The 72,089-nt window shown below is 37.5% G+C and overlaps 3 protein-coding genes across 3 annotated transcripts; 2 read left to right on the top strand and 1 right to left on the bottom strand.

Annotated features, from left to right (window-relative positions):
* Window positions 1-19,285: 19,285 nt before the first annotated feature.
* Window positions 19,286-25,839, top strand: LOC132283161 (E3 ubiquitin-protein ligase SINA-like 10). Its single transcript, XM_059785076.1, has 2 exons — window positions 19,286-19,826; window positions 24,842-25,839. The coding sequence occupies exons 1-2, from the start codon at window positions 19,347-19,349 to the stop codon at window positions 25,493-25,495; spliced, it is 1,134 nt and encodes a 377-aa protein (XP_059641059.1). The 5' UTR covers window positions 19,286-19,346; the 3' UTR covers window positions 25,496-25,839.
* A 1,053-nt stretch (window positions 25,840-26,892) lies between these two features.
* On the top strand, window positions 26,893-42,151 carry LOC132285181 (uncharacterized). Its single transcript, XM_059787347.1, has 10 exons — window positions 26,893-27,001; window positions 27,100-27,155; window positions 27,280-27,345; window positions 28,664-28,797; window positions 28,898-28,955; window positions 29,067-29,201; window positions 29,274-29,876; window positions 30,033-30,173; window positions 30,246-30,374; window positions 41,527-42,151. The coding sequence occupies exons 3-10, from the start codon at window positions 27,313-27,315 to the stop codon at window positions 42,142-42,144; spliced, it is 1,851 nt and encodes a 616-aa protein (XP_059643330.1). The 5' UTR covers window positions 26,893-27,001; window positions 27,100-27,155; window positions 27,280-27,312; the 3' UTR covers window positions 42,145-42,151.
* Window positions 42,152-43,386: 1,235 nt separating this feature from the next.
* Window positions 43,387-71,721, bottom strand: LOC132285182 (uncharacterized). Its single transcript, XM_059787349.1, has 13 exons — window positions 71,155-71,721; window positions 69,517-69,599; window positions 68,394-68,451; window positions 67,432-67,491; window positions 56,490-56,619; window positions 54,159-54,382; window positions 53,960-54,052; window positions 53,758-53,829; window positions 47,441-47,473; window positions 45,105-45,245; window positions 44,726-44,782; window positions 43,804-43,899; window positions 43,387-43,692 (listed from the first exon to the last, which is right to left on the bottom strand). The coding sequence occupies exons 1-13, from the start codon at window positions 71,248-71,250 to the stop codon at window positions 43,633-43,635; spliced, it is 1,203 nt and encodes a 400-aa protein (XP_059643332.1). The 5' UTR covers window positions 71,251-71,721; the 3' UTR covers window positions 43,387-43,632.
* Window positions 71,722-72,089: the final 368 nt, after the last annotated feature.

Raw genomic sequence — 72,089 nt, 5'->3', positions numbered from 1 at the left:
AAAATATTATAATTATTAAAATCCATCAAACCCAAACTCTAAAACTCCATCAGTTTACAACTTGGGAATCCATCTCTAGTGGACCCCTATTAAACATCCAAACGGAAGATAGAATAACTGTAATAAACGTCCAGAAATAAAACTATAGAGAGAGCCCTACATCGTCGGAAGAATGAATAGAGACCTCTGCTCAGCACGAACACGTCTAAGCCTGGAACTGTCGTGTACCTGAAAAATAGAAGTGGGTCAGGCCCACGCGCAAGTTCTATACTACTACAATCCAAACAGAGGCCCGATACGCATGTACATCCTAAACAATTCAACAATAGCCAATAGTCCGTAAATATATATATATAGTCACACTAAAGGACTCTCACTGGACTAAAGGCCGGTGTCAACCTGAATAGAGGTAACATGCTAAAACGCACACGAAGTGGGCATATGTACCTATACCTAAACAGGGTACACCTCCAACCATCGTAACCAGCTACACATCCCGATGCATATACGCTCCCTAGCCATCGGTCCTGAGGCTCAAGCTCATACCGAGGCACCATAACAGTACATATATAAAATCCATCCAAAATCCCTGGTATTGCCGCTCAACAAGTAGTTGCCATGACAATACAAATCCACGGGACTTAACTTTTAGTTAATCCCATCCTTATTCCAAGTAGGTGGGTAATGGTATTGTTTTAAAAACCAAATCCATCCTTAGTATGCCACCGTCCCATACCGGTGCCTACTTTCCAATCCTCCAGTAGTCAATAATACCAATAAATCAAGTATATATCAACTAAATTCCAACATCCAACATTCAATGTTAGCAGTGATAAAATAAGCATTGATAAACAGGGTCACAACAACAACATATACATGCCCAATTTAAGTTGTTCCCTTTAGTCTGATATAAAGACAGAATTAATTAAAACTTCCATTTAACACCTTACAAATGACATACAGATATGTAGGGTATGTATAACAAAATCCTAACCTCCACAGTTGATACTAACTGTGATAATGTAAGCATCAAAACAATATTCACAGTATGTATGTAGACATGCTCAAATTATAGTGTTCCACAAAACCGATCTAGTGTTAAACTCAAGTCCTCCTAGTATTTAAGTTCCAACAGTTGCTATTACAGAAGTTAAGATAGCTATCATCTAGACCCATCCTTCCAATAATTTATACTAGCAGTGGTAAGGAAAAACGTGAACCACAGAACCACAATGCATCCACAAACATGCTTAGTTTAGGTTAAACAAGCATACAACACTACTGTAACTACCAGTTTCATAGCAAAACAGATATCATTTTAGTTTGGTTTAATCTTCATTAATCCTGAAATCATTTAAGAGTGCAAAGAGTATGAAGCCTAAGGGAAAGAGTAAGGATAGAATCTTGCCTCAGAAACTTTTGTTCAAACTTTCAACGTCGTCTTCTTAAAAAAATCTCGGCGAGTTCCAAAACCCGGTTACTGTTCATGGGTACGAAATACTATTCCCAAACTTAAAATCTAATCTCCACCGTTCAGATTGTGCGACACTGAGTCATGAACCTATCCTCCAAATTTCAGCTTGATCGGACCACGGACGAAGTGGAATCGGATGTTTGATGAAATCTAGGCAGAATGGAAAAAAACCTGTACGACCTAGTTACTGTTCACGAGTACGAATCACTGTTCCCGAGGTCAAACTCTGATCTCCACCATTCAAATTGTGCGTCACTGAGTCATGAACCTCTCCTCTAAAATTCAGCTCGATCGGACCACGGACGAAGCGGGATCGGATGTTTGATGAAATCTGGGCAGAATGGAAAAAACCTGTGCGACCCAGTTACTGTTCATGACTACGAATCATTGTTCCCGAGGTCAAACTCTGATCTCCACCGTTCAGATTGTGCGTCACTGAGTCGTGAACCTCTCCTCCAAAATTCAGCTCGATCGGACCACGGACGAAGCGGGATCGGAGCTTTGATCAAACCTTGGTGAAAAACTGCGTTTTTCCTTCTCCACTTCCACAAAACGTGTGCTTTGTTTAAAAAAAAACCCTACACAGACGTCTACCTTATACTTATAGAGTTTTCCTAAACCCTGGGTTCATTTAAGTCCAACTCACAATCCTAACCGGCCCATCCAATTAACGTAGAAACCTACGACGGCTATAATATAAAACCCTAATTTATACTGTAATTAAAACCCTAGTTAGATGTATTTACCTAATTACCCTATTCACCATTAAATACTTAACAAATAATATAATTGAACAAAATAATAATTAGTAAACCCAATTAAACCAAATAAGACACACATAAAATAAGATACACATAGAATAATTAAACCAATTACACTTAAACCATTAATACCAATTAAATAATTAAAACACTAACAAGTAATTCCAATCAAATAACTAAACCAATTACACTTAAACCATTAATGCCACTTAAATAATTAAAACACTAACAAGTAATTCCAATCAAATAACTAAAAATAAATATCATTTAAATAAATTAAATCATCACAAAAGAAATAAATTAAATCACCACAAAAGAAAACAATTAAGCACTTAATAAAAAAAATAATGACACATAATCAAATAAAATGCACTTAAATAATAAATTAAATACCATTAAATACCAGGAATATCCTTTTTAAAATTAGGGGTATTACAGGCAACCTCTCGAGTAGAGAGATTAATCTAAATATTGTTTTTTCCATAGTGATTTTGGTCATCATACTAATGAATGCAGGAACTTAAAGAGGCAAGCAGAGATGCTGATCGAGAGGGGAGAGTTCACAGGATATGTTCAAGGGCCAACACAGGAGCAGAGCCGATCGACTGAGCAAGTTAAGAAGAATCAGAAGCCGAATTACCATAGCACTCAGCCCGTTCGGATTATTAATGCAATTTATGGCAGACCTGAACAAATTACAGAGTCAGAAGAGCTGCTTAGAACACGTCTCCGCTAAGCGCAAATGAAGAGGAGGATAGACAGTGTACACGCTCTGCACCAGCGGAATATATCCGCACAGATAAAGTTTGATAGAACAGATCTATTGCGCGTTTAGACCCTCACGAAGATCCACTGGTTGTCAGTTTAACGGTTGCAGAGTGCCTGGTACGAAGAGTTCTGATTAATCCAGGGAGCAATGCGAATGTCATGCCTAGAGTAACGTTCGACCGGCTTGAGATCAAACCGGAAAGGTTAAAACCCACAGGAAATCCATTACTAGGGTTCGATGGGAAACGGGTGGAACCCATTGGTATGGTGGAATTGACAGTGCAGGCTGCTTAAAAAGTTCTGACAGAAAGCTTTGTAGTTGTTGAGATCTATCTATCATACAACCTTCTGATAGGAAGAGGGTGGATCTACAGGGTCCAGGGTGTTCCATCACTTCTATATCAAGTGATGAGATGTTTGGGTCCAGATGGGAGCAGAGTGATTGATATTCATGGAGATTAGGTCGCGGCCAAAGAGTGTTATTCTGTAACCTTGAGGTCTGCTGGAAAGAGAAAAGCACCCATCCGGTCTGCTAGCCCAAGATAGCTATAACGACCCACTCTACCATATGGTATGATATTGTCCGCTTTGGTATATAATACCCCTAATTTTTAAAAGGATAGTCTCGGTAGTTTTGTTTATTATTTTATTGGTTTTTATTTGTTTAATTATTAATTATTTGTTTAATTGGTTTTTCTGGTTGTTTAATTGATTTCTTGCCTTTGTTTATTTATTTTGATTGGTTTAATTGTAATTAGTTGTTTGGTTGACCTGTTTATTGACTTTAATTATTTAATTGTTTTACTTAGTTTAATTTTGTTTGCTTAATTGTGTTTTTTGATTTTTTTTGTTAATTATTTTATTTAGTTTTTTGTTAATTGGTAATTAAAATAAATTAATTAAAATACATTAAAGTTACTTGTTTTCCTAAATTCACGTTACTGTAGGATTGGTGGTAAGTAGCCGACATGTTTTCTTTTTCACTTAGATGGTGTTATGGGCCGATTAGGTTTCACATTAGGGCTTCAATTAGCTGTAGGTTTTTGTGTAACCTTATAAATAGATGTAATAATGTTGTACTAGGGTTTTAAAAAAAAAAACAAACAAACAAAACCCAAAACACGTTTGTGGAAATAGAGACGAGGAACAGAGGAAGTTTGCAGTAGGAATCGCCGGGGATCGTAGAAGACAACGTGGAGATTTTTAACAAAAATCCCAAAAAGGCAAGTTCTATTCTCACTCTCTCCCTTAGATTTCGTGTTCTTTGCATTCTTAAACAATTTTAGGATTAATCAGATCAATTAAAACATTCTTTGTTTGTGCTTAAACCGGAACTGGTCTGTAAGTTTTCATGCTTTGTAAAACTGTTAAGGACCTGTTGTTTGCTTGCATGAATCTCTGTTTAAAGCAATGTGTGTAATGTTAACTGGACTTAAGCACGAACTGGGATGTACTGGGAGTGGGTTACAGTCTCCGGAAATCATGGCGTGAGGTAGCAGAGGCATAAAAACGAAGATAGAGGGCGAAGAGACTAGAGAGGGAGAGAGCCGGCTCTCCCTTGGAGGGAGCCGGCTCCCTTTTTAGGTAGAGGCGGCTCCAAAAAGTGGAGCAGGCTCCAAGGTCTAAAGGAGGCGGCTCCACTTTTTGGAGACGTCTCCTTTGGTGAATTTTGTTTTCTTTTCGTTCTCTGTAAGTTTTTCATGCAGCAGAGTGATTTCTAGGATTTTTGGATGAGTTTAGGTCTGATTGTGGAAGGTTTAAATGAGGCTCATGGCTGTGTTAAGGTTCCAAGAGGTGTATTAATAAACTAAATACCTAGGTAGCTTGGACAGTGGATGGTTTAAAAAAATTAACGCACTGCTTAGAGCTAGAAGATTTAAATTGCTTAATCGGTTATGTTAGTAATTTTTCTGGAATAAACAATATAACTGGAACATGTTTCACCATGTATCATGATCAGTTGCTGAATTACATCTGTTTTAGAAGAGTTAGTGTTCAATAATATTAAGATTCAGACAACTTAGCACTACTGGATTCTGGGAAATACCATGGATTAAGCATGTATATATACATACTGTAATTCTGTCTTGATACTTGCATTAATACTATTAGTATCAACGGTTGGAGGAATAGACTTTGTTAATGGTTACTTTAAATGTCTGTAATATTAATTGCTGAGTATTGAATGATAATTTGAAATAATCTTATCATTATATCTGATTGAATGAAACAATCTAAACTGAGTAAGTTTGTGTTTATACAGTAACTATAATTCTTGATACTTATATCATGTCTGTTAATATCAGTGTTGGATATAAACCTGAATCTGTTTATGTATATATCTGATTCTTTTTATTGATGCTTACACTATGCCTGTTAGTATCAGTAATGGAAATATGGATTTAGCTGATGTTTACTTTAATTGTTGATGTTATCAATTGCTGGATGATTGGATAGTATACACCGGTATGGGACGGTGGTATGGTAGGGATGGTTTGGTTTCAAAATACCAAAACCTATCTACTCTGGATTAATAATTGGATTAACTAAATGTTAAGTCCTATTAATTGTAGTGTCATGGCAACGACTAGTTGAGCGGCACTACTAGGATTCGGTATGGACTTTAAATATATTGTTATGGTACCTCGATATAAGCTTGAGTCTCAGGATCGACGGTTAAGAAGCGTATATGCATTGGGATGCAGAGCTGGATACGATGGTTAGAGGTGTACCCTGTTTAGGTATAGGTACATATGCCCACTTCGCGTGCGTTTTAGCATGTTACCTCTATTCAGGTTGAGACCATCCTGTAGTCCAGTGAGAGTCCTTTAGTGTGATTATATATATATTTATGGACTATTAGCTATTGTTGAATTGTTTAGGATGTACATGCGTATCGGGCCTCTGTTTGGATTGTAGTAGTATAGAACTTGCGCGTGGGCCTGACCCACTTCTAATTTTCAGGTACACGACAGTTCCAGGCTTAGACAGGTTTGTGCTGAGCAGAGGTCTCTATTCACTCTTCCGACGATGTAGGATTCTCTCAATAGTTTATTTCTAGATGCTTATTACAGTTGCTTTATTCTCCGTTTGGATGTTTAATAGGGGTCCACTAGAGATGGATTCCCGAGTTGTAAATTGATGGAGTTTTGGAGTTTGGGTTTGATGGATTTTAATAATTATAATATTTTACGGATTCTATTTTTAGTTCCTTTCAGCTTTAATTTCATTTCTTAATTCATTTTGTATTCCGTGTTCATTATAAAATATTAATTGTTTGATATTTCCTCGGGTTTGGGCCTGGGCCTGATCAACCCGTGTCTCGGATCTGAGGGGTATCACAGTTAGTATCAGAGCACTCCAGGTTCAAATGTCTCTAGGATTCTATCGTATAAGTCTTCCGCGTAGCGTTTTCTTTGGATTAGATCTTAAGTTTAGGATTCGTTGTATTCCTTTACGGTTCGTTTAGAAGTTATTGATGTCAAGTTTATTCTGTAATTCTAGAATGTTTGGCACTATGAAGAGGTTGAGGGCCGCGATGAAAGTAAAGAAGGGCCCAAGACCGAGAAAGGTTACTCTGGTAATTCCCCTACGAAGGCCGACCAAGAAGGTGAAATTGGAGAACAGGGAGTTGATTCCAACAGGCATTGCATCTCTCTATTTCCACAGACGTGTTTTGGGTTTTGTTTGTTTGTTTTTTTTTTTTTTAAACCCTAGTACAACATTATTACATCTATTTATAAGGTTACACAAAAACCTACAGCTAATTGAAGGCCTAATGTGAAACCTAATCGGTCCATAACACCATCTAAGTGAAAAAGAAAACATGTCGGCTACTTACCACCAATCCTACAGTAACGTGAATTTAGGAAAACAAGTAACTTTAATTTATTTTAATTACCAATTAACAAAAAACTAAATAAAACAATTAACAAAAAAAAAATCAAAGAACACAATTAAGCAAACAAAATTAAACTAAGTAAAATAATTAAATAATTAAAGTCAATAAACAGGTCAACCAAACAACTAATTACAATTAAACCAATAAAAATAAATAAACAAAGGCAAGAAATCAATTAAACAACCAGAAAAACAAATTAAACAAATAATTAATAATTAAACAAATAAAAACCAATAAAATAATAAACAAAACTACCGAGACTATCCTTTTAAAAATTAGGGGTATTACAATAGCAATTACAAAAGCCTCCACCCAACAAGAATGGGGAGGAAGAGCTTTCGGCCCCAACCGAAGAACTTCTCATTAATATGCAGATTGATCATAAGAAACCAGACCGAACTACACGAGTGGGATCCACACTTGCCGAAGGGGAAAAATAAGCGTTAATTGATTTCCTGACTCAGAACGCAGATGTGTTCGCTTGGAGCCATTCAGATATGCCAGGAATTAGCCCTTCTGCGTCCTACCATTCCCTCAATGTGGACCCGAACGTTAAGTTTATGAGGCAGAAGCAGAGAAGGTTCGCCCCAGAGCGCAATCAAATCATAGTTGAAGAGATTGATCGCCTCCTAGATGCAGGGTTCATTCGGGAAGTTCAATACCCGTTTTGGCTCTCCAATGTCGTTGTTGTGCAGAAGAAAAATGGAAAATGGAGAGTATGTATTGACTTTACCAATCTGAACAAAGCCTGCCTGAAGGATAGTTTCCCATTGCCAAAGATTGATCAAATGGTGGATGCCACTACTGGATACGAACGGTTAAACTTCCTGGATGCTTACTTAGGATACAATCAAATCCCTATGAACCCGATTGATGAAGAGAAAACTTCTTTTGTCACTGAGCGAGGAACCTACTGCTACAAAGTCATGCCGTTCGGGCTAAAGAATGCTGGAGCTACTTATTAGAGGCCGATCAGTAAGATTTTTAAAAATCAAATGGGGAAGGCTGTAGAGGCTTACATTGATGACATGGTAGTCAAAAGTAAGAAGAATGATGATCATTTAGAACACTTGCAAAGCATATTCGATGTGTTGAGGAAGTACGAAATTAAGCTTAATCCAACCAAATGCTCGTTCGGCGTGAGCTCTGGTCAATTCTTGGGGCGCGTGGTCAATCACAGAGGAATAGAAGCTAGCCCAGCCCAAGCACAAGTTCTAATAAAAAATGCAGAACCAAAAACGGTTAAAGAGATACAAGTGCTTACAGGCCGAATAACCGCACTAAGTCGGTTCATTTCTAAGCTGTCAGATCGCTATAAACAGTTTTTTGATACAATACGAGGCTATGGAAGGCAGGCCTGGGGGGATGAGTAACGACAGGCGCTGACCAGCTTGAAGGAATATATGCGAAACCCTCCAGTTTTATCTGCTCCTGAGCCAGGTGAAAAGCTTTTTATGTACCTTGGTGTGTCCAGTATTGCAACAAGTGCCGTTCTGATCCGTTGTAAATAAGGAAAGTAGTTCCCAATGTTCAATGTTAGCAAAACTATGGCCGAGCCAGAAAGAAGGTATTCAAAGGCCGAACGAATGATCCTGTCACTGGTGAATGCAAAGAGAAAACTCAGACATTATTTTGAATCCCATCATATCGTCGTTCTGACCACTTTTCCCATAAGAATGATTCTGCATAAGTCATATCTGTCAGGCAGAATGACAAAGTAGGCCATAGAGTTGAGGTCATTTGACATAGCATATGAACCCAGAACGGTTATTAAGGGTTAAGTAGTAGCTGATTTCCTGCTAGAATGTGATGTAGAAGACTTGGAAGAAGATTGTGGAGACTTTTCATAGAAGCTTTTTGTTAATGGTTCTTCAAATCAAATGGGAGCATGGATTGGGATCAAACTACAAACGCCAGAAGGCACCACGCTGAGCCAAGCGATCAAACTCAAATTCAACGCAACCAATAATGTGATACTCCCGGATTTTCGGATGCGGGTTGGCCAGGCCCACGCCTGAACACCCGAGGATATCAAAAACAAATGGCAAGAACTGAACACAGAATACAATTATGATAAATAGGAATAAATAAAAATTGCTGAAAGAAAACTAAAATGATAATCCAGGAATGAAAACCTCAGAATACTTTTTATATAAAACAACTATTCTGGTACATCTAAATCCAATACAAATACAAATCAGAAATCCATCTAGTGGACCCCTATTCAAAACCCAACTGAAGATACATTAAACTAAAAAGGAAAACCAGAACTAAATATACATAGCAGTCCTACGCATTCGAAAGAATAAGTGATCGTCTCTGCTCAGCACGAACAAGCTCTAAGACTGGAACCGTCCCATACCTGAAAAATAATAGTGGGTCAGGCCCACGAACAAATTCTATTCTAATTACAATCCAAACAGAGACCCGATACGCAAATACATCATAAATATCTCAACAATATCTATATAGTCCGTAAATATATATATATATATATATATATTCACACTACAGGACTCTCACTGGACTACAATGGGGGTCTCAACCTGAATAGAAGGCAATATGCAAAAACGCACCCAAAGGTGGGCATGAGTACCTAGACCTAACAGGGTATACCTCAACCATTATAACCAGTTATGCATCCCAATGCATATACGCTCCCTAACCAACGATCCTGAGACTCAAGCTCATATCGTAGCACCATAAATATATATCTAAAATCCGTCCAAAATCAGAATATGTCATTCAATTGTTCATTGATCTGACATAAGATTACCAATCCAATTAGTCACTCAACTTATTCAGTTGATCTGACTTAACTACAAATAACAATTAATCCGTGAAGTCACTCAACTTACTAAGTCGATCTGTTTAAAATATAAATATGATTCAATATTTTACAATCCATTCCTTTATTCCAAGAAGGTAAGATTTAGCGTTTTGAGCTAATCCATCCCTAGTATGCCATCGTTCCATACCGGTGCATACGATCCATAACATCCATATAATTGGTAGAATTTATTATAGTAATTCAGCAATTAAAATCCAACACAAAAATCCATGTAATTGACAGACATAGTTTAATAGTCCGCAATTAAAGTCCAAATCAATAATCCAAGTACTTGCAGAATTTAATAAAATAATTCAGCAATTAAAATCCTACAATGGTAATCCATGTAATTGCGGAATAGGGTTAATATTTCAGCAATTAAAATACAAAACATAAGTCCATATAATTGCAAAATAGAGTTTAATATTTTAGCAATTAAAATCCAAAACATAAGTCCGTATAATTGTATAACAGAGTTTAATATTTCAGCAATTAAAATCCAGAGTAAGTATAAACAAGTCTGATAATTAAATGACCCTATTATGCATCCAAAACAAGGTTTATAAACCATATCGCAGTCCGTTAAATTGCTAGACACAATTTAAACAAATAAACCCTCTTTATCCGTTAACAGTATGCAAGATTATTTAAACTTCCCTACTGTTAAATCCACTCGTATAAAGACATTAATTATGCAATGTGGGTTCTAATACAGCCTAATAACATGTTTAAAGTCCATGCTACAATCCATTAAATTGTTAAAACAAAAATACACAATTTAATCATTTCTATCAGTTAACAGTACGCAAAATTTTTTAAACTTCCCTACTGTTAAATCCGTTAGCATAAAAAATATTAATTCTACCATGTGGGGTCTAATACAGCCTAATAGCATGTTTAGAGTCCATGCTATAGTCCATTAAATTGTTAAAACAAAAATACACAATTTAATCATTTATATCCGTTAACAGTACGCAAGATTTTTTAAAACTTCCGTACTATTAAATCCATTAGCATAAAGACTTTAATTATGCAATGTGGGTTCTAATACAGTATAATATAATATTTAGAGTCTCTATAAATCACCCAAAACAGTCTAGGAACTTCAAAAACCCAAAACAGACCCTTAAAACATGTCACGTAGCAAGTTTGGCATGAGAGCATGCTCTCATAAGTTGAGAGCCTGTTGGGAGCCAGCTCCCACACCTTGGGAGCAGGCTCTGTGGTCTAGGGAGCCGGCTCCCTCAATCCATAGAGCCGGCTCTCTCACTCACAGAGAGCTGCTTCCTCCGTTTCCTCTTCTGGTTCGTTTTCTTCACTTCCGACGCTATTACAGAAGGTTCTGTGATATCTAATACAATTCTTAAGGTTCAATTCATGTCCCAAAATTCCTCATAAGGCATCCAAACTCCAGTATGCATCATCAATAGAAACTTAGAACACATATGAAACAACAGTTGATACGAAGAAACGGATTAATTTTTCAGCACATAGACTATTTAATCTTGATTTAAAAACATACAAGACTGATTTAAAAACATACGAGATTTATTTAATGTCTGATTAAAACCCTAGAGATCATCTAGGCATGCACAGAACACAGGTCAAAGGGAGAGAGACAGAATAGAACTTGCTTGAGATTTTGAATCAAAAACCTCGTCGCCGTCTTCTTAAGCTTTCTGACGACGTCCGTTCACTGTCAACCTCTTACTGCTCAACCGTCTCTCCTCCTAGGTCCGTCCTTTAATCCACAGCCGAAACCCTAACGGAAATCCCTCTGTTTTCCTCACAATCTCTTTCTCTGTTTTCACTCTATAACACTGTACGTGCATAGGGTTTTTTCAACCCTTTTGAAGACGTATACCAGTATATTTATAGACACCAATAAAAACCTAGGTCTAATATTAATCAGAGATGAAAAACCTAATTAACTCCTAGTCTAGTCGGCCAATACGTGATCCATAAAAAGACTAAAACCCTAATTTTACATTACAATTAAAAAAATTAATTTAATCCAATTAATTCCATTTAAATAAACTAATAAATCATTTAAAACAATTAAAACAAATTAATTCAACTAAAGAAAATAAAAGTACAATTAAATTAATAATAACACTTCAATCCCATTAAAGAAAAATACAATACAATTAAATTAACAATGAAACAAACAATCAATCAATTTATTAATTGAACAGGCAACCAAACACATAAATAAATAAAAATGCAATAACAATAAAACTAAAATGTTGAGACTATCCTTTTAAAATTAGGTGTATTACAAATAATGAGGCTGAATACGAAGCGCTACTGGCTGGACTGAAGCTGGTCAAAGAATTGAAGATTAAAAGTCTGATTGCTTATAATGATTCACAGCTGGTCATTCGGCAGGTGAATGGAGATTATGGAACCAAAGATGAGACAATGGAGGCATACTGATCTGCCATTCTGCTTGAGGCAAAAAACTTTGATCAGATTAAATTCGTTCAGTTGCCGAGAGAGTACAACGAAGATATCGATCGATTGAAGTGTAATGCATCAAGTTCTGGAAAGACATTGGTTAGAGTAATACCGGTTGATGTGTTGTCACAGCCATCCATTTTTTAAGAACCGTCTGGCTCGGACCCTCGGCAAGTCAATGTCATACCATATGAGCCGAGTTAGATTGATCCAATTTTGATTTTTATAAGGGATGGTGTGCTGCTCGAACGAAAAGATGAGGCGAGGAAGATCAGGTCAAATGCTGTTAAGTATGCTATTATTCATAATCAGTTATACAGACGGTCTTTCTCAGGACCGTTCTTGAAATGTGTTACTCCCTCAGAAGCTAGAGAGATCTTGCACATCATCCATGAGGGAGTGTGTGGCAATCACTCAGGAGGAAGATCTTTGGCGCATAAAGCGATAACACAAGGATATTTTTGGCCGAATATGTCGCGAGATGTAGAAGAATTCTCTAGAAGATGCGATAAGTGTCAGAGGTTCAGGCCATTGATCCACTAACCACCTGAAGACCTGCACGTAATGGCCAAACCATAGCCTTTCGCGCAGTGGGAGATGGATGTGGTTGGCCCTCTGCGGACCGCCAGGTCGTAGAACAAGTATATTTTGTTAGTAATAGACTACTTCACGAAGTGGGTGGAGGCAAAGCCATATCTAGCGTAACCCAAGCTCATGTAAGACGCTTCATCTGGAGCAATATTATTTGTCGTTTTGGCGTACCAAGGTCGATTGTCATGGACAACGGGACTAATCTCGACAGCAAGCAAGTGAAAGAGTTGCTTGAAGAGTATGGAATTAATCAAAAGTTGGCAGCGGTCAGCCATCCGCAGGTAAACGATCAAGCTGAGATCACGAACAGAACAATATTTTCTTTCATTAAGAAGAAACTTGAGGATGAAAAAGGAAAATGGTTGGATGAGCTTCCAAACGTCTTGTGGGCTTATAGAACAACCCCGAGATAGCCGACCGGGGAAAGTCCATTTGCTATGGCGTACGACACTAAGGCAATAATACCGGTTGAGCATTTAGTTCCCATTGTTCAAAGTTTAGTATGGGATCAAAAGCAGAACGATAGTATGCTAAAGTTTAACCTTGATCTGCTGGAAAAAAAAAGAGATGCGACGGCAATAAGGCTTACATCTTATCAGCAAACACTTATGAATAGCCACAAAAAAAGGTGAAGCACATAGACTTTGCACCTGGTGACCTGGTTCTGAAAAAGAAAGTGGGGATTGTCAAAAAGATGATGTTACCATGGGAAGGTCCATACAAAGTGGCAGAAGTCATAGGAAAGGGAGCATACGTCTTGGAAACTATGGCTGGAAGATTGGTCAGTAAGCCATGGAACGCCACATCTCTAAAAAGGTATTACCAGTAAAAATTAAATTGTGTTCTGAGCAACACTCATTTGAGGTTACATTTCTACAAGTGTACAAATTTTTCAAAGGTTTATGAGAAGAATTCATTCAGTTTCAAAATTTGATTGAACCAAACGCCAAGCATTTGCACAAAAAAGTTTGTGCTAAGTGGCAAGTGGCATTCTAGCCGAGCGCCAAGCATACTCAGCAGAGTGCCAAGTGACAAGTGACATTCTAGCCGAGCGCCAAGTACTTAGCAGAGTAAGTGACAAGTGGCACTATGAGCCGAATACCAAGCACTTGCGCAAAAAGGTGTGTGCCAAGTGGCAAGTGGTATTTTAACCGAGCGCCAAGCACACTCAGCAGAGTGCCAAGTGGCAAGTGGCATTCTGGCCGAGCGCCAAACACTTAGCAGAGTAAGTGGCAAGTAGCACTATGAGCCGAACGCCAAGCACTTACGCAAAAAGGTATGTGCCAAGTGGCAAGTGGCATTTTAGCCGAGCGCCAAGCATACTCAGCAGAGTGCCAAGTGCTAAGTGGCATTCTAACCGAGCGCCAAACACTTAGTAGAGTAAGTGGCAAGTGACACTATGAGCCAAACGCTAAGCACTTGCGCAAAAAAGTGTGTGCCAAGTGGCAAGTGGCATTCTAGCCGAATGCCGAGCACACTCAGCAGAGTGACAAGTGGCAACTGACATTCTAGCCGAGCGCCAAACACTTAGTAGAGTAAGTGACAAGTGGCACTATAAGCCAAACGCCAAACACTTGCGCAAAAAGGTGTGTGCTAATAGGCAATTGGCATTCTAGCCGAACGCCAAGCACACTCAGCAGAGTAGGTGGCAAGTGGCACTGTGAGCCGAACGCCAAACACATGCACAAAAAAAAAAACGTGCCGAATGGTGAGTGGCATTTTAGCCGAATGTACTTGACACTACGAGCTTGTGCGAAATAAGAACCAAAATAGAAAAATTAAACTATCAAATCATTCAAATACGAGTTGAAAAATAGAAATGTAGCAAAATAGAACTGTCATTTCCTCTTAAACAGGGTGTTCCTAAAGTACATGAGTTGATTCTTTTTCATTAAAAAAAAGAAAAAAGAAAAAAAGAAAAAAAAGAGAGGAATTACAAAAGTCAGCAAAATGCTACTCTACAGTATCTCATCCTATGCTGGATCCATTGCCCGTCTTATCATCACCAGCTGGCCCATTGTTTTCCTCTCCGTCATTAGCTCCTCCACCATCTCTGGAGGGAGAGTCAAGGTGGATGATCTCCTCAGTTGGTAGAGTTTTGCCAGGGGCAGTAGCAGTTGCTTAGGGAACAATGGCAGTGATGGGATGAACACTTAAAGGAATAGGGCGAATAGGAGGGCTCACCCCTGAAGCTGCAATTTCCTTATACTCAATGAAAATGTCATCTGCAGGAGTAGAGTCTGGGTCTTGATAGGTGTTCGGCGGATTGATGTCCAAGGAGTGCAGGATCATTCTCGGGTTCGGCCCCACCTTCTGCATTGAACCTCTGTGTAAAAGCATCAACCAACTCCACCCTAACTGGAGTAGAGGAAGGGGCATCGAGCACCAAAAGAGGTAACCCTTGAGAGCCCGAAGGATATTGGAGAGGAGGCAAAACCTCAGTAGCCACCTCACCTTTCAGCAAAGCAGTAAACTCAATCTCCCTGGGACCAACAGAAAGCTCGGCATACTCCCCAGTAATCAAGAGCCCTTGCTCGGCACCATACTCGTCAGCATCGCCATACTCCCTCTCTTCAGAAGGAAGCTGCCCATGAGCAAAACCAAGCCTAAAGCCTCTGGCATAACGAAGATTTGCTATCTGGGAAAAGCGGTTGAATATCTCCAAACCCCCATCCTTGCAGGTTTGGATAAGAGAATTCGTTTTCCTGAGCTGCAAATTAAGCTCAGCAGCTCCCGGAGCAGCACAAGAGCTTGACTCGCCTTTAGGGAGAGAACGATCAATAAAACCGTCTCTGTACCCTCCAGCGTATCTAAGGGCCCATATCCTGGTGAAGCGAGCATGGAGAGCCCTCATGCCACCATCAACTTTACCTATAACATCCAGCAAAGCGAAGTGTTCATTTAAGAACCTTTCCTTAGAGTTGGAATGGGTCGACTTTTCAGCAATCAGAGTGCGCTGAAGGTCCCTCTTGTCAGCCCTTAGTGCATCTCTCTCAGTCTGGGCGACATTCCTTTCTGTCTTTAGAATGTCAGCTTCATCCATGAGGGAATCTCGCTCAGCCTTTAAGGTTTCCATCTTAGCTCTTAAAATGTCCCTCTCAATATTCGCAGTGTCCCTCTCAGCCTTCAGAGCGTCAATCTCATTCTCTCATTTATTCAGCTTCGCCAGCAACTCTGAGTTCTTGGCTTCGGTTTTCCTCACAGAATTCTTAAGACCTTCAGAGAGGGACCTGAGTTTCTTGTTCAGTGTCTTAATACTCTTTTGGAAAGTGAACATTCCAAATAGAGTCTGTATAATGTTAAAGCTATTCTGATAAGTACGAATGTCAAGTAATCACAGAGGAGAAAGTAAAGTAAAAAGGGGAAGAATGAGTTACCTCAACAGCAGCTGCTTGAAAGCACTAATACATTTCAGTGAAGGTCATTTTGTTCTGGATTTCAATGTCCTTGGGGTCCAGAAGCCCCTGTAGAAGGTGAAAGATGTGAGTGGGTCTTTGAACAATGAATCTGTGGGGGTAAGACTGACCCATCCTCGCGGTAAAGCAAGGGATGCCAGGGAGTCACATTGGGAAAAGAGCCGAAAGTTCTGGCTGACTCACTTTCTGGAATGGACAGCCGAGGGGATGGGACAGGATTGGTGACCCTAAAGGAAGTCCGAGCTCTTCGAGCTGGAGGGAGGTCATTCTGGTCAAAACCACCCTCAGACATGGGCCTTTTTTCCCAAGCTTTTCTTTGAAACATTAATTCGGGCAGGGGAAGACCCTTCAGCAATTGGAGAAGAACCCCCAACATTATGAGCCCCATGCTGGGAAGTTTCAGCTGTGGCGTCAGAAGGGCCATTGTTCAACATAGTAGGATGAACTTCAGCTGAGACAGAGGGCCCAACATTTGGATGCGTTAGCCTGGGCAACAACTGGAACTTATGAAGTGGCTGCAGTGGTAGCTGGAGTAACTGAAAGAGTAGGGGCAGGACGCCCCCTTCTGCTGAAAGAGGGAATTCTGATACTATTTATTGTGGATCCAAGGATAAATATATCGGAGAGATTGGCAGACTTGAGCAGGTCAGTGGCTGAGGGGATATTGCTCAAGACTCTCTCCTTCAAAATGTCAAGCCTGGTCCTGCAAATGCTGTAAACCAACTCATCATGGTTTATTTGAAGGCAACTATAAAGAAAAATACAAAAACGAGGAATACAGAAACGGGATACTTTTTAAATTTTTTATATTGGAGGATAGAGCACTCCCCAAAAGTAGTTGGGATAGGGAAGGTCAGAGCAAGTGGAGTTTCCCAATTTCCACTAACCCCGGTCAAACTCTTCTTCCATCCCTTTTCAAATGAGAGCTTGCCCGTACAGATGGATCGCTTCTCGATATGATGGAAGTGAAAATACATCTCATCGTTTCTGGTTTTAACGATTCGATAGCAAATGATGAGGTCTATCATGTCTAATTCAAGACCCCTATCACGATTCAAAATTATGAGGACTAATATTACCCTAAGAAAGTTAGGGTTAACCTGAAGAGAGGAAAACCCTAATTTATTGAAGACATAGCAGAAGAACGAGTGTAAAGGAAATTTGAGTACATTCAAATGAAGTGCCGAGAGGAGAATCTCCCCAGGAAGGAGACCCTCACCAGCACTTTCATCTAAATTCGCAGAATAAACCCTAAGAGAAACATTATTGGGAATATTGTTCTTCGAGCTAATGGCATCTAAACTGAGGGGAGCCATAAAAGGGAGAGAGGCTTTTAAGTGTAAAATTCCTTTCTTTTAAGGAAAACAGCAAGAGGAAGGGACTAACCTTGTAAGGATAATTTGCAAAACACCCTGTAACAAAGCAAAAATCAAATCGCGAGAGTTCGCCGGAAAGTACAGATGAACGACAGGAACGATTGAAGAGGATAGAGGTGAGAAAAATTGAAGAAAGACAATAAATGATGAGTTAAGACTTTTTAAAGAAAAAATGGTTCGACCTTCAAGGAGCTATGTTGAAGATGGTGTAGCAGATCTTAAAGCATCAATCTCTGAACTGACCGTTCGCTTCCCTACGTCACCACTCCGAGCCGTCATGTCACGGGCGTGTTTTTTCGATAATCCCACTCTAATTAATTAGGGAGAGATTATGGGGGCAGATGAGGATACCTAAAATGACTTGGGGCGGGTACAGTTAATATGGTTGTGAGTGGGTCGAACAAAGACTATCGTTTTGGACCAAGTCTTCATTAATCAAGCCCAGGATCATGAAATTAGGGTGGAAGCCCAGTTTTAGATGAAAGGAGCTGAGCTCATAGTGAAAAAAAGCCCAGAAGAATAGCCCAGCTCAGGCAGTTAGTGAGAAAATATCTAGAAGGTCTGTAAAAGTCTATAAATAGGTTGAAATTAGAGGGAAAGGGGGTTGGAAAAATTTGAAGTGTAGAATTGTTCTTTCTAATTTCAGAGGGAAAATGTCTTGTATCTTCAGTGCCTCTTGCTCGCATTCGAGCTCGTCGATAGTTCAAATCTGAGGCCGATAGATTGCCTTTTTACTCGCAGACTAGACTTGCAGAACGCGGGTTCTCTGTTGGAAGATTGACATTCACCCCGGAAGCAGTCCGTTCATCGTCGCCGGATTACTCATTTCCTGTCGTTTGGAACTGCTATCCTCATCATCCTTCACCGCCATTTCATCGCCATGCTCGCTGTGCTACCATCCTTGTTCTGGTCTGTAACTAAACAAAGTGATATATATATATATATATATATACACACACACTATAGCATTGTTTGGCTACAAACATCTCTCTTATTCACTATATATGTTCAAACTCATAGTTGCTAATTCTTGATAATTTCATTGAGGACCAATTGAGAACCTAGAGCTTCAACCATAAATAATCCAGTTGAGAGGAAAGAGGAATAGTGAGAAAAAGCCATTTTTTTAAAAAATTTATTTTTGGGTAAAATGTTAATGGGCAAAAATGGCCATTTCCTATTTCTAGATATTTTGATTATTTTTAATAATATAATAATAAGGGTATATGAATAAATTCACTATAAAATATGACAGTGAGATCTTTGTAAAAAATTAACAAATCCCATATTAAATTACAATTAAACCAAACTTTAGGAGAAGTCATTATAATTTACCCTAAAAAAATCAACCATAATGCTGGAAAAAAAAAAAAAAACAAAAAAAAAAACTTTCAAACAGTATACCATCACGGGACCTGTACAATCTCTTGCTACAGCGGACCATTATTGTTTTTATTTTTAAAAAAAATTATTTATTTAAATGTTTATATTATTCACCGTTTTATAAAAAATGTTATTTTTAAAGAATCGTAATTCTCATAAATTCAACTGTTTCAATTCTCGAAATACGACACTTTTTTATTTTTATTTTTATTTATGACGGAGGTATATTTGTCAATGAGGTGAGAATATGACTGTTACTGTTTGACTACAACTCCGTATATGTTATTATTACAATTTAAATATTTATACAGAAAAATTATAGTGCTATTAAACTTGAAAAATTGGGGAATTTTCCTGATTTCACAATAGCTAGACCCAGAGAGGGGAAAATGGTGAAATTTTCGATGGCAGAAGATGATATCGAAGGATTTCGACTATACGATGATGATGACGAAGGACCTAGCAGACCAACGCCCAAGAAACAGAGAACTACCTGCACTCAAAGACAAGAACAACAAGAAGAAGTAGCTGAAGAAGAAGAAGAAGAGGAGGAGGAGGAAGAAGAAGACTATGGACCTGAAGACGAGGAAGAAGATGAATCTGAACAAGAAGAAGAAGAAGAGGAGGAAGAAGAAGAGGAAGAGGAGGAGGAGGAGGAGGAGGGTCAGAACGAAGATCCCCTTCTTCCAACTGCGATTCGTTTTTGTCAAAACACAACAACAAATGGAATATCATTGGGATTGAACAGTGGTGCCAACCTCAACAATCATGCACCCAACCGCGATGGCTCCATTTCCGTAACCCTAACCGACCCAGATGTGTTGGATTGCCCCATTTGCTTTGATCCCTTGAGCATTCCTGTCTTTCAGGTACTTCTCTTTCCATATTCTTGTACTATACTTGTTTCCTTTTAACCTGATTGGGTGTCTTTATATCACGGGTATGACCAAATTAGTACTGGAATTTTGTGTTACGCTGTGTTAATGTAGTGATCTATCGTTCATTTTGATGGTTATTTGGGTTTTGGTGTATTCATAACCAGCAAAGATGGGCATGATTAATCACTTCAGTATTAATCATTGAAAAAGAAAAATACTTATAATATGGAAACAGAAAGATAAGGAATATACAGTGTGAATCACTTCAAAATTCTCTCTAAATTCTATACAATTTTGATCAAACGCTTGAATAATGCTAACCTCCATTATCTTTGATTCCTGCTGAAATTATTCCATCCCGACCTGAAAAGCTGAAACCCGGCACAAATTATTATTATTATTATTATTTTTTTCCTTAACTCTATTGCTCTCTTCTTTCCCTCAAATGGAATCAGACAAAATCAATTTGTATCACAACACAATCCTTTACTGCTCCTCTTTAGAGCTTTTAAGCGAGATTATATATTTTAAAATGGAGGGCAGAATACATGATAACACTCTTTGGATACTATTGAGAAACAAAATAATCGTGTGGGTAATCTTTGCAATTGGAGGCATAATTAGTATATTGTTATAATGATGATTAATAACAAGACTAGAGTTTGGTTCTTCTTGTTTTTGTTTCTTAGTCTTATAATTTATTTTTGGTTTGGGTCACATCTTCTAGTTGGCTTGATTCCTTGCATGTTCAGTAATAACTGAATTGTTCAGTCTTCAAAATTCTGAGACAAACACAAGCTTTAATACCTATAAGTTTCCATCTTACCTGGGAATTTCTCCCATCATCTTAATTTATACAGGGAGAGACTATGCATAAGTAGCAAAATTTAGTTAGATATTGTGACTGAGCTGGTGTTTGATGGAGTCTCCCTGTTTGTATTGAATTTGATTCATGTGTGTCTTACTTCAGCCAAGCAGTTTGTGGTTGAGTTGTTATATATATACACTCACATGTTGATAGATATGTTTTAGACATTGAATGAACAAAGAGCTAAACAGCATTGAGAAAGCTGGTGCGTTGAATTAGACAGAGAAAGTCCATAGAGAGAGAGAGAGGAAAAAAAATTAATGGAGATAGATTTGTTTTTACTGCAATGGTGATGAAATTGGGTGGGAGTGAGTGTTGGAAGTGGTGAGGAAAACACTGGATTGTGTTCAAAAGTTTGATCCAAGATTGTAGCGAGGGGTTTAGGTGGATATTTTGGTCATGGTTGATATTGATGGTACAGGCAGTTCCTAGAGTGGCTGCTTTAAGTGTGGTGGTAGCCTTATTTAGGTGGTAGACAAATTAAGTAAAGTGGAGGCTTCTGGTTTCCATAAAAGATGGTGATGATGGCATTAGGAGGAGGTTTTGGTGTGTTGCATTACATTTAGATGTTGGTGACTGATAAACCAACTCCTCTCTCTCTCTCTCTCTCTACATGGTGATGTGGTGTGAACCAATTGGGGTATTCAGTTTTTGTCCCTCTCATTTATTTTTCTGAAGGTGTTTTGGGGAAATTAGATTAGTGTAATTCTTGTTATCATTGTTTCTCTTCTCAGTAATTCTTGCTATTATTATTCCATTTGGTTTATACTATGGTATGACAGTATAACTCATAGTCTCTTACTCCACTGACATTTTATGTCATCAAATTGATGACATCAGATTTTTTCTTTTAAAGTTACTGATGGAGGTTATGCATAGCCAACGGTATTGCTGACTGTTTTTACCTGTATTGTTATGCCTTATATGTTTGGTGCTTTATTTGGTGGCAGAGGTTATGCATAGCCAACTGTAATGCTGACCGTCTTTGCCTGTATGGTTATGATTTTTTTTATTTGGTGCTTTGTTTGGCATGGCACCATGGGGGAGATTATTGATTTTCTTTTGCAAACGTATCTTGTTTTCTTGAGCTTGAAAGTTTCTATCTTTGTGCCCACACATGGAAAGGTTGGAGGGGGAGGGTGGGGGTTGTTGAATGTTTTTAGTTCTCTATGCGGTGCCTATTTGTGGAGATCAAAAAATAAAATTAAAAAATGATTCTTTGTTTTGAATGCCTTGGATTGAGATATCTCCAAGCCAGACTATGACTGAAACTCGAAGAAGAGTAGGAGTAGCATGCGCTTTATTTTCCTTGAATCGGTGTACATTTACCTTGAATTGTCATTTATAAATGTCATAAATTGTTTTTGCGCATGTATGTCTTTGTAAGGGCAATCTAGACTGTCAATCGTGAGAATGCTTTTGAATCCTGAGAGCAACCAATTTATGAAAATACCCTTCCCAGTACCCAATTGGTAGGAATTCTGAGGACCACACTAGGTAATACCCTTTTATGCTTAAGTGTTGTCCTTAAGGTCTAGATACATTTGAATGAATTACATTAAGCATTTATGCAAATACCATTTCTCGGTGAAGTGGTTCTTAGTCATCTTTCAGTGGCTTTCAAAAGTTCGTATGACTTCAATGTTGGTTCCGTACAGGGAATTAAATCATTTGTCTCATCTTTATCATCTTAAATTGGTGTGGTCTACTTCAAAGTGTTGTATGCATGATTTAAGAGATTACATAGTGAAAAGATGATTTGTTATTTTGTATTAATACAATTCCGGCCATCTATCTTTGCCTTTTAAACTACAATTATGGATACGCTGTTGCACATAACTGTATGTCATATCCTTCTTATCAGAACTGATGCTGAAGTTAAATAGCTCTAATAACAAGGCTGCAAAAAAACATCATACAAGCAGCTTCAGTGGGGAACTCTATAGTCTCCCTGATACATATTTTCATAATTGGGGCTATTGCTGGTGAAAAGTTTTAACTTCATAATTATTATATTTTTTTGTTCATTGGATGTATGTTTAGTGCATCACTCAATTTACTCAAATGGATTAATCCTCTCTGCTGAAGCGATTTTTTCACTCGCTTCCAATTCTTTTTCCTGGCTGAAGCGATTTTCCCCATCTCCTCTTTCTAAATCTCTGAAAACTTTCTTAAAATGTAAAACTGTTCACATTGAAGCATGCATCCTTGGAAGTCTCTTCTCTTGTTGTTTTATTTGCTTTATTTTTCCTTTCATGATTTTATTGCATCGTTGCAGTCACCTTTTCTTCAACAATTTCTAATAGGAAGTTGTTGTTGTTGTTTCCTTCTTTTGTTCTCTAATTCGTTATTTTAGACCTGTCCTATCCATTAAAAACGTTGCCTTCACTTCATCTATGAGAAAACTAATTTTCATGAGGGTTTTGTACAAAACTAAGAAAGCAGTCTTTGCTCACTAATTGTCCTGCTCCCATGCTTTTGTGGAAATATTGGATGTTATATCCATCCCTTTTGGCTTTTGCATTGTAATACACAACTTTGGTTGTGTATGAGTTAATGTAAGATCATTTTCCCCTAAATATGACTTTACAGTCTGTACCACTTGGTTTTTTAATCTTGGATACCGTTTTTGATGTGATTAAGATCAAACTATGAAAGAATCAATGAATTAATTGTAATTTTTTGTAACCAGGATGTGGGACCTAGGACAAAATTGTTCCTGTGAATAGTATGCTTCTATCTTGTTGGATTTGGATGCTCTGAACTGTTTGGTATGGGGGTTATAATGTGTTGTATCCAGGTTTCCAATTCAATCTCACACACTTTTGGCTGACTCTAGTCTATCTTAGTGGGTGAGATCCCTAAACTGTGCTTTGACAATTAGTTCCAACATCTAGTTCTTCAGGGTGGAGATAAAATGAGAGAAACTCGGTTAAGATGGTTAGGGCACAAAAGACCTTTAAGTGCTCCAGTTAGGAAGAGTGACATGGTCCGCATTGAGGTAAATTGGCAATGCAAAGTTAAGGGGAAGATGTGGGTAGAGTTATTAAGGAAGGATATGATAACTGTTGAAAGAAAAATAAATAGTTGAAGAGAGAAATTAAAACATGAACCAACGGGCCAATGGCCTAGCGGTATCAACCTTTTACTTCCCAAAGGGAAGTCAGGGGTTCAAGTCTCAGAAGAGACGCATGTGTGTGAGTACCAACTAGGAAAAAAAAGAAATTAAAACATGAAGAGCACAAAATATAACGTGGTTCAGCCACTAGGGCTTACATCCACGACACAAAGAGCCAGAGGACTACATCTCTTTCATTACATTCTCTCTTGATTTTGTTTAGAATAACCACCTCTATTTATAGGTGAATCGGGGAAGACTTGTAATAAAGGAATTACACAGAAAGTCAAATATAATTATGGCAACAACTTGTTGCCCAAGTATAGCAACTTAACATGCTGTCAAGGAATGATTTAAGGGCTTAAATCACTCGTATAATTATTCTCCAACAATAACATGTGGTTTGACCGAGGATATGGCCTTGGATAGAGTGGAATGGAAGAATGGGATTTATCATTTATGTATCTGACCCAAGTAGTTGGAAAAAGGCTTTGTTCTTTTGTTGTCGTCGTTGTTTTTCTTGTATCCAGTTCTTCCCGGATGAGTGGATGACAAATAAAACCTCGAAAGAATGGGATTTATGTATCTGACCCAAGTAGTTTGAAAAGGCTTTGTTGTTGTTGTTGTTGTATCTAGATCTTCAGGGATGAGTGGATGACAAATAAAACCTTAAATCTAGGTGATTCCGAGGGTCATGGAGCCTTCATCCACATGCTGGCTGCGTTAATTACGGTTTATTTGGTGTTCTTCACCAGAAATATGTTTTTCATGTCAAAAAATTGAAATTGTTATGTTTTTAATTTCTTGCTCCTTACCGATTCTTGCAGCGAATATATTGCAAAGCAATGTTCTAAATCGTCTATAGTTTATTCTATGACTTGCTATAATTTCTTGTCCCTTGCCAATTCTTGTAATTGGTATTTTCAGCCAGTTACATTTTCAATGCTTATTTACAAGGCACACACAAGAATAAAAATCTGATATGTTTTTTTTTATTTTTTATGCTGAATCACAACCTAGTGTGAGAATGGGCATATAGCATGCTCCTCCTGCTGCCTCAAGCTTGGGAACAAGTGTCCCTCTTGCTCTTTGCCGATTGGTTATAACCGTTGCCGGGGCATTGAGAAAGTTCTTGAATCTGTCAAAACATCATGCCGAAATGCGAAGTATGGTTGTGGAGAGACAATGAGTTACAGTAAGAAACATGAACATGATGAGACATGCATTCATGCACCGTGTTCATGCCCTATTCCCGACTGCGACTTTGTTGGCTCCTTTAAGGACTTATCCATACACTTCGGCCCCAAACATTCAGATTCTGCTAGGTGTTTCATCTACAACTGCCCTGTCTCCGTTTCATTAAATGTGGAACAAAAGTACCTTATTCTTCGGGAACAGAATGAGGGGACAATTTTCGTCCTCAACAATGTTCTTGAAATTATTGGAAATTTGGTCTGTGTTAATTGTATTGGGCCGCCCTCATTAAAGAGAAGGTTTTTTTATGATCTTAAAGCGAGAAACCAGGGCAGCTCAGTGAGATTGCGGTCTTTTGCAGAGAGCAAGCCAAACTGGTTTGAACATCTTCCTGACAAGGGGTTTCTTCTAATACCGAATGATTTCATCCGTGAGCAGCTCAAGTTGGATATTTGCATTTGGAAGTGTCCGCCAATATAAAGAGTGGCGATGTCATAGTCATATATGTGGCCATATTGCATTTCATCTGGGAATTGACTTGGTATTGGAAGGTGGTGTTCTAGCCTAATTAAACTTGTTCTGTTTTGTTGGATTTAAAATCACTTGGCTGATTGTAAATTTGTCAAATTTGGCCTTTAAAGTAGTTACTGTCACCTGCAAAGCAAATATGTATTTATGTTGCTGCTCCAGCCTCTTTGCATTACCCTTGGTTCAGGACTGATTGAAGCTGCAAAAACTGAATATGCTGATTACATTATCATGACATTTTTCAGTTAATGCTTTTTTTTATTTTTACTTTTAATGTTATTTGTTCTTATTTTTAATGTTATTTGTCCTATGGTAGGAAATAAAATTTATCAAGGTACAAGAGAAAATATAGTACAACAAAAGGAGGAGCTCTCAAGCAGAGAGCCACACAAAGCTTAAAACAATCATAACAACTGCAAACACAAACCATCAATTGAAAAATTGGCAAATGGTATGTCTACATGGGCTGAATGTTTTTGTCTAGAAAGTTGGAAACTACCGTAATAGTGCATTTTCTCGCAATTTCTTTTATTGCTAAGATGTTTCCCAAATGGGCTGCTCTGTAGAAGACAAATATGACATATAGTTTTATAAAAGAAAGAAAAAAATTCTTCGAACACCCAACTGCTATCCCTTTTCTTTTTCTCTGTATGTATAAAAGTGTGTTGTGGAGAGATGAAACAAAATATAATTGCTTTACAAAACAAATATTGAAAAGAAGTAAAATGTTCGCTGGGTACTCACCACTCCTTTTTGTTGGTAGACCCCGGAAGAATTATTGAGTTAGAGTTGACAATCTCCATATATTGAGACCATGATATTGTTATATTGATTGATATTGCTCTCAAATTAATCTTTCCTTCACCCAAAAAATTAAAAATAAAAAGGAACGAATAAATAATAAATAAAGTCATCAAAGTGTGATTAGATGGAATGGATTAATTTCACTTCTAGTTTAGGAAAAAAAATTACTTCCAGTTTCGTACACTTATGAAAAAGATTAGGTATTAAACTATTCCACCAAAATGAAATTTAGTAACGGCCGTCACAAAATTAACAGAATGATAAATAAGGAAATAAAAAGGGTGACTGAATTTATTATTTATATTATAATTACATATCATTCGTGCTTTGTGATTGGACACATCAACAGTATGATTGTACTTTAGTAATAATATAAGGACTAAGGAGCAAAGGTACAACCCTTCCCAACTTAGATAGCTGCGAAACACCCGATCAAGAAGAAAATTCACGCCATGCCCGTGGTGGGAAAATCTTTAAGCAAGCCTTCAACGATCTCTTCTCCAAAATCAACGGCCAGCGACTTCTGCGTCAAATTAATTTGACTATCGAAGTCTATCCCCTCAATTTTTCAAAACCCTACATTTGTTGTTGTTGCTGCTGCAGTTTCATGCACCTGTTCTCAACCGCAAGCGCTCTCTCCTTCTCAGTTCAATGGTTTCGATTCTCTCTTCCTTTACAATTTTCATTCAATCATAAACTTACTTTCTTGCATTACACACACATATACATATTCTTTAAGGGTTTTGTTGAAGGTACTCCATGGAACTGTATTGGGTTCGATTTAATTAAAGATATTGAGGGGTATTTGGTACGCGTTTGCATACTTCTACTGATGGTATCGAATATGGTATTTTATGTTATTATTTGGATGGTAGTGAATTTGATGTTCTGAGAACTTCATGATTTACCTTGTTTTTGTTTTTGGTTTTTAGAGACAGAGAGAGAAGGCAAAAAAGAAGACGAAGATGGAGAAGAGAGTTGTTGAAAGACTACTTAGAGTAAGGAGGTATTAGAGAAACATGTGGTACAACCTGGAATAGCACATAGTACAAAACCACTAAGATTTTAAGTATATTGGAGTTAGGGGTTACTAAGAGCATCTTAAGGTACTATTTTGAACAGTTTTAGGTGACCCTCTAAGCAATGAATGAACTATTGCTCAGATGTGTTTGTTAAATCATTAGGTCCAAGAATGGGGTAGGGTACTACCCAGAGAAGCATGATGTTAAACAGCTTGCAAAGTCTTCGAACAGTTCAATATCTAAATTCCAGTGCTTCTGTTTTCCATGTCATAACGAAATCCATGGTTTAAACCCAAAGGGCATTTGAGTTTTACTAGAAGTTCTAGGGTTATTATATTGAACACTATAAAGAGCCATCAAGAAAATCATGAAGTACCCTAAGAATATGTTTCAGCAAACACATTGTTTGTTTTTTCAAATAGCTTTTCTTTTACCTACCTTCGAAGTTATGGGTTCTATGGTTTCTCTGTGCTTAGGATAATACAATATTAGCACAGAGTTGTGAGACATGGATATGATTGGCAATTCCTGAAAAGTTGGACATTGACAAAGCAAAAATTTGACGACATATTTACATAGCCTTTTATAATTTTATGAATGGGAAAAATATATGATTTGATTTAATTTATCTAATTTTTCTGTGTTAACAATTGCATAACTTAGAAGATGAGATTAAACAAATATCATCTACAGAATTATTTTATAAAACTACAACTACTATCAGTGCTGATGCTACCGCTACTCTCCTGTTTCATTATTTTTCTTTTTGTCTATATTCTTTTTCCTACATGAAGTGTATGCTACATAGTTGATCTTTGCTGGCCATGCATATGATACTAGAATTCCTTTGAAATCTGAACGACATGCTTTCTTCAAGTGTCAGAGGGCTGGTGGATGAGGCTTCTCTTAGGCTCCATTTTGATTGAAGGATTTCAAAAGACCATATTTTGGTCAATTATTTAAGAAGTAGAGTTTAAATATAGATCTAGTAATTTAAATTTCACAACATGCATGGATTGATTTCAGAGGATTATAGGTGTGAATTTCAAATAATAAAGTACGAGTAAAGTTTTTTGGCATAGATAGGGATGATGTTTTGCTTTGTTGAATTATATGTCCCTCCGAAGTTCCATTTGTAAGTTATACTGTTTTATGTTCTGTTTATTATTCTCAAGTTCACGGTTCTGGAGAGTTTTAAAAACAGTAAATATCAGGTTATAGTTTGTTATCATTATTATTATTTTACTTTTTATTTATATTAACTGTTATATTTCTATGAACTTCAAATTTTAAGGTAACTACTGGAGGAGATTCCGTGAAGGGAAAGAGAAAGGGCCAAGGGCTTAATGCAGTTGAAGGGAATAGGAAAAAGAAGCAGCAGCAGCAGGATGCCACACCTCGTCCTGCTTGCTCCTGGGTGCATTTTAGGTATCAATTGGTTTGTTCAAAGTGGTATCTCAGACATGTTAGCATATGCCTTGCGGAATTCTTCTTATCGACATACTTATGTCTAAATTAATTGTTTTAGTCGCGAGTTTATCAAAGAGTACAGTGCTTCCCATCCTGAATCCTCAGGCTTAAAAGCTGTAAGCCTCCTAATTGACTCTTAAAAGATAAAATTGTCATGCACACATATTTTTTCTAAATAAAGAATAATCTAAACGGTAATTTGGAGGAATTGTTTTTGTTCATTTTAGGCCACGAAGGCAGCCTCAGATGCTTGGAAGTCCATGAGCCTTGAGGAGAAAGCAAAATACACTAAGCGTGCTCGTGAAGTGTGGGATAACTACTTGAGCAATGCTCCTCTCTGTGTCCCTAAGCCAAGAAAACAGGTAAAGTAATCTTTGAGTGATTGTTGTTTATTGATGCTCTACATGACAAATCTTACAACTTATGTGATGCAGGCCAAACTAGTCACAAGATGTTCTCCTGGTCGTTTGTTCAATGTTTTACAACGCCTAACACCAGACCAAAAGGATGCTGTAAAGAGCCTGGGGTTTGGTAGCCTCCTTGGTCTAAGATGTAGAACCCTCCGTCGCAGTTTGTGTCTTTGGCTATTGGAGAGATTTAACACTGTGCGCCGCTGCTTGGAGATTTCTGATGAGCGCATTCCTTTATCCCCGCGGGATGTCGAACTTGTGATGGGATTAGCAGCTAGCGGGAAGGACGTGGTGAATTCAGGGCCTGATGATTTAATTGTAGAATTGCGTCAAAGTTATAATGCTACGAATCATGGGATTTCTGTCCGCCTCTTGGAGGAGCGGTTGGCAGCTCCAGAAGCAGGAGACGACTTTAAAAGATCATTTGTCCTCTATGCATTGGGCACTCTTTTGTGCCCTACAGCAAGGCTGGATGTCAGCCCTTCATTTCTTCATGTTTTGACAAATATTGATGTCATCCATCAGTACAACTGGGGGAAATTCTTGCTTGACCGGCTAGTTCGTGAGGTATCTCGCTTTCGACAAGGGAAGCAGCGCGCAGTTGGTGGTTGTCTTTTGTTTCTCCAGGTAAAGGAGAATGTTGCAAAGTGTATTTTTATTTTCCAGTAAATAAAGTGTCTTTGTTGTTTCTTTCTATTATTTTACCTGAAGACCTTTTTATCTATAAATCTATTTTTATTTAAGAAACAAAAATTTATTTCCTACCTATTTAATTGTTAACAGCTCTTTTATTATGAAAGCATCTCTGTCAGAGGACCTTGCGAGTCAGCCCTTGTTGCTCCGTGCTTATCGTCATGGGGTGAGGAAGAAATTACTGAGAGAGAAAAACTAGAAAGAGAGCTTGGTGGTTATGGGTTTGGGGAGGTAACATTGTAGTTGTAACATTTTATAATATATTATTTATGCAAATCCATCAAGTTATCTGTTCTAATGCAGGTGATGTACAAGGAGAGGTTCCTTGGGACGGAGTCATTAGGGAACAAATCAGAATTGAATGGCTTGCAATTGGGAGATGTGAGCACTGTGGTTGACCATGGTCTTGCCCTTGGGCAGGAGGCACACTTGGTAGTATCTCAGTATCTCTTAAGTTTCTTTTTCTTTTTAATAAGATATTTGTCATAAATTATTATTTATTTATTTATTTTTGTGATTTGGATTATGTTTACTAGTTTATATAAATCACCAATGCTTTTTCTATCAATAGACATTTGTATATGAATGATACGCGCTTTGACCTACATATCATAGGGTGTAGGGGTGGCAATTGGGTGGGTTTGGGCGGGTATTGAATGGAGCTCACTTTAAGTGGGCTAGGATTGCGTTGAAGCTTCCACCAAGCCAAATTCATTATTTATCAATTATCACAATATGGAGGTTTCGATATGTGTTTGTTGATGATAGGGGTGGTGCAGGATTGTGATTCGGGATGCATATTGGGTGTGCCATCCCTAACCCAACCTGATTGTCATGGGCTTAGAAAACTATTTGAACAATTAAGGTTGGTTTTGGTTTGAAAATTCCAACACAAACTCAATTTGGGTCGAACTGGGGTGAAGGTGTCGATAACCCAACGCAATCTAAAATGGACAACCCAAGTCAACCTAAATTCTTCCTGTCATGGTACCATATCGAACTCTTGACCTGTGCCTCCCAACTAAACCAGGTTGTCAGAATCCAGTGGATCAAAAGGTGATCTGGTAGTTAACCCGATTTCTTTCCAGACTCTTATGTGTGTGTGTGTGTTATATACATTTATACTTTTGTTTTTTATTTTTTATTTATCCATTTTATTTTTTCTTAATATCCTGATTTAGTGATATTAGTCCTCTGGAGAATTAATTGAGCATCACATTGTTATTTTGTATAATGCGAGGGCAACCTAATATCAACCCTGTTTTTAGCCCCATTTTTCTAACCGAGCTGAATCAAAGTTTAAAAATTTGAGCACGGATTGGGCTCAGGTTGAAGGTTGGATTTGGTTGGGCTTGGTTTGAAGGATCCCTTGGGTTGAGCCTGATTTCTCGACTCATACAACTTGCCCGAGTTGCACCTCTAATTGTGTCAGAAACAAAATCAAAGAGTTTCAAGGGGGTAAAAGAGGCCTAAATAGGCCCTAATCGGAATATATAAGGCAAGAGGAACCTTGGGTTTTGATTGGTGAATGTGAATTAGACATATCCAAGGAATGGGAAGGTGCATGGTGTTCTCATATCTCAAGGCTTGGGACTTACTTTGTGGGACGTGCCAAGTACTTATAAAGGAAATGCTCACATAAGAGAAAAGAAGAAAGAAATTGGATTTTTTTTTTTTTTTTTCTCTCTCTCTCTCTCTCTCCCTATTTGGTACTCACACACATTTGTCCTTTCTGAGACTTGAACCTCTGACTTTCCTTTGGGCTGTGTTACCTGGACTCTCCATAATTGGCGGGAGTGTCCGTGTCGACACGACACGGACACGGACACGGGACTCTTGTCGGACACTTTTTTGTTGAATCGGACACTGCGAAGCTCCCTGGTTCTCTGGTTTGAAGTCCTGGTTATCTCTGGTTTGAAGTTTACAAAGGTTGAAGACGGATCTGTGGATGACAGGGAAATTTGTGCCTTAATTTTTTATTCATATAATATATGTATATACATTTTTTAATACTCCCGTGCTCATTGTTTTTTAGGCTAGGATCATCATTGTAATATTATATTATTATAGGTATATTACAGCTGTGGGTATCAGTCATTATAATATTATATAGTACTATATTATAGCAATAATTACAATATAATATTATATTACTACTTCCAAGAAAGTGGTGTTTTTTGTTTGGGGGGGGGGGGGGGGGGGGACTGGAGGAGGCTTGCATGTACCATCATTATAATATTATATTATTATATATATTACAGCTGTGGGTTACGGCTGTAACTCACATCCATTTCACACATACAAATTCATTGGGCTACGCTATTTGGGTGTTTGAATTATTGTTAGGCCTCTATTATTTTGGACTGACTTTTGGGCCTTCCCAGCTCCTTTGTACAACATATATGAAGTGTCCAAGTACCCGTGTCCGAATTTTGGACACTTATATTCCTTACCTCCGTGTCCTATAATTTGATAGATAGATGGATCCGACCTCTAGACACGTACCCGTGTCCGATACCCGCACCCGAGTCCGTGTAACATAACTTTTAGGAGGTAAGAGGCTGATACTGTTAGGCCACTGCCCTTTGGTAAGAAATTGGATTTTATTGTTTGATTAATTTAACTTCTTGAAATCATTAATGATTCAATTTGAAACAAAACAGAAATTTCTCTCTTTTAAATGGAGAGACTTCTTATGTTTCTGAGCTTTGTGGTGGTGATAGGGGTGACAATAGTTGACATGACACGGGATAAGTGGATCCGAGTTAATCTTGTTTGGGTCATAATCGTGTTGGCCAAAATTGACACAATAATTATATGTGTCACGTTTGTGTTGGACTCTCCAACCCATTTATAACCCGATTAGACACATTTAACTATGGGTTAAGTGCAAAACCCCCCCTCTACCCTTACTTCAGTTGAATAAATTAATAACTGTAAATACAGGCCATGTAAAATGACCCTTTTGTCTAATTTGTGTAAAATTGCGTTTGTTTGGAACAAGAATAAAATAAACCTCAATTTGTATAAAATTGGGATAAGCTAAACCAAAGAAACCTAAAACTGGATATAATAAAAATAGAAACCAAATAGTCCCAAAATCACCTATGCCACTTCCTCCACACCATGGCCGCCGCCTCCTCCCACCTCCTCCCATTGCCCATGCCACCTCTTCCCCACCATGGCTTTGCAGATTAGAGCTTTAAATACGCGAGTATTATGTTACTATGTTTGACTTTTCTCTCTTCTCTTTCTTCTCTTTTTGACGTTGGAGTCTTCCATTCCGGCGTCAGCCGTTTATGTCTGTCATTGGTTTTTCGTTTTTTTGGCAAGGAATCGTGATATGCATCGATCCTATCTCAGTGTTGCGACCCTACCACGTCTCAATTTCCACGGGGAAATCAAAAGCTGCTCTATAGGCAATGATCTGGTTTTTAGGGTTGATCATCAAAGCATCAAGGAGCGTGAATCTGTATTGTGATCATGTTTGGTAGTTCGGTTCGACAGAGACGTGGGGAGTCTTGAAGGGATTAAGGCGTGGGCGTCGAAAACTTGGAAGGTTTCATGTGGGGTGAAAGTTTCTCCTTTATCTGATGATCTGCTCCTGTTCAGGTTTCCATCGGAGACTGAGGCCTTAAGGGTGTTGGATGAAGGGAGAAAGAGATGGGGCGACGCCTTATTATCCATTGACATTTGGTACTTCGCCGTCGGCTATTTTGCTATAAAAGAACGAGTAATACGAAGGGTGATATTGTTTGGTTTGCCCCTCTATCTATGGTGTAACAAGTTATTTGAAGCAATTGGGAACTTATGTGGTGGATTTCGAGGTGTTGAGGTGGACGTCTCGGCGTGTGGACAGCGAATTCTCCTCTATGTTTCCGCCGAAAAAGTGATGCCGGAGTACGTTTTTGTTGAGGACCAACGAGTGGCTTACACGGTTAACTTGATAGAGGAAATCACACCTCATATCCTTCCGAAATCTTACTATGGCATTGGGGAGAGTTCACATATCTCGGCTGCTGCAACTGAATGTAGACACTGAAATGCACAGATCCACCAAGGCGTCGAAGGAAAGAGGCGACTGCTTATTCACGCATCAGAAGCGCGTAGAGTGGCCAGAGTCAATCAATCCCTTAGTCACTGTCTTACGTTCCCTCGTAATATCCGCACTAACGGATACCAACCACGTGGCAGAGATCGTGGCTTTAAGGGAGATATTTATGCAGCGGATTCTGATGGGCCTAAGCGCGGGCTTGAAGCGGGTTACGGGCCTATTTTGACAAATGGGCTGCTTGTTCATCACGGCCCAAAGGAGATGAAGAGGGTTGCTCATCGGGGCCTGTTTCTTTTAAGAACTAGCCCAGCCCACAGCCCATTGCCAATTCACGTTATGGACCAAATGTGAGTAACCTGAAGAGAAAGGTTTTGAGGGGGCCCAATAATAAAATTTTAGTTTTTGTTATCAACTTCAGGCCCAGCCCACCTATTTCTACAGAAGTTAGCCATTTACAGAGGCGTCATTTTGATTATACATCTGCAATCTTCTGGAATTCACCAGAGAAGAAGAGATGGATGAACTTATCTGCTGCCGTGACTGGTGGAGGTCCTATTGAGAGGGGTTCTCGTCATTCTCAATGTTGTGCAGGCATCTCATCTTCATCCCTCTCTGATACTTTACAGCCGAAGGGAAGAATTGTCAGGTCTTCGTCTCAGGACTTTAACAGAAACCGCCACGGAGTTTGATGGTCTCGAAAAGAGAAGCAGAAGTGGACTTCTACTAATGTTCTGGGTACGCCATCAGTTTCACATCCTCAGATTTCTAATGTTCCATCCTCTTCTTTTACCCCTTCTTGTGTGTTGAGGAGTGCTGGCGTTGTGCCGGAATTGGAGAAGAGGTGCAAGTTGACCGTTACGAACATTGGAACTGACTCTTCGCATGGGCTGAATATGGAATGACAGGAAGATAGTGAGTTTGGCGTCTCTAGGCAGATGAAAATCGCAGATTGTGCAATCAAGAAATTTTCCGAAGGGGTTACAGTCTGTGTGGGCAGAGACTTGCATTTTCAGTTGTCCAATGATGAGGATGTAGCTTTGCTTAAAGAGCTTCGATTAAGTGTAGCACTGAAAGGTTTTAATGCTTGCCTTATGCAGGGGCTGACGAGAATGATTTTAGTAGATTCGCTGGGATGGGCAATTTTGTTACAGAATCAGATTCTTTTTATGAGAATGACAGGGAGCTGGAAGAGGAGGTGTTTGATGATTTGGGTTCTATCCAACAGGTTTGTTCCAATGAGCTTGCACCTTGGGTGGAGAATGGCTTTGAAATCCTATAGGAGGAACCACTGGCTATGGTGCGACCCGACGAACAGGTTGCTGACATGGGGAAAGATTGGGTAGTTGACAATATTGGAGTTACTAGTGAGCTTTTGGGAGTCTCTTTAGAAGGTAATGACGGTCAGACATTATCTATCCTTCAAGCAATTGTGGAAGGGAGAGAGGTTGCAGTGACTAATGAAGTTATGAACACGAGGCCTTTATCGTCTTGGAAAGGAGTACAGGAGATAAAGATTCTCATTTCTGAAGTCAACTATGAAGGGAAAGGAGGAGTGGTGAAGGAAGGGGAAAAACCAGGAGCAGGAGTCTTAGGAAGGGTGGAGAGGAGATAATTTTATTTGGTTTACAATGAAGCTACGAATCATTACATGGAATGTTCGTGGTCTCAATGATCCGAACAAGAAAAGGGTAGTGAAGGTAGCTTTAAGGAAGTGGGGTGCCCAGCTTGTTTGTTTACAAGAAACCAAGTTGGCATCCATTTCTGACAGGGTGGTTAGGATTTTGTGGAATGGGAGGCCTTGAATGCTATAGGTTCCTCGGGTGGGATCCTAGTCATGTGGGATAGTAGATGGTTATCTCGAACGGACGTCTGGATAGGGATATTTTCTGTATCTTGTGTGCTTAAGATGGAAGAGGACAACTTCAGATGGGTTTTTATTGGAGTCTATGGACCGGTTGTTGACGATGAGTGACCTATCTTTTGGGAGGAGTTTGCCATGTCCAAGGATTGTGGCCTCTCCCTTGGTGCTTGGGAGGAGATTTCAATTCTGTTAGGTCCCCGTCAGAGAGGTCTACAGGGGGAAGAAGATCCTTGGAAATGGATCAATTTTCTGATTTTATTGATGAGCATCTTCTTGTTGACTTACCAATGGAAGGTGCAACCTATACTTGGTCAAATGGTAGGGATCCAATCACTCTTTCAAGACTGGACAGATTTTTAATTTTCGGGGAATTGGGAAGAGAAATTCCCGGATGTTGTTCAGGCAGTGTTAGCAAGGGTCACCTCTGATCATGTTCCTTTGGTCTTGGATTGTGGGGGTTTATGTTCTCAAAGATCCCTGTTTAGATTTGAGAATATGTGGCTGCGAGCGGATGATTTCCAAGGGAAAGTCAGATCTTGGTGGGAGGGAGTTATTGTTTCAGAATCGCCCGGTTTCACAATTACAAAGAAGTTAAGGGCTCTCAAATTTGCTTTTAAGTAGTGGAACAAGGATGTCTTCGGGAATCTGGAACAGAGGAAGAATAGAGTATTTGCTGATTTTTTTGAGATTGATCGTCTCGAGGAGGCGGGAGGGGATGTGGAATTTCTACGTTCTAGGAGAGCCTCCTGTTAGGCGGTTCTTGCTGATATTGCTAGTATGGAGGAGATCTCATGGCGTCAAAAATCTCGGGCTCTTTGGCTAAAGGAAGGAGATCGGAACACAAAATTCTTCCACCGGTTAGCTAACGCTCATAGGAGAAGTAATCATATAAGAAGAATTCGGGTGGAAGGCGAGGAGCTGTGGAGAGAGGAAGAGGTGCGTAACGGTATTGCTTCCTTTTATCAAAAGCTTTATACCGAGCCTTTAGTTTGGAGTCCCAAACTTGATGGTCTCCATTTTGGGGCTATTTCTGAGCCAGATAGAGATAGGATTGAGAATCCTTTTACTAAAGAAGAAGTTCTTAAGGCTTTATCAAGTTGTAATGGGGACAAAGCTCCGGGGCCTGATGGCTTTATCATGCGATTTTTTATGGAAAGTTAGCCGGTAGTAAGAAATGAGGTAATAAGTACTTTTCAGGAGTTTCATTCTTATGGCGTCTTTGAGAAGTCGCGTAATGCTTCATTCATTGCTCTTATCCCAAAGAAGGGAGGCGTTTCAAATATAAAGGATTTCCGTCCAATTAGTTTGGTGGGCTGTATTTACAAACTTATTGCTAAGGTGCTTGCTTTAAGGATGAGGGAAGTAATGGATGGGATTATTTCGGACTCCCAGAATGCTTTTGTTGGCGAACGGCAAATTCTTGATTCAGTTCTTATTGCTGGCGAATGTGTGGACTCCAGATTCTGGAGTGGCATTCTTGGAGTTCTATGCAAACTTGATATTGAGAAAGCATACGATCATGTGAATTGGAAATTCCTACTCTATTTGTTACAAAGAATGGGGTTTGGAAGTAAATGGAGGAAGTGGATTGCGACTTGTCTTTTGTTTGTCAAGTTTTCAATTCTTGTGAATGGTTCTCCCGTTGGTTTCTTTGGTTGCTCTCGGGGTATAATACAAGGAGATCTTTTGTCATATTTCCTTTTTCTTGTTGTTATGGAGGGATTAAGCAGACTTATGCATAGGGCAGAGGACCTTGGTTTCATTAAGGGATTCAGGGTTGGCAGAGATTTAGTCCATCAGATGGAGATTTCTCATTTACTCTTTGCAGATGATACCTTGGTTTTTCTGTGATGCTGATGTGTCTCAACTTCGATACTTGAGATGTATATTGACTTGTTTTTAGGCAGTTTTCGGGCTAAAGGTCAACGTGGCTAAGAGTGTGCTTGTCCTAGGGAATGTTCAAGATATTTCTTCTTTAGCTGCAGTCCTTGGATACAGGGTGAGTTCTTTCCCTATTCCTTATTTGGGCTTGCCCCTAGGAGTCTCTTCAAGGTTAGTGGGGAGTTGGGATTCCGTGATTGACAGGTATGCGAAGAGATTGGCAGGATGGAAGAAGCAATACTTGTTAAAGGGGGGTAAAGTTACTATTATCAAGAGTACGTTATCGACCCTTCCCACTTATTTTCTTTCTATGTTCCAAATCCTTTGTTCCGTTGCAGATAGGATTGAAAAATTCAAAGGGATTTCCTATGGGGAGGAAAGGGCGATGAGTTCAAGTACCGCCTTGTCAGATGGGAGGAAGTTTGTAAGCCTGTGAAATTGGGTGGACTTGGAATAAGACGTTTAGTTCCTTTCAATCAAGCGCTCCTGGGTAAATGGTTATGGAGATTTGGGAGGGAAAGACATCATCCATGGCGCAGGCGCAGGTTAGTCTCTTGTCGGTTTGGGGAAGAGGCTGGAGGTTGGTCTACACGTCCGGTTACCCTTGTGGGAGGAGTAGGGATGTGGAAGGCTATTCGGAAGGGTTGGGATGCTTTTTCTACTCATATCAGATTCAAAGTCCATGATGGACGTCGCATTCGGTTTTGGGAAGATCTTTGGTGTGGTGATCAGCCACTTTCTTGTACATTCCCTAGATTATTCAATATTACTATTGATAAACACGCCTACGTAGTTGACTGTTATTGGCTTGATAGCAGCGGGATTACGTGGGATGTGCATTTTTGGCGCTCTTTTCAGGATTGGGAGATGGACGAGGTATGTGTTTTTCTGGATCTTCTGTATCGGCAAGAGGGCGTTGGCAGGGATAATGACGCTTTGATTTGGGTTCTTTCTTCCCACGGTCGTTTCGAAGTTAGATCCTTGTTCTTATGTTTGTCTAATTTTGTTAATCGAGACTTCCCGTGGAAAACTATTTGGCGGTTCATGGCTCCAACTAGGGTGGCTTTCTTTGTCTGGACCGCTGTGTGGGGAAAGATTCTAACAATTGATAACTTGAGGAAAAGGGGCAATTGTATTGTTAATCGCTGTTGTCTATGCAAGAATGATGAGGAGTCCGTTGATCACCTTCTTTTGTATTGCCCTGTGGCTAACGACTGTTGGAATCTTATTGTTGGGTTGGCTAACGACTGTTGGAATCTTATTGTTGGGTTGTTTGGCATTTGTTGGGTGATGCCTCGATCTACGAAGGAATTAATCCATATTTGGAGAGGATGTCGAGTGAGAAGAGATGTTCGCGATTTTTGGAGAATTGTACCACATTGTGTATGGTGGTGCATTTGGAAGGGAGCGAAATAGCAGAATGTTCGAAGGGAAAGAATTGCCTACGGCAATGGTCAAACTTTACATTCTTCATTCTCTTTTCAATTATGTGATGAGGAGCTTTTGTTCCTCTTCTGATGATTTAATTACTTTCTTAGATTCTTTGGGGCCTTAGTCCCGGTTCCACTTTTGTAATTGGGACACGTTCCCCTCTTGAACGCCTTTTTTAATGTTATTTTTACTTATTAAAAAAAAAATACGCGAGTACTTTCTGAAGTCCCTTCCAGAAACTCTCTCTCTCTCTAATTATCTATCCGCGTCACTGTTTCTTTTTACAGCTTCTCTTAAATGGGTTTGTAAGCAAATCTCTCTCCAGATTTGTCTCCCATACGTTGTTCCCTTTCTTGTTCTCTCTCTCAATACATGTGTATGTGTGAGTATACATATTGCTACTCTCGCAAATGTGTTTTGTGTGTATATATAATTATATATGTATATATACTATTAGTACGTATATACATCTGTGTATATATGTTATATTTATACCATTCATCTACTTATCAGTTTTTATTATGTATATATATATATATATATATATATATTTTGTTATACTTATCAGTTTTATTATGTTATCAGTGTATTATATTTTTATTATATTATCAGTTTATTATATTTTTTTATTATATTATTGGTTTATTATATTTTATATATATTTTTATATTATCGGTTTTTTATTATATTATCAAATTATATTATATTATCCGTTTTATTATATTATCAGTTTTTATTATATTATCAATTTTATTATATAATCAGTTTTATATTTTTATTATAGTTTTTATTATATTATCAGTTTTATTATATCAGTACGTATATATGTGTTTTTTTTTTTTTTTTTTTTACTTGTCAGTTTTTACTATATTTTTTTATCAATTAATTTAGGCTTCATTATGAAGTACTTGTAATCGAGATTTTTGGAAACAAATAATATGTAGATATGGAAAAAAGAGAGAGAGAGAGAGAGAGAGAAGGGGGGGGGGGGGGGGCGGGGCAAATGGGAATCAAAAGGGTAAAATAAGTTTTTATATTTAGAGGGGCTTACTTGCACCTTTTTTTGAATTTTATGGACTTAATATGCACATTTTCAAAAAGTATGGGCTAGTTCTTCGCAAACCTTAAACGTGGATAAATTTGTTGTGTTCATGTTAGAATTGACCTATTTAAATAAACATGTTGTGTTCGTGATAGAAATGACCCTAATAATATGAAATTTTAATTAATTGTGTCTTGTTGTGTAGTCTGGACCAGTTGACCCATTTATTAAACATGTTACATAAGCGATGTCCTCTTACTTGTTTAATAATTGTGTTGTGTTTGCGTTAAGGTTCCTTGATATGAATAATTTTCGTGTCGACCCACATAATAACCCATGTGACATGACACGAATACAAAACAGTAACACGAATTGTCACGCCTAGGTGGTGACATGCATATAAAGAGATTTTGGCATGTTATGTGGTATGGATATGCCTCTCTAAATACCTTCTTTTTGAATTGCTTAGATACACTGAGGAGATGTGTTTTGGAAGCGTCAGTTCATTTAGGATTGAAATTTGGAGTCCATGAATATTCTCTTTTATTTTATTTTGTGAGTTTGTTTAGATCTTCCATTTGGAGTCATAGGGGATACTTTGATGGAATTGTGCCAAAGAACAACTACTTTACAGTAAAATCCTGTTGTAGAGCATTTGTGGTAGAGAGTGGACTGGCTTTCCTTGGAAAGACTTGGAATGTTAGAGTGAACTCCAAGATGTTTGTTTTTTGTTTTGCTAGTTGCATCTCTTTGTTTCATATGGAGTCTTTGATGGGAAATAAAAACACGCACGAACATTTAGATATACTTGTTTTTAAGTCGAAGTGATTGAAATTGAATTCTTTACATGTGGATTTTACAAAAATTTCCAGTTTCCTTGCACTCTTTGTTGTGTATAGGCAAATTGATTTATATGTAGAGAGAGCTTAGTTATCACTCCTGTATACTCAGTGTACATGAGTTGTATCCCTTTTTGGCTTATGATTGTAATAGTTGAAGAAAATGAATAGTATTTTATCAAGTAAATGATGTTCTGTTCAGCTTTTGACTTGAACTAGCTCCAAATAAGATGGAAACTTTACCAACAGATAAATTTTTTTTCAAATAAACGATACAATAAACCTTGTGTTATATTTAAAAAGGAGACAGTAACAATTCAGATTTTCTAGTCTATGTATTTCATTGGAAATTTACTTGATTTTGTAATTTCCTAGATTTATGAGTAAAATTTGTAGCTTCAGCTTTATGATTTTGTATTTCCCTTGTCATTTTTTTGTTCATAACCAATAACTAGGTTGACATGCATTTTTGACAGGCAAATATACCAGTTAATCATGAGAGAGGGAATGTAGTGCGTGGGGACGTTGCAGTGGTGGTTGAATTGGTCAAAGCACCTTGTAGAAACACAGAGTATGGGTGTACAGAAACAGTGGATTACATGAAGAAAAATGACCATGAAGAAACATGCATTTGTGCACCATGTGCATGCCCCCTTCAGGATTGCAACTTTGTTGGCTCATCTGAACAGTTGTCACTACACTTCGGCAGCAAACATTGGGATTCTGGCAGGCGTTTCCAATACAACTGCCCTTTGCTCGTCTCCTTAAGTGCGAATGAGTCATTCTTTGTTCTTCAAGCGGAGGATGATGGTATACTCTTTCTCCTCAACAAGGGGCTTGAAAATATTGGGCATACGGTCATGATTACTCGTATTGGACCAAGCCTGTCGAAGGAGCATTTCTTGTATGATATTGTTTCTGATAGGGGAATCAGCTCCCTTAGATTAAAATCGTGTACACAAAATTTTCCAGGACGGGTAGAAGGTTTTCCTCCAATGGATTTTCTTCTGATTCCATTTAGTTATTTAGGTTCATCTGGGCAGCTGAATTTGGAGGTTTGTATATGGAATTCAACTGAACTTGTAGCTGTTTGACCTTTTACTCTTCTAGTTTTTACAGGTGGTGTATAGCGAACTGAAACCATAGACCTTTCTCACCGTGCACGCCCAGGCGTGCGGTGACGATGCATCAAGACATCGTTTGAATCATAAAATTTTTAAAAAATTATTGCACGTGTAACATGAGGTGAAGAATTGCAGAGGGTTTACATGGCTTCGACTGCTCACAAGTAGAAAAGTAGATGTTTATACTGAATTCTGACTGGGTACTGCTGAGCATTTTTTTCTGCCCCCTATATATTTTGCCCCTGTTGGGGCTCAAACCTCCTCAAATGAGGATGAAAGGGGAGAAGAACTTATGCCATCCAGTGACAGGCATTTTGTTGGCAGGTGAAAGTATATGAAAGAACATGGTAACATGGACTCCAAGATGAACTATCCACTAACCTCCCAGGACTAAGCCAAAATGTGTTGCTGATTGCTAGCAGTGGAAGACTGAATGCAACTTACGTCTCCAATCTTTTACGAACCTTTTACATCTTCAATAGTTAACCTTGATTCTCCCATTCCATTCACTCTCCACCCTTTTAATCTGGGGAGGAGGTCATAACATCTTAATGCTTTATTCTTAGTTATTACGTGGGGAAATTTTTTTTTTTTACCTAAAAACCAATTTAAGGCAAACAAACCTGATTTTCAATAACGCTTTATTTGTTTGGAAACAGGAAGGATTGAAGATGCTCGTCCACTAATTTTTGGAGAGGAGAAAATCTGTAGCATTAATATAAAATAACAATTTTACCCTTTAACTATTTCCCAAATTACTGTGGAAAAAAAAATCCTACCATCTTTCCAAAAAAAAAAAAATTACTTTGTGAAACTAAATCCTACGAAATTTATATTTAACTAACAGAGATTGATTAAAAAAAATAAAATAAAATATAATAAAAACCAACCTATGGCAATGGTTAAAAAATGACAATTTCATAATTGCAAATTCAGTTTTAAATTAAAACTGACTATTTCATAATCTATTAGCTGAACCATACGTTTAGTCCAAATTCAGAATTATTTTAGTAATAATTAAAAAGGAGTTTCAAAGAGGGATAAATTGGCAAATGTGCTCAAAAGCCAAAACCACCTCTTTCCATCCTTCCTACCAAACAAAGGGGTGGGTCTCCTACTCGTTAGTGGGGAAGGTTGCCTTCCCTTCCCTAGGGATGTATCATCCCTCCTTCCCCCTCTCCCTTCCATTCAAAATTCATTCATGCGATCAAGTTCATAAATGTCTGCGATTTCCATTTTTCACATCACTAATTCAGATACACCAACTTTTCTGTTACTTTACAGTGACAGTGACTTAAATTAACTATAAGAGGATTTTGATAAAAATGAGAAAAGCTATCACATATTGTGTTAGATTTAATTTGTCCCTCTTGCTTGTTGGAGATGCAGAAAACAGAAGATCAAACCGCATTGTCTGACGTTTGCTACTTAATCAGGATCAATGGCTTCTGTCCATGTCTATGCAGCCAAACCTTCATTATAACTTGAGTCATCCAACATCTCAACCACAGGAGCAAACTGCAGAAATTTGAATGATAATTTGGAGACAGAAAAAATGGAGAATAGAAAATTTAAATTATTAACACTGGAAAGACTGAACAGTTCTTAACTATCCATTCTGACACCAACCTCGTCGTCATCTTCACAGTATGTTCCATCTACCGCGCTTTTCAGCTTGAAGTCCCATCCAAGAGTGTCCTCAAGCAGCTCTTTGAATTTCCTTGTCTGATAAAAATAGAAAGATGGACCTCAACAGGAATAAGTGGCATTGAAAAACAAAAAACAAACAAACAAACAATAATAATAATAATAATGTACTTATTATTATTATTTAAAAAAAAAAAAAAAAAGAATAAGTAGAAAAGGAGATCCCAAATGAAGGCATTGTTCTTTCTCAGGTCTATAATAAGACTTTATAACTAATGCAGGACAATTGCTGAGAAACACTTTTCCAAACCTACAATCAGTAAAAATAGATGTAAAAAAGCATGGAAGAGGAATCTTGAAGGTGGAATATGGAATACCTTTCTGGCCAAAGGCTACTGACATATAGAGTCTTAGTGTCTGTAAAGATTCAAGGGGAAAGGTATTGGGGCTCTGGTAAGGCACGAAAAGGCAAGGTTCTGGAATTATCCTGGGTTGTGGATAGCAACTAGGTTGTTTGTGTTCTTACGAGTGCTACCATTCGATTGTTGAAAAAACAAGAAGGTTGGTTATGTCTATCAGGATCTTTTAAGATAAGGAAAGGGGTTATAACAAACCTGTTTCTGGGGAGGAGAAATTATAAGACCAATAGTTTGTGATTTTCCTGCTAATATGTAATAATTGCCATCACAATTTCAGACACACCTGATAGCAGCCATGTCTTGTCAGACACATTCAACACCAATACTTTATGTACGTACACTCGCACACTTCCATTCTTGGACATATTAATAATATTATAATTTCACACTCTTGTCAAGCACCAGCCAACAAGTGACAATAATATAATTGTAAAAGAAAAAAAAAAAATGAAGCAGGGAGTGAGAGAAAGGTCTAGAATACACACCCATGATAAAAGATCACCATCAACAACTGGGGCTTCTAGCACCACTGAAAAGAAATCCTGCAAACCTCACTGTGTTATCAAAAGATTCTAGTTCGATCCACAATTAGAAGATGGCTGATAAAATCATAATATGATCTTTTCAAGCCAATAACATATCAGAACATCAGTCTCCTCAAAACTTCACTTGCGAGAAGGTTTTAATTGAGTATTAAAATGTTTGTGATTAGAAAAACAGTTTCATGAAATTTACAAGATACCTAGCACTTCCACTGGCTGAAAGTGATTTCAGAATTCTGCTAGTTAGTGATGCAGCAATAGGCTGCTTGATTGCAGATAATTTTAGTACATACATAATGTTTTAATCACCTCAGGTGACTACCTTGCAGAGATGGCGTAAAAAGTTGTCAGCAGATAGCCAAGACTCATCTAACAATGTTAATGCCCCCTTCTCTGCGCCACCAGTATCTGTGTGTTCTTTTTGAAATCCATACTTCAGCTGATGATAGATGACTTTAACAAACTGCAAGAAATCTATCAAATTCAGATATCAGCAGGGAAAGAAAAGGAAACAACCACAACAATTGCCAATATTTGGTTGCATAGAAACCCAGAAAAGAAGATGAAAGAGTTGGATATAACCAGACAAGAAACTCTTATGCAGAATGTAAGGCTATGGATAAATGCCAACGAAATTAGAACCGACCTCATTCTATATCTATCATAAAATGGAAATTTCAGAACAAACAAAATGTAAAAGGACAGAAAGCAAGGCAAGATAAGTTGCTCATGTGCAATGAAGAGCAACACCAACACCAACAAAAAGCAACATGAATTAAGGTGCTAAAAAATAAGATGAGATTTAAAAGAATGTGGATAGGGTGCCAGGAAAAAGAAAAACAGAAGTAAAACACATAAAGCCAATGATTAAACCAGATAGGTCCCAAACAGAGCAAAACAGTAAGGTAGACTTTTTTCTATTTCTTTTTACTTTATCTAGCGATGGTATCAAATAATCCAATGATCCACTTTGGTGGACTTATTTATATTTCCATTTTTGACAGAAGAAGATAACAGGAGTGACCCTTTCAATTTTGTCCTTTATGTATAGCATCTTCTTGAAATCTAAGATCCATGCATTTATATATATATATATATATATATATATATATATTTTAAATATGAAATCTAAGATGCATGCATTTAACCCCAAAGGTTTAGCCTACTTACCATTAGATTAAAGTTTTGCAAAAGTTACTCTTAACACCAGTTGTCAGAGTGAGTGAGTTGAGATAACAAACCATTTAACAGTTTGTTTTTTTATCTAAGATGCATGCATTTAACCCCAAAGGTTTAGCCTACATACCATTAGATTAAAGTTTTGCAAAAATTACTCTAACACCATTTGTCAGAGAAGGTTAGTTGACATAACAAACCATTTTACAGTTTTACCCTCTAAATTTCTTTATTTTCTTTTCAATGCCCTTTTTTTGGTCTCTGTAAATACACTCTCCCCACCACTGCTGCCCCCACTCTCTCCCAACTGCTTGCCCCTCTCCCTCCACTACCACCAGGGCACCGCTCCCCACTCTCTCCACCATGATCACCTTCTCTATCACCACCGCGAGTTGTGCCCAAGGTAAGAATTCCCAAAATCTAAAATACATCTATATATTTATATTACAAATTTCCAAAGCCACCACCACCGTCTTTAGCACTTAGTCGTAACATATCAATGATATCATAATATACTACATTAATAGCCTCCAGCACCACCTCCCCTCTCTCTCTCTCTAAATCAATTACCGATTTCATCACAATTATCATATCCCATCTCCTTTAAAAGCTTCCACGAAGGATTTGCATCCCACATCCCCCACGGCCTCAGTTTTTTTTATCCAAATCAACAAGATTTTTAAAACCAATTAGAATTATTAGACATAGCAGAAACATGTCCATGTGCAAATAGAATTTTTTTTTTTTAAGTTTTTAAATGTTGAAATGTTCGATGGCAATTGAATAGCTTTGTGGATTGGGGCTTTGATATATATATAATACACACAAATGCACAGTGATATATTATATATGCATGTATTTTTATACAGAGTTGGGTGGCATTGTGAATGATGCTTGTGCCAGTAAGAGGTTTCTTGTGGTGAGTTGTTAGGTGGATGTATCGAAGGCACTTGGAAGTACATTAGCGAAAGCTCAAGTAGAGAGGGGGGAGAGGGGAGATTGTACATGAGGGCATCTTTGGAATTTAAGAATTATGTTTTAATGTGTCTGACGGTCAACTTAAAATAAGGGAGACCAGAGTTATTTCCAACAGTTCTCAAGCAAGTTGACTATATTTTTTTATTCACAACTTTAATCTAATAATATTTAAGCCAAACATGAGGGGAGGTGAAAGTAATTTACCCTTCTTCTTTTTTTTTTTCTGTTTTTATTTATTTATTTTATTTTATAATATGAAATCTAAGATGCATGCATTTAACCCCAAATAGTTGCAACTAGGCTCTGCTGTGTTGAATTTAAATACTTATAAGATTCCGTGCAGTGGCATTCCAGATCACACAGTTGGAATTTTTTTTTTTTGATAAGTAAGAAATTTATAAAAAGCGCTCAAAAGGGGAGCGCATCCCAAGGGAACCCCACAGTTGGAATTTTCAATGAAAAAAACTGAATTACTTGAGAAAAGGATACAATCTAAAATATTACCTTGGTGAATAGCTGACTCCTTGTATGGAGGGGCTGCAAAAAAATAAAAATTCAATTGTTTACACAAAAATTATGACATAAATACAAGCCTAAACTGAATCAACTTCAACCAATGTTACAGGAAAGTTCAAAATTTGTCACCACCAAGTCCTCCAACAGTTTAAGAAAGAGACACCATAAGTTTCAATTTGAAGTGCTAGGACTTTGTCATGATAAACATCATTAAGAGCCACCCCATCTTAACAAAGAGGCATAAACATTTTTAAGTTTTTACAATGACAATAAAGAATTGGCTGCCCAGTGGCCAAGTTGGTAGAGCACCCAGCTCCCCAAGCGGGTGTGCCTGTGTTTGAGTTCCCCCTCCCCCTAGTTTGCCAGGATTAAAAAATAATAATAATAAATAAATAAAATTAAAAAAATAAAAAAGAAATTGGCCGCCGAACAAAGTTTGGCTTCACATAAAAACCCAATTGTTTCCTCATCAAGGATTTTAATATATTTTTATTAAAGTAATAAAATTTAGCACAGGATAACTCCACTTCTGACAAGCTGCTTTTTGCAAAATTATATAGTGGAACTCATAAAAATGATACTGAACGAATGATAAATGCAGTGTGATCTAACCAGATCATAGGACCAAACAAACATAACATATATGGCATGCTTCCAATCTGATGGAAAATTTGAAGGGGACTTCTTATATCAAGATGAATCCCATCAGAGTTGTCTTGACTATCAATTATATATACACCATCCTTTGATGCTAATTTCACAATGTTCAACACCAAGAGAAATGCTGAGGGAGAGATGAAGGATTTCGGTCAATAAATTAGATGTGTCTTTAAGATTATAATGATAAAATTGACTCTAGATCCAAAAGTAACTCATGAAGGAAATTCTACACAAATCATACAATCTCAGAAGTAGCTGTGAAACTCATTAAGTATAACATCCAAACTTCACAACAGAGTATTAGGGAACTGTTGTGGATCTGACAAAATGATTCATTGTTTGGTGCACTGGTAAAAGATAAAGATTGACTAGCGTGATATTTGGGTATGATAGCAGCTACTTTGTGCAGGTTAATGCCAAAAATCAATTCTGCCTTTAGTCTTCCCCTTTCAGCACCAACTGCCTTGATGTTCACTGAGTAATGCCTTAATGCTTTCAATAACATATACATATATGAAAAGAGAGATAGATGGAGGAATCTCTGTACTTGAGACTTACTTTTAAATGATTCAATTACAAGTTCTTTGGAAGCTAAAGCGACATTAAGGCAATCCTTTTCCATCAATCTTTTCAGCCAGCAAAGAATAGTAAAGTGTACATAGAAGATAACTAGGGCAGAAAAGGAACAAAAATGGTAAAATAATTATGAGAGAGAAGAAGGGAAGAAAAGGATAGTGTTAATCACTCCTTATCTTCGGATAATTGAGGGTAAAGAAATGAAATAGTAGTAGTATCCCTTCATCATGTTTGGAGAAGGATAGTTGAGACAAAAGAAAGAAATGATTGTATTATTTTGTGTGTGTTAAGGGTAAAATAGGAATTCACAGGCAAATGGGGTAATCACTAACTCTCCAATCCCTACCTCCCGTTTCCTCACATTTGGAAGGATAGTGAATTCACGGGCAAAGGATTTAGCTATCCTTCCTTTTCCCTCTTATTTTTTAGCAAACACGACTTTTCCTTTCATTTGAATCATTTCATTTCATTGCCTTACTTTCCAATTCATTCAATCCATAAACAAAGTTTGAGAGTATAAGTTCAACTGTTCAAGTGAAGAAACTGTTTGTAATGTGGTTAGCAATGAGCCAGTGAGAGATTGGTAACAACTTTACGATATATATGTCATTTGACTCGTCACTCGCATAATTTTTTGATATGACCACCTGATGCAAGTTAACCCCAAATTGGAGCAGTCCAACATGACACAAGGATAATTGAAACACTATATCTCTGATGCCGCAATCAACAGTTCTCTGACCTAACAACATAATCTTTCTCCTTAAGGTACATATGGAACATTTAATAAAAGCATTTCCATCTCTTCAGCTAATGAATTCATATTTAAAATTCCTGAAAATACATCTTCATTGAGAAGATTCATTAGTTGCAAATTTCGGCAATATGCCTACATGATTTTGAACTTCCGACATGAAAAGGAATCTGTATTAAAATCTTGGAATCACATAACCAACATATCTAAAAAATACATTCAAATTATAGAAACCATTGGTAATATTAATTACCCAAAACATGTCCGCTCATATGATTTAAATTCTATTATACACAAGGTTTCAGACTTCACACATCCTTCACTCATAAACTTTTATATTTAAATATAACTATTACAAACCACAAAACATAGTACATGCGATGAAATATACACCAAATTATCCTACATATAGACTAGTCAATCAAGTGCTTATGTACGTAGGAAGTATCAAGTCTCTAGCCTTACCATGGGTAGACCGGGGAAAAATATAGGGATGAGCTAACACAACTCAGTAGAGAAGTAACACTATTCTAATTTCTATAACAATCTAATATGAAAACAAATACAAATAGAGATGAATTCAAAGTAGCGGGAATATAGTCAAATAGGAAATAATGAAACATCTGGCAAATTAAATCAGGATATAAAATATTGATTCCAAATAGAAAGATATGATTGAAAGAGACCCCTCTTATTCAGGAAAAAAAAAAAAACAGAGATACCTCTTATTAATCTAACTTGTAGGGCCCTTACTAGGGTCCTTTGTATTTCATTAACCTTCAGAATCTTTTAGGAAGTCTTTCACCCCGATACCGTGCCCCTCGTACAATAATCAATACCATAATATATACAATTCCCTGTAACAATTCACGGTACCACATCTCAAAATACCCTTCTCAATTTCATTTCTTGTTAGACTAAGATACAACCTGTCTTTATTCACATCATATCAATTATAAAATATATTCATGTCAACCAACATATAAAATCTCCATTAATTCCAACATGAAAATAATTCATATAACCATGTATCCAAATCAGATCAAGATTATAACCAAATACACATATATCACATTCCATCTAAACTAATCAGATAGGTTAACAATTGTATCAATTATAATCTCAATTCATATAATTTAACAACTAAATTTAATATAAAACAAAGAAAGAGATAATATTTATGCATGAACAAGTAATTGAACAAGAAATTAAAATTTTTTTTTTAAAAAAAGATGAATTTCTATATAGAACTTATAAAATAGGAAAATTCCCTACCTCTAGTGTGGTCTTGCAATAATCCTAATAAAATTCCTTTTTCTCCTATCTCTTTCTCCCTTCTCTGGTCGAATTCCCTTTTTGTTTCTCCCTTTTTTTCCTTGCTTGTGTGTGTTATAGGTATATACATAACACATTGATACTAAAAGAGAGATGGCAAGGAAAGGGAAAATGTAAAGAGAGGGAAGGAAAGAAGAAAACGATAAAAAAAAAGAAAGAAAGAAGGAATTCTCTCTACAATCTTAGCAGGACCGCATTACAAGTATGGAATTTTCCTATTCTAAGTTCTACATAAATTTTTATTTTTAATTTTTTTAGGTTCTAATCCTAATTACTGGTTCCTGCAAAAATATTATATAATTCGTTGTTTTATGGTAAATTAGTTGTAAAATTATATAAACTGATATATTAATTGATATAATTGTTAATCTATTTGAAATTGTGAGATGAGACATAATATGTGTATTTGGTTATAATTCAAATGTTGTTTGAATGCATGCTTGTAGAATTTATTAACATATCGGAATTAATGCAAGTTTTATATGTTAATCGACATGAATACAATTTGTAATTGATATGACTTGAATTAAAGACAACTTTATAATCTGGGTTAATTGGAAATGAAATTGAGAAAGGTATTTTGAGACGACAGAGTCCTGTGAATTATTCTGCAATATTGGACATATTATGGTGTTGATTATTGTACGAGGGACATTGTCCCAGGGTAAGAGTCCATAAAAGAATATGAAGACTTATACAAGGGGTACAGTCCCGGTGAGAAAGAGTCCCTAAAAGGCTATGAAGACTTACGTGAGGGGGGGCACGATCCCGGAGTCCCTAAAAGGTTTTGAAGGTTAATGAAATTGTTGGAGGTTAATCATTATAAAGGACCCTAGTAAGTGCCCTTAATAGACAGGGAGTATCTCTTTGAATCAAAACTTTCTAATTGGAATTAATGTTTTATATACAGAATTAATTTGCTAAATATTCACTGTTGTCTATTTGACTATATTCCCACTACTTTGAATTCATGTTGTTCTTTATTTATATTTATCTATGTTGTTATAAAAATTAGAATTACTTCCTACTGAACTGTGTTAGCTCACCCCTATATTTTTCCCTCCCAAATTTTGCTCACGATGGAGGCTAGAGAGCTGATTACATGCTTAAAACTTGATGCTTCCTACTCACGTACTTGCTTGACTCACATGGCTAGAAGTAGAGGAGTTTTTGTATGTTTTGCTATGTGTATATATTGGCTTCTGGGTTGCAATAGTTGGTGATGTAAAATAAAAAGGCTTCTAAACTTCATATGTAAACTTTGTAAGTTGGGAACAGTATGTACCTTAGAACTTTACTCTATGTTTGGTGTGCTTACGAATTATGAATGAAATATCTTTCAATTCTATAATTTTGATTAGAGTATTTAGATATGTTGATTATGGAGTTCCAGGATTTGGATTTTATACAGGTTACTATTTCTTCCGAAAGTTCAAAATTATGCAGGCATGTTGTCGAAATTTGAAGCCAATGAATCTTTTCAAGAAAATTGTACATTCTGGAATTTTAAATATGAACTCAATGGAGCAATATGATTATACTAGCAACTAAAATACATCTTCATTGAGAAGATTTATTAGTTGCAAATTTGAGGGATTTAGCTATCCATCCTTTTCCCTCCTTTTTTCCTTTCCCCCTCTCATTTTTTAGCAAACATGACTTTTACTTTTCATTTCATTTCTTTCAATTAATTTAATCCAAAATGCAGTGTAAATATGTTCAAGTGAAGAAAATGTTCGTAATGTGGTTAGCAATGAGATTAGTAACTACTATGGGATATATAGACTCCTCACTCACATAATTTTTTTTATATTACCACCTAATGCAAGTTCACCCCAAATTGCAGCAGTCCAATACGAAACAAGGATTATTGAAATATTATACGTCTGATGCCACAATCAACAGTTCTACCACTTAACAACATAATCTTCATGCTAAACGTCAAATGGAACATTTAATATAAACATTTCTATCTCTTCAGATTTCAGTTTATCATCCCTATGAACTTTTTAGAGCTCATTCACCGTTGGGATTGACCCTTTGATGCAAAACAATGGACTGTGGGAGGTTGGGAGGTCTTTCATATCTTACCTACGGCATTTTTTTCCCCGGTAAGTATCTTACGTACATCATTTGGTGAACATCTAAATGAAAAGAAACATACAGAGAGGTTGTGAAAGGTAATATGGTCTGTTCTGATGTTCAGCTATCAGTAGAAATCAGTATCTTCGTAAAGTTGAAAAGCATTTCATTTACTGAATTAGATAAATGTGGCATTGTACTTATACTCCAAAACCTACATAAACCCAGTTACTATTATTGCATCTAATCTTATGGTCGAAGAGAAACCTAAAAAGAAATTTTGAATTAGAAGTGATTGATGGAGAGAACAAATGGAATGAAACAATGTCCACTCAAAAGAAATTCAAAAGAGCAAAGGAAAATGCAACTACTTCTCCAAAAGTGTTTCTTCATAAATCAAATCAAAACCCAATTAGCGATCTTCAAGCACCGCACAATATGGATTTGCATAGATATTTTGATTGAAACATATTTGAAGTAATTTGGGTTGAATGGAGGAGGGACCCCCCCCCCCCCCCCCCCCCCCCCTTCCCAAAAAAAAAAAAAAAATTTAAACCATTCTTTTCAGTATGCCACTCCACTAGCATGGAGTGCCATGACGAGGAAAGCTATAAATAAAAATAAAAAACAGGAATTCTTTGACATTTTATGGGCAGATTTTTGAATTCTATATGGAAATGTTCCTGTGGCTCATATGAGTATTCATGTTTATATCATTATGTTTATAAACATTTTCTTGTACCTATTTAACAAAACATCCCTTTTTTTTTGCTCCTCTGGAACTGGTACAGTAATGAGTGCTTTTTCTACGTTGTGGACAGTAGTTATTGTAGTGAATTAAATTCACTTAAAAGGATTCCAAGTCAATGGAAAACTGGCAAACAAAATCAATACTTACAGATTCTGTACAACCCAATAAGAGGCTAACTAAAGATTTCCACTGTAAAAATGATTGAAGTGATTGTCCCATCTGTGAAATTATACATAGCAAAAATCAGAAAATATATTTATAATATATAAACTGAATCGAGAGAAAAAGAAATGGAAAGAGAACAGAAGAAAAGAATACATAGAGAGATGTCATATTGCTCTATTCATACCAAAAATGCAATAAACGCAAATTGCAGCTCCCCTAGAAGCAAGTCTTCGTCACCTCCATAATCTTTCATCAGAATGCTCTCTAATAGTTGTGTCTGAAAAAGAAAAGTATAATATTTACCCAAATAAGCAAAAAGAAGAAAATGACCAAAATTTGTTTAATTCAGTAATATTTCGAAAAGAAAACGTAACAATTGATACCTTGTCAAGATTTAAAGAAGTAAGTTCTTGCCCACGAATTTCCTTGTGCTTGATGATACGGGGAATTGATGTGTAGTAACAACTCCTTTTCTGAGACTTGTCAACCGACTTTGAGAATTTACTACTTCTCAACTGCTCGGCTAAAGCTTTCTCCATCGATGTTTTAGGAATGTTCTCATCATTCACAGATTCATATGCAACAGAAATTTCTCCTCCAATGGGTTCTGTAAATTGAACCACCACTGAAACTAATAAAATCTGTGCAAAGTTGACTACCAAAAAAATATTATGTCTACTAACACAATTTTTTTTAAAAAAAAACCACCACACCAGTAGATCATTAAAGACCAGAAATTTTTGGTAATGGAGAATCCATGAACCATACAGATCTTTAGTGGGTTCTTTAAAATGTATCAATCAGTGACCATTAACCTGTCTAATACCGGGAAAGATTTCACGAAGTTTGTTATTGAAATCAAAATGTATCTAAATGTTAATTCCAATTGATAAATGATTGAACAGGAGCACGCTCCTCTAAGAGTGGAACTATTTCTTTTTATTGAATGCCGTAAAAGTTTCACCAACAGTAGATGTTAAGAATATCCAGATAAAAAAAAAAAATAATCAATGACCTTGAAGCAGTTTCTTTTTGGTTGTCCAGAATTGCTGAAAAAGAACATGTTCTCATTGAAAAATGTACTTTGATCAATAATTATACTTAGACAAAACCTACTGTGTATCGAAGTAAACCATATCACCGTGAAACCTCGCGAAATTCCTCTATTGTTGTCAACTAAAATGGGGGTTTAGTGGTTTACAAATAATCATGTCTGACAAACACGTTGATACAAGTGTTCACAACATATTATGGCAATGAACTCTGAAACGTCCCTTTTTTTCCTGTGTGAACCTCTATTACAGTTGCAAGTAATTTTCTCATTTAATAAATTACATTTCTTCCTCTCACAATAGATTCAAGTAAAATCTTTTTCACAAATTACTTAAAGAGTAGGTTCCCTGAAACAACATGATGCCTTAAATTCCAACATAATATATTAACAGAAACTTCTTCACTAACTTCTATGTAAGCGAAGATATCTAACTCGAAATTCACCTTGAATGAATTCCCCAAACCTAGATAATAGTTCCAATATACATACAAGTTTCGTCCTATTTATAGTTCTCCTTGTTTCGTTAAAGATTCTTATTTAAAGCGATAATTTTGATTATGGATGGATTAGATTCTTTTTTTTTTTTTTTTCCCCCCAGAAAATATGCGAGTAAGCAGCAGAAAACAAAAGTACAATCAATAAAGGGTGAACATAAGTTGTAGCTACTATTTGATGTCTGAGAAAAGGCCCAAGGCATTTTGCATTGAGTATGATATCCTGTACCCCCGAATAAATCAGCAGTGACAAGCATGTTCCTCTAGCCCACGGGCCTATAGGCCTCCGACCTCCGGGAAAGTCCACTTTGCCTTAGCGTTCAGTGTCCAAGCACAATACAATTTCTCTACCATCTACAACCATTTGATTCATTTCCACATAAAACTTCCCAATTAGTTTCCAAACAGGCTCTTTTCAATTACCTAGGTCAAATGTAGACCAACTAATCTAATTATTAACTGATCTAAATTTTTATTTCTCTAAGTCACTTGCAATTCCCTTAAGTGTGTGATCAAGTCAGCTTTAAAAAATCATGTTGATGCAGACATTGGCTTAATCTTCAATCTTCAGTCAAATCTTCAACGTCAAATCATTCAATGAATGTGACACAACCATATTGACCAGAGAAAATTTTTTTGTTATCCATTTGAATATGCCAACACTATTAAAGTGTCCTAACAATATTAGGTTGTACATAAAAGTGTTGTACAAGAACAGGTCTCGTGCAGTGTTGGCAGACTAATTAACTTGCAATGCCACCACAGATAGAGGAAAGAGAGTTCAAACTCCAAACATCTCAACACCAAACGTCCAAGTTGCATTGAGTACAAATAGAAAAGCTCTAATATTTAAATGTCCACAAAAGTGAATTGAGTAATTGATATGATATGAACGTTAATACATTATTAAGAAAACACTATCTCTTTTGTATGCAAAACAAAGCTGTTTCCTTTAAATTGATATTATGTGTCAAGCACGTGTCAACTACCTCCTTATCCCTATTGAGTTTAATATTAGCTCCTTGTATCCATTTAAATAAACATATATACTCAAAAGTTAGTTATAAAACGCAGAACAAATTTGCAAAGTGATCCCAAAAGAAATTTCGATGTAGAAAGAAAACAAATAAAATTAAATAGCCATTTGAAATAGCTAACAGTCTTACCAATGCGCTCAATGATGCTTTTTGTGATGTAGTTGGATAGGCGCTTCCAATCTCCATGTTGACTTAGTGTATAAGGCCCAAGTTGTCTGTCAAACTCCAAGCTTCTAACTGCTTGAGAATATCTCTCTTCCTTTAACAGATATGAAATTTACTATTGTTAAATACATAGCTATTCAAAGTTCAACGTTTAAGACCAAAAAAAAAAAATTGAGTCACCACAAGAATGCTATGAGCTGCTCAGTTGATATTTCTTTCTTTCTTTTTTTCTATTTTTTTTTTGGGGGGAGGTGGGGGGGTTAAAGAGCTCCCTAGCCACTGATAAATTAGCTGAAACACAAACTTAAACAGCATGAGGTTTAATTTATCATGAAAACTACCCAAGCTACTCTATTCACAGCTCGAAATTTTCAGAAATATATTACAATAAAGAATAAATAAAAAAACCACAAGCACCAGATTGGTAATCCTTTTTTTTTTTTTTTTTTTTTTTTTTGATAAGTAATAATAAATTAAAAAGGGCATTCAAAAGGGGAACGCATCCCTAAAACATGGATGATCCGGGGACCAAGGTCCCAAAGAATCCAGAAAAGTGATTAAATCATCAGAAGAGGAGCAAGAACTCCTCTTCACATAACTAAAGAGAGAACGAATAATAATAAGTTTCAATGTCGCCGTAGACGACTCATTCCCTTCAAACATTCTACTATTTCGCTCCTTCTAAATGCACCACCAAACACAATGTGGGACAGTTCTCCATAAATCGCGAACACCCCCCACTCACACGACATCCTCTCCAAGTATGAATCAAATCCTTAGTAGAACGTGGCATAACCCAACACATGCCAAACAATCCTAAAATAAGATTCCAGCAATCGTGCGCCACAGGGCAATGCATTAGGAGATGATCAACAGATTCCCCATCTTGTCTGCAAAGGCAACACCAATTAACAATACAATTTCCTCTCTTCCTCAAATTATCAATCGTCAGAATCTGACCCCAAACAGCTGTCCACACAAAGAATGCCACCCTAGTAGGTGCCGAGGAGCGCCATATGGTCTTCCATGGGAAGTCAAATCTGACAAAATTAGACATACATAAAAACAAGGATCTCACTTCAAAACGACCGTGAGAAGAGGGAATCCATGTCAAATTGTCGTGCCCCCTTCCAATTCCTTCCTGCCGATACAATTGGTCCAGAAAAATACTCACCTCGCTCAACTCCCAATCCTAAAATGAACGACGAAAATGCACATTCCATATAAACCCACTATTATCAAGCCGATAACAGTCAACTACATAGGCATGTTTATCCACTGCAATACTGTATAATCTGGGAAAAGTATGAAATAATGGCTGATCCCCACACCAAATATCTTCCCAAAACCGGACGCATCGACCATCATAAACTTTGAATCTAATATGAGAGGAAAAAGTGTCCCATCCCTTCCGAATGGATTTCCATGCCCCAACTCCTCCCGCAATAGAAATTGGACGCGTAATCCAACCGCCAACGTCTTCCCCGTACCAACAAGAGACTAACCTTCGCCAAGGACGATGCCTTTCCTTCCCGAATCTGCACAACCATTTGCCTAGGGGAGCTTGATTAAAAGGAATCAATCGTCTAATACCAAGACCACCCAACTTCATAGGCTTGCAGACTCTCTCCCATCTGACAAGATGATACTTGAATTCTTCTCCCCTTCCGCCCCAAAGAAAATTCCTTTGAATTTTTTCAATCCTTTAAGCAACGGAGCATGGAATTTGGAACATAGAAAGAAAATATGTGGGAAGACTTGATAAGGTGCTCTTAATAAGAGTTACTTTGCCCCCCTTAGACAAATATTGCTTCTTCCATCCTGCCAACCGCTTTGCATACCTGTCAATCACAGAATCCCAACTCCCCACTAACCTGGAAGAGACCCCTAAGGGTAAACCTAAATAAGGAATAGGAAAGGAACTCACCCTACATCCAAATACTGCAGCTAAAGAAGAGATATCCTGAACATTCCCAACCGGGACAAGCACGCTCTTAGCCACGTTTACCTTTAGCCCGGAAATCGCCTGGAAACAAGCCAGGATGCACCTCAAGTATCTAAGTTGAGGCACATCTGCATCACAGAAAACCAGAGTGTCATCTGCAAATAGCAAATGAGAGATCTCCACCTGATGGTTAATATCTCTTCCCACCCTGAATCCCTTAATGAGCCCAAGATCCTCTACCGTACGCATAAGTCTACTTAAGCCCTCCATAACAATAAGAAAGAGGAAAGATGACAATGGGTCACCTTGTCTTATACCCCGAGAGCACCCAAAAAAACCAGCAAGAGAACCATTAACAAGAATTGAGAACTTGACAGACGAAAGACACGTCTCAATCCATTTCCTCCACCTGCTTCCAAACCCCATTCTTTGTAGCAAATAGAAAAGAAAATTTCAGTTTACATGATCATAAGCTTTCTCAATATTGAGTTTGCATAGAACTCTAGGAACACCACTACGCAATCTTAAATCCACACATTCGCCTGCAATAAGAACTGAATCAAGAATTTGCCGACCTCCAACAAAAGCATTTTGAGAATCCGAGATAATCCCATCCATAACTCCTTTCATCCTTTGAGCAAGCACCTAAGCTATAATAAGTTTGTAATTACAGCCCACCAAACTAATAGGACGGAAATCTTTAATGTCAAAAGTGCTTCCTTTCTTAGGGAGGGCAATAAATGATGCATTTAGCGACTTCTCAAAAACACCAGTAGAATGAAACTCCTGAAAGGTACCCATCACCTCATCTCTCACAACCGCCCAACTTTTCGTCAAAAAGCGCATGGTAAACCCGTTAGCCCTTTGTCCCCATTACAACTTGATAAGGCTTTTAGAACTTCTTCTTCAGTAAAAGGAAGCTCTAGCCCATCTTTCTCCAACTCAGAAATAGCCTCAAAAGGGAGTCCATCAAGTTTGGGTCTCCAACCTAATGGTTCTGTGTAGAGCTTTTGATAAAAAGAAACTATCCCATTACGCACCTCTTTCTCCCTCCACAGCTCTACACCTTCCACCCGAATGCGCCCAATGTGATTAGTCCTTCTGTGAGCATTAGCTAGCCTGTGAAAAAAATTTGTGTTACGATCCCCCTCTTTCAATCATAGAGCCCGGGATTTTTGTCGCCATGAAATCCCATCCATGTAGCAATCTCAGCGAGAACTACCTGACAAGAAGCTCTCCTAGTACAAAGAGATTCCACATCCCCGCCCGCCTCCTCGAGACGATCAATCTCAGAAAATTCAGCAAGGACTCTATTCTTCCTCCATTAAAGGTTCCAAAAACGTCCTTATTCCATTGCTTTAGATCGAATTTGAGAGCTTTTAACTTATGTGTTAATATGAAGCTAGGCGCACCTATAACCAGCGCTCCCTCCCACCAAGATCGAACTTTCCCTTGGAAATCCTCTGATCTCAACCACATATTCTCAAATCGGAACAGGGTTCTACGAGAACACAAATCCCCACAATCCAAAACCAAAGGAACATGATCAGAGGTAACCCTTGGTTAGACCGCCTGAACAACATCCGCAAATTTTTCTTCCCACTCCCCAGAGATCAGAAATCTGTCCAGTCTTGAGAGGGTAATTAGATCCCTGCCATTAGACCAAGTATAGGCTACACCTTCCATTGGAAGATAAATGAGAAGATGTTCATCTATGAAGTCGGAAAACTGATCCATATCTAAGGACCTCCTTCCCCCAGTAGACCTCTCGGACGGGGACCTAACAGAATTAAAGTCCCCTCCCAAACACCAAGGGAGAGGCCACATTCCTTGAACAAGGCTAAGCTCCTCCCATAAAATAGGTCTATCATTATCAACAACCGGTCTATAGACCCCAGAAAAGACCCATCTGAAATCATCCTCCTCCATTTTAAACTCATAGGAAACAGAAAATCTCCCAATCCACACATCCATTTTAGACAACCATCTGCTGTCCCACATAACTAAAATTCCACCCGAAGAACCTGTGGCATCCAAGGCCTCTCATTCCACAAACCTTCCTCCCCACAAGCTTCTAACCACCCCGTCAGAAATGGATGCAAACTTGGTTTCTTGCAAACAAACCACCTGGCCCCCATTTCCTTAAAGCTACCTTCACCACCCTCCTCTTATTCGGGTCATTGAGACCACGAACATTCCAAGTAATAATTTGTAGCTTCATTAAAAACCAGATGCGATTAACTCCCCTCCCCCCTTCTTTAAGTTCCTACTTCTGGTCCTTCCCCTTTCCTTCACACCCCTATTTTCCCTTCATAGTTCACATCAAAAATTAGATTTTTGACCTCATGCGCCCCTTTCCAAGATAGAGGCCTGGTGTTCATTACTTCCGTGGTCACAGCAATCTCTCTTCCTTCCACTATATCTTGAAGGATAGATAAAGTCTAAACGTTATTACCCTCTGATGAGACACCCAGCAGCTCGCTAGTGACCCCTATATTATCAATAACCCAGTCCTTTCCCATATCTGTAGAAGAATCAGGTCACAAAACAGCCAAAGGTTCCACATTAGAACATTCATTCTCCAACCATGGGGTTAGCTCATTAGAGTAAACCTATTGGATAGAACCAAGGTCATCATCATCTTCAGTATCTCCCCCACTGTCAAACACCGAACCTGTGAGATAGTCATCTTCTCCATTAGCCAAATATCTAATAGGTGCATTCTCCTCAGTCCCTGTAGTTGGCAGACAGTTAAAACCTTCCAAGGCTACACACATGAAACTAACGGACTCATTCTCCGCAACCCCTGCAATAAGAGCCTTTCAAGGCTACATGCAAACGGAGCTCTTTGAGCAGAGCCGAAGCCTCAGCATTGGATAACTAAAAATGGAGATTCCTCCCCACACAAACCGTAACCCCCTCAGGTGAATCCTTAACTACGCATTACCCAACTATGCATTCCCCTAGGACAACATTCCCTGAAACAGACCTGAAGGCATCCCTCCCTTCCTTATTCAAACCATACTCAGCTTCAGGTATAACTGCAAGCTCACTACACTTCTCCGATACCAATTCAATTTCACTCCTCATCACAGAAAGAATAGAAGAAGAACACAGAAAGAATAGAAGAAGAAGAAGGAGTGTATGGAGGGCTTTTAAAATGATGGGCCGGAGGGCTTTTAAAATGATGGGCCGAAGACACACCTAGATCAGAAGAGGTACGAACCCACTTTTGCTTATCATTACGGGACCATCTACTGCGGCGACCCTGAAAATAGCCCCTGGTTGGTCTGAAGCTTTGTCAGGTGGTGGAACAGAGCCAGATGGAAGAGAAGCTACAGGATCCCTTACCTCCGCGTTCAGCCCTACAACTAGGGGTGCAACTTGGGCAGGCTAGCCCAGCCCAATCCTAGTCCAGCCCATAAATTTTAAAATCTAGACATATAAATTCACAATTCGGGTTTAAGTCGAGTTGGGTTTTATCAAAACCCAACCTTATTTGGTTTGGGCTGGGTTCAACCCGAACCCAACCCGAAAGCCCAAATTAAACATAAATCCTTCTCTTCTCTCTCTATATCGACTTCAGGTTTGGACATTGCTTGATAAACACAAACCCTAACTTTCTCTCTCTTCTCATCCTTCTCTTCTCTCTCTGTATCGCCTTCCTACCGATCTCCTGCGAAAGTCAAAACGAGCAGCAAAGCTCACAACCTACCGGCGACTCCCTCTATCTCACATCTTTCGGCGACTCCCTCACCTCTATCCTCACATCTCTCGGCGACTCCCTCTATCTCACATCTCTCGGTGACTCCCGCAAAAGTCGAAACGCCGCTCTCGCCACCAGAGAACAGGTTTTCTTTAAATTCACTCTTTCCCTATCTGGGTCTTCGATTCTCAATGCAATTATCATTTCACACATATATGTTATTCAATTTATGTGGATCTTTGAATTTTGATCACATTTTTTTTCTTTGGTTTGTTTGATTTGGGCCTTTTCCTTTGTTCCAATAGTAGGGTTTTTTTTTGTGTGTGTGTGTCACTGTGTGTGATGCCTATCTAGTGGGTTGAGGTAATAAATAATTTTTTCGATCTTTAAATTATGCTCAATACTTAAAAGTGCCAAATTAATGGTTTTTTTAAATTTTATTTTTATATGAAGATACATACCAGTTGATGTTATTTGAAAAGTATTATCAAAGGGCACTTAATTTCATTCATAGTTGAGTCGTGAATTCGGTTATAAAAAAAAAAAACTTAGTTCTTGGTGATATTTGCTTTTAAGTCTTGATCTTGTGGAATGAAAAATCATCAGTGATGGCCTAATGGTCTAGATTTGAAGATATAATCTTCTTAGTTACTTAATGGCACAAAAAGTTTCTTAGTAGCATAACAAGTTTTACATGCTTTTTACATGTTCTCACTCGATTGATGTTTGTTAAAGAAAACATTGAAACTTACACTCTTTGTTGCATCAGTCAAAACATATCGAACTTTTGAAAATTTGTAAGTTTCATTCCATTTTTTTCTTTGATACCACCATTATTGATGTTATTTGAAAAATATAGGAGGCAATTTGGTGACTTTTAAATGTTCACTTCATTTTTTCTTTAGTAAACTGTTCTCTTCAATTTTTCTTTTTTATTTTGTGTAATATATTTATTATTCAGGTTTATAATTGTTAGATACTTTATATATTTTTATGTTTTTGCAGCAAGCATTTCTTGAAGATGTCAGACATGGAAGAAAGTGGATATGAAACCCAACCAACTTCAAACTCTTCAACTTGTTTTGAGGTAAATTGTAAAAAAAGGAAAAAACCCTATAAGACTACATCTTTTGTTTAGGACCATTTTAAAAAAGAATTGTTGGAGGACGGATCACACATGAAAGCCACATGTAATTATTTTCACAAACCATATAATTGTCCGAGTAGTCATGGTACTACTAACCATAGTAGGCACCTTAATGAAGTATGTGAAGTTTTGTTACAAGAAATTATATTCATCGGAAGAGGTGGATGAGATCATTGGAAAGGTGAAGAGTTTGAAGGAGAGGCTTTTCAAACACTACAAATCATTGGAAATAACTTCCCCTGTAGGCTTGGGTGCTCATTTAGCTCAAAACCTTGAAGATGTTTATGTGCCCAATGAAAAAGAAGATGGTTTGGAAGAAGACAGAGATTGGAAAAAAATTTTGAGAGAAGAGGAAAATGAGGTGGCTAAATCCGAATTGGATAGATACTTGGAAGATAGTGTGGAAGAAGATCAATCAAATTTTGACATTTTAAGTTGGTGGAAGGGAAAATCTTCTACATGCCGTGTACTCTCTCTTATGGCCCGGGATATTTTGGCCATTCCCTTGTCAACGGTTGCTTCTGAATCTGCTTTTAGTACGGGAGGTAGATTGCTTGACAGATTTCGAAATTCTTTAACTCCGAAAATTGTTGAAAGTTTGATTTGTGCTCAAGATTGGCTAAGAGCTTCACCTAATCCAGTTGAGATTGAAAAGACGTTGGAGGCTCTTGAGGTTGTCGGACAAGGTAATGAATATTTTAGAAATTCAAATCCTATGTATTGAATACTTAATTTGTCCCCTTTCTGTTTAGACTGTCTATATTTATTTATATTAGGATGATTATTGTTGATATTGCTCTCGAAGGTAAAACACTAAAACCCCAAAGCACATTTTTTTAATTATCCTTTTTCTACTACACTGCTGATTTTGATGTTGCAGGCTGATAATTCACATTTTATAATCTTATTACTCATGGTAGATCTGCATATTTTTTTGCTAAAGATATATATTAGTATATATGTACAAGTAAATACTGTTAATTCTTGTATAATTACCCTTTTGCTTGTCCATATATGTATAAATTATACAGTATAATAGGAGAATCTTACATACTTTTAATTTGCATTTTGTAGGAATTGCTGATGGTTTTGAAGGTTAGCCATTCCGTGAATAGTTGGCAATTGAAAAAAGAAAAGTTAGATGGAGTTGCAGTTTTGAAAAAAAAAAATCCGGGACATCTACCAGGATGCTAATGAGGACACAGGACGAGCCATGAGAAAATCTTTTGTAAGACTGCTATTGGCTTATATTTGATACATTTATTGGTTTTCTTTTCCACTGATTTATCTTACTTGTGCTATTGAAGAGTGTACTTTTTGTGTTCTACCTTGTGTTGAGCATTACTGTTTCACAAATCTCCATCCCAAGTAGTAAATATTATTTATTTTGTGGGTGCTACCCTACAGTTCGAGTCAAATGGAACGGTGTTGTCAAGTAACTAGAAAGAAGTGGGTTCAAAGAAGGTTGAAGGAAGCCCTCCGGATGGTGTTGTTTGGTCCAGTTGGATTTTATATTTTTTTGGGTGTGAAAAATCTCTCTTTTGGCATACTTACCATAACATGTTGCTTGATGTTTGAATTTGTTCATAATTTTATTGGAATCAAAGTGCACTCTACTTTGTCTATAATATCATTTTATATGTTGAAAAGGTATTTATGTGCTTAAGGCAGCCTTGGACTTTACTTGATTATGTCATTGAAGGTCAGAGGAATGTTTGTGGATGTTTCTTTAGTGCAACTTATATATTAAAACTTTTTTCTATTGTTTAACGCACTTCATTAATGTGCTATTTACAAGTCTATTATTTTATATTTGTGGGAAAAAGTAGCATAAAGTTTGAACTATACTACCCAGATTACATACATCATACCATGGCATTTTCATTATTGAAATTGTTATAATTAGAGGGGGGGCAAGCTTGAAACTGAAAGATATGGGTTTTGATTGTTTGAACAATCTGAAATGATATGCCGAAATGGGTTTTGAACTTTTGATTCTTGCAGACAGATGGATAAACTGAAATATATGGGTTTTGAACTTTTGATTCTTGTAGATTTTGTAGTTTGCGGTTGCGGGGGGGGGGGGGGGGGGGGGGGCAAGTTTGCAGTTGAAAAATATTTTGTTTTTTGGTTTAGTAACTAAAAATATAATCAAAAATATATATATATATATATATAATTTTTAAAAAAAAAATCAACCCGTGAACCCGACCCGACCCGCTCGAAAATATTTGGTTCGAGTTGTAACCCAACCCATGTTGGGTGCAATTCGGATTGGCCCAACCCAACCCGATTTCGAGTTAAGGTTGGGTTGGGACTGGGCTGGGTTGGGCCAGCCCAACTTGCAGCCCTACCTGCAACACTTAGCTGCCTCCATCTTTTCTCTGTCGAAGACCATTCTCAACGACGCTGTGGAATAATGTCTGAAGAAGCAGTGTGATTGGACTTAGGCAAAGGCTGTGGGCTGGGCTTGTCGTTTAAAAAAGAAATAGTAAAGTTGTTATTAGGCCCCCGAGAAACAACCCTCTTAAACTCCTTAATGGCTTTTGGCCCATGGAATGTAAATAGCTCTTTGTCCAGCCCGTTATCCAAAGACTGCCGAGATTTAGGCCCAAACTTAGTCCCGTCATTAACTTTGGCATGAAAGGCGCCTGTAATGCCACGTGTTCTATTACAAGGCTGGTGGCTAGTTGGGCGATCAAAATGAGGATTTGATTGGCACTGTTTAAGGGCGTTATGCACACTACCCGGGATTCTGCTTTCCCTATACGCGGCCGGCGAGTGAAGAGGCACTTATCACTGTCCTTGAGAATTAAGACGGATTTGCATATGCCGGCGACGCCTTCCTTTGTTTGTTTCGTCGATCATAAGATGAGAGCCCTCATCAACTCCATAATAGGACTTCGGGAGGATGCGAGGTGAGATTTCCTCCATTAGATTGACCTTAAATGCCAGACTCTGGTCTTCAACATAAACAAACTCCAGTACCCTACCTCCAACAGAGACGTAAAGGAGAACTCTCTCACCTCCCACCAAATCATCCGCCTCCACACCTCTAAATCCTCCGCACAGATCACCAATACCTTCGAATAGTTTCTGACACCAGAGATGAAGAGGTAAGCCGTGAATCACCACCCTTCTGATTTCATGATTTTTCACTACTAAACATCCCACTGCAAAGTACCAAACATCGATAGCTAAAGTGGTGTCTCCCCAACTCTTCTTCCCTAAATCTAGAACACGTAAAGCCTCAGCCTCCGAAGGTAGCCTGAACAGCAAGGGGCCATCTGGTAGGGATGATACCTTCACCCCGCTCGAGACCTTCCAAACCTTCGTTGCCCATGTTGCGATCCCCTCGATACAGCCCACTTCGCGATCAAAACGGCCAACCAAACAAGATTTTAGGGCAACTTCTCTTTTCGTAATGCTTTTATGATCAACCCTAAAAACCATGTCTTTGCCGATTGTGCATCTTTTAATCTCACCATGGAAGTTGAGGCGAGGAAGTGTCACAACATTAAGATACGATCGTATCATAACACAAGAAACCCAAAGAACCCGCCCCAGAAAAGAAAAAATTAATAGACGCTGGAGTAGAAGACTCCGGCGACAGGAGTGGCAGAGAGAGGAGAGAAAAGTCAACATGCGGTCTCTATACGAATTTTTTTCTTCCCACCAGATTGTTAATCCTTAATTATGAAAAAAAAAAAAACAGATTGGTAATCCTTTGTTAAAAGTTTCCAAAAGGGTACTACATTAGGTAGCCTTTTCTTCCTGTTTAACACTTAAAAAAATTTCTAACCAAAAACTGCGGTATTTCTTTTAACTAATGGCACGTTAAAGGATTTTCTAGTTTGTTTAGTGAGTTCAGGTCGTACCGTGGTCTCATCTTAGGCTTGAAGCTAAAAAGGTTATGACTTACTGTTGGTCCCACCAATGCAGTGTGCAAAGACAGCTTGACTCAATACAGCCTAAACTTCGGCATTAACTTGATTCTACCCATCCGAATCCCACGGATTCCTACATCAGCATCATTCCTTTTCCAGACTGACGTGTGTAAGCATTCTAACTAAGCAATTAACATTCATCCTCAAAAAAGATAACACACCTCTTCTTCTGCAAGTTTGACTAACCGCTCCTCTTGCTGATCCCATTTCCGAACAATCACCTGTTGCACCGCCATGATAAAGGAGACAGGTCAGTCCTGCATACACGATATCATAGACAAACAACACATTCTTAAAAAGTGACCGACATGATTAAAAGTGCAAAGAAGAGGCCTTAGGAAATTTAAATATGCCAATGTGTAATTTGATATTTAATGGTCTTTATCTAATATATTCATGGTTAACACAACAATATATCAACTGTATCATACAATGCTGGTGATTCTGTCGATACTGCTAAAATGACAATTTGCTGGCTTACCCATAATGTCGAAACATGGATTTAAAATAATTATGCATCAACAAATGAACACATGAATTATCTGCACAATGCTCAAATTTTAATTTTTCTTATGTTAATTCTAAATCAAAATACAAAAATAGCTAAAGACTTCTTTTTTAGTAATTAATACTTTAATTCCTCGTGAGGAATAAAATCACTGTTAAATTTTTTAGCAATGTCCAAATCTTAAAATTCACAAACGACATCCACATCACAAGACAGCTGAAATTCTTTGAATTATAGGGTTGATTCCGGAGTGTAACAAACAAATGAAATGTTCATGGATTGGTTCACTTAAAAAAATACAATAAACAATAAATAAATAAATAAAAGAGAAGAAGAAGGCACTAAATCATTTAAGCCCATTGATCATTTTAAGAGACTATCCAAACCACAAGAAATTGTGGTTGTACTGAAATTCAAATCTCATCCTCCATCTTTGTTAATGCATCTTTTCTTTGGATAATTTGTGTCCTCATGCATTGGCATTGACGCAACCACAATAAAACAAAATGTAAATTTAAAATCTTAAAAATCAAACAATTTCAAAACACGATACATGTGAGGCAACAATGTTGTAAACTCAATAAGGTTAATGAAGAAACAATATTTCTCTGAAACCTCCGAGGGGCTTGAATCAATAAAGAAGCCGGTAATTGGTGAGAACTCATTCCCATCCCTGCATGGGGAAAAAGGAATTTATATAACTAACCTGCAAATTAACATGATAAAGAGAGGAAAAAAAGAAGAAGAAGAAGAAGAAGTAAGCCATCATTAAAGGCATCGCCCATCATTAAGGCGAAAAAAAATGTGACAAGCAGAACATGAACCAAACTGAATACAAAATGTGGTGTCCAACTATTGATAACTTAATGATTCAAAACAGCACTTTATCATGCAAATCTCTTATAGCAAAGCATCACTACATTTATTATACTAATCTAATCATTACTAATATGCTGCATTCCTCATGTGAATAAGTGTTTACACATGTATATTAGGATTTACCTGTCAAAATATTTATGCTAAGTTCTGTTCTTGATACTTAAGACATGGCCTCCCAACTTCACAATTTATTTAGAGATTAATCAGGATATCACTTATTTTCAAACAGGAAAACACCAATTTGTCACATTTCTATCTTATGAAACACAAATGTAGAAGAAAAAAAAAATAAGCCAAACTACACACAGTTATATTCAATGGCATATAAATATCAAAATGTCATATTCTCAGGTGTTTAAGCATCAACAACCACATAAATCAAGTATTTAAACATTCCTTGCAAAGGAGACGTAAGTCAAATAAACTGCTAAATGTTGACTTCTTTTCTCAAGATTCCAAAAAGTTATTTAGAAAACCAAAATGTAACTCAAGGTTAGAATAGTCCAACACCCTATGTCAAAGGGATGACAACCAGAGATTATGGAAAGAGTTCAAACATTCACTAGTGGCGAACTGCTGGCTAAACTTGTACACCAAAAAGAGGTAGAACTTGATTAAACATTCTGTCAAAGCATTTAACACAAACATGAATTTAAATACAAGCAAACAAAAAGAAAAAGAAAATATTTCCATACATAAATCGGCCAGAATAGAAAGGATAGATAGATGGATGGATGGATAGGTCGATAGATAGATAGAGATAGGGAGATCAATTATGCCACAAAGAACATTATGAACCAACAAATTCACAAAAAATAAAAAATAAAACTTGATCAATGTGAAATTTTAGGAATGTTACCTATTTGATGAACTGTAGTAGACAAAATGATGACCAGGAGGAATCATCTTGATACCCATAAAAGAAGGTCCCACAGAGAACATCTGCGAATGTAACAAGGAGGAAATTCAACAATAAGAACTTATTAATAACATCATTTTTAAGTACCAAAACAAATATCAGCACAAAGAGAAAGAAAACAATATAAGTAAACGAAATATCATGTCGCAAGAAAGCAACTCTGACACCAAAGCTTCATGAGAAATATCTTCAACTAACAGAGAGTTGGGTAAAACGCACATGTAATGATTGAACCAAACCATATTATATATATATATATATATATATATATATAAATCTGAATGGAATAGTTTAAGATATGCACTTGAGGAAAAAGGTCATCTGGTCAGTTCAATGCGGAGTGTTAGCCAGCCAAGAAGCAACTTAATGGGACAAAAAGAAAAAGAAAACGAAAGGACAAAATAACTAGCTTAAGATGTTCAAATGGCGACTCTGGTGACATAGGAGAAGAAAACAAGAGCAAATGCATTTTTAAGAACATGGAAATAGCAGTAGCACCAACAGAGGACAATAAGATAAATTTAGTCCTTTCAGATTCGGCCTAAACAACGTGTATAATTTCAATGATGCCAAATTAGAGCAGATATAATTTTTCCGTATTGACACTCACTCAACCACAAAAGCATGGGAAGGGCGGCACTTCTCATCTCATCCTTCATGTAGCATATTGTAGGGCAACTTAAAGGAAAATCAGTTCCTTCAAATTTGTTATCTTACTGAAACGACATTAAATTTTTTTAAAATAAAATAACAATGGCTGGAAAGTAAGTAAAAGAAAACGGGAAATGACATGTAGAATATAAACTTTTCTTTACTCCCAGTCATCCAAGGTAATTTTTGTTGCATAATCTTTCCTTCTATTTCACTAAATTCACAAGCCAACGGAGCCTATTAGGGAAGATACTGGTATTCAAAAATTATTCAACACCACAAATATTGTATTTGAGCCATTTGATAACATTTCAGGCATATTTTAGAGAAAAATCCATAATGCTGGGAAATAATTTGAGAAAACAGGCCTAATAACGTGTCTTCATTGCCTTGATTAAAATAAATTCCAGTATCTTATTAAAAAATTACTTGGATATATAAAAATAACAGTGTTTGAGTGAGAAAAGGTATACATGACGAATTAAATAAAGAAATTTGTATATTTCAATTCCATTATTAATTAGTTATTGGCATATCAAATAGTAATCTAGGGTTACTTGTCAAACAAAAAAAAGTAATCTACGGTTTATAGAATCCCATCGCTTTATTCCGTGTTTGTAAACTTCAAAAATGATTATGTAGTAGAATTTTATTGCTAAGCCGCAAAACAAATTAAATTTCAACATTGCATAAAAATCATCTAATTGAGCATATAAACATAAAACAAGCCAATTAGACGAGTGCGCGAGCGTGTCTTGCCTATATACTATAAGATAAATATATATATATATATATATATAGATAGATATAGATATAGTAAGGAAACTGTGGTATATTCCGAGAAAATTTTCCCAGATTCAGGTATGTTATTATTATTCTTTTATTAACCTAAACTTTCTCGGCAACCAAACGGAATTTCATATTTACCTGAGTATCAATGCCGACATGGGTGAACTGAGGGACGTCAAGAAGAAGAAGAGTAGCACTGTGCTTTACAAAGTCTAGGGCTGTTTCTGGATCCATCTCAGATCTTCAACTGAGTAGTGAGGGATCTTCAACTGAGTAGTAGAGTGGGTAGGGTTTTGGGTTTTAATCAAAGTTCGCTTAAAAATGTTTTTTTTTTTTTTTCCTGTTTTAGGAGAAGAAAACAAACTAATCAAAGCTTGCTGGCTGTTTGGACTTTGGAGTTCGTTTCGCGTCGAGTCGAGAAGGATCACGGACCCTATTCTCCTGTACACTTTTGTCTTGTAATAATTTTTCTTATTTTAATTTTGGGCAAATTACAACCCTCGTGTTTTTAACTTATACAAGTAGATAGAAGATGACCACAATATAACATAGAAACTCAAATTAACTATTTGTGATTAGTGAATTGATATAAATTTATATTTTTGTCCTTAGAGTTAAACTATTTGTTTAATAAAAAAATCTAAAAAAAATTTATGTATTGTTAAAGTTAAGATTTGCCCTTAAGACTCCATCACAGCCGACACAGACCAAATTGCAAAAACCACAAAATTATCTGCAACAAAACTAATCACAGACCCAAATCCAACCACAAAGCCATAAATCATTCTAACATCATCACAGTCGAGTCCTCTGTTCCAAGCTCACTGCTCCGTCACCGCCATCACCACACAACTCTCCACCGTCCGAGCTCAACCTCGCTCATCGCATCCAAGCTCACCGCCGCCTCCATCACAGTCGACATCTGCCACAGCCAAGCTCATCCCATCCTAGCTCGTCGCCTCCTCTATCACAATCGACATCCTCCACGGCCGAGCCCATCAAAGCCAAGCTCGCGCGCCGCCTCCATTGAAGCAAAGCTCGTCGCCTTCATCCTCGAGCTCACAGCCAAAGTC

Source organism: Cornus florida, unplaced genomic scaffold, assembly GCF_030987335.1.
Source record: "Cornus florida cultivar Cherokee Brave unplaced genomic scaffold, ASM3098733v1 CherokeeBrave_3.0.0_Hap2_Chr11, whole genome shotgun sequence".
Taxonomy (NCBI): Eukaryota; Viridiplantae; Streptophyta; class Magnoliopsida; order Cornales; family Cornaceae; genus Cornus; species Cornus florida.
Note: the sequence above shows the minus strand (reverse complement) of the source record. Positions and strands in the feature narration are given on the sequence as shown.

Bases quoted from the DNA above. Each gene is read 5' to 3' on its own strand.
- LOC132283161 (XM_059785076.1), top strand. From the start codon at position 19,347: ATGGTGAAATTTTCGATGGCAGAAGATGATATCGAAGGATTTCGACTA. The intron at 19,827-24,841 runs GTACTTCTCTTT...ATCACAACCTAG, and splicing joins TGAGCATTCCTGTCTTTCAG to TGTGAGAATGGGCATATAGC.
- LOC132285181 (XM_059787347.1), top strand. From the start codon at position 27,313: ATGGAGAAGAGAGTTGTTGAAAGACTACTTAGA. The intron at 27,346-28,663 runs GTAAGGAGGTAT...TCAAATTTTAAG, and splicing joins TTGTTGAAAGACTACTTAGA to GTAACTACTGGAGGAGATTC. The intron at 28,956-29,066 runs GTAAGCCTCCTA...TGTTCATTTTAG, and splicing joins AATCCTCAGGCTTAAAAGCT to GCCACGAAGGCAGCCTCAGA.
- LOC132285182 (XM_059787349.1), bottom strand. From the start codon at position 71,250: ATGGATCCAGAAACAGCCCTAGACTTTGTAAAGCACAGTGCTACTCTT. The intron at 68,452-69,516 runs GTAACATTCCTA...TTCCCCATGCAG, and splicing joins TACTACAGTTCATCAAATAG to GGATGGGAATGAGTTCTCAC. The intron at 43,693-43,803 runs GTTGGTGTCAGA...AAATTTCTGCAG, and splicing joins ACTGTGAAGATGACGACGAG to TTTGCTCCTGTGGTTGAGAT.